The sequence below is a fragment of the Tasmannia lanceolata genome, unplaced genomic scaffold (assembly GCF_043159265.1).
Source record: "Tasmannia lanceolata isolate RefF3 unplaced genomic scaffold, GAP_Taslan_0.1 ptg000019l, whole genome shotgun sequence".
Taxonomy (NCBI): domain Eukaryota; kingdom Viridiplantae; phylum Streptophyta; class Magnoliopsida; order Canellales; family Winteraceae; genus Tasmannia; species Tasmannia lanceolata.
The window spans coordinates 9,001,241-9,062,188 of NW_027518696.1; the positions used below are offsets into that span (position 1 = coordinate 9,001,241).

At 41.6% G+C, this 60,948-nt stretch overlaps 2 protein-coding genes and 1 pseudogene across 3 annotated transcripts; 2 read left to right on the forward strand and 1 right to left on the reverse strand.

The window, feature by feature from the left end:
* The first annotated feature begins 9,315 nt into the window (after positions 1-9,315).
* On the forward strand, positions 9,316-17,414 carry LOC143853331 (aldehyde dehydrogenase 22A1-like). 2 transcript variants are annotated; one of them, XM_077363065.1, is made up of 8 exons: positions 9,316-9,334; positions 9,582-9,677; positions 9,880-10,017; positions 10,744-10,959; positions 11,075-11,266; positions 16,675-16,818; positions 16,921-17,124; positions 17,223-17,414. In XM_077363065.1, exons 1-7 carry the CDS (start codon positions 9,332-9,334, stop codon positions 17,074-17,076), a joined length of 945 nt encoding a protein of 314 aa, XP_077219180.1. In that variant the 5' UTR covers positions 9,316-9,331; the 3' UTR covers positions 17,077-17,124; positions 17,223-17,414. The 2 variants fall into 2 exon arrangements, with proteins under 2 accessions (XP_077219180.1, XP_077219179.1); XM_077363064.1 differs by having other exon boundaries at positions 17,249-17,411.
* A 3,908-nt stretch (positions 17,415-21,322) lies between these two features.
* On the reverse strand, positions 21,323-25,086 carry LOC143852262 (UPF0481 protein At3g47200-like; annotated as a pseudogene).
* A 16,687-nt stretch (positions 25,087-41,773) lies between these two features.
* Positions 41,774-55,256, forward strand: LOC143852263 (uncharacterized). The gene is made up of 3 exons (XM_077361667.1): positions 41,774-42,224; positions 47,549-53,441; positions 55,203-55,256. The coding sequence occupies exons 2-3, from the start codon at positions 47,682-47,684 to the stop codon at positions 55,254-55,256; spliced, it is 5,814 nt and encodes a 1,937-aa protein (XP_077217782.1). The 5' UTR covers positions 41,774-42,224; positions 47,549-47,681.
* The last annotated feature ends 5,692 nt before the right edge of the window (positions 55,257-60,948 follow it).

Below are 60,948 nucleotides of genomic sequence, written 5' to 3' on the forward strand. Positions count from 1 at the left end.
AAACATATTACAAACTTCAAACCTAGCCATCAGGTTAAGCATAACAAAAGATTAGGAATTTAAGACACAAACTGAATATTTCCGACATTCTCCTATTAGGCATTCAAATGTCAACCAACCAAGAATATTTATCTCTGAAACATGCCAATAGTTATACTTATGAACCAAAATTTTCCTTTGAATAATCTGTTACATTAAAGAGACCAACTACTTGTAGACACCCTCATTTTGCTACACTTTAACCAACAATAACTTAATATATTGATCCATGGAATTTCATTGGTAAAATATGCATCCTCAAATTTTCTAAAAACCAAAATGATAAAGAGATGTACCTGGTAAGATGATTAGATCCGAAAAATTGAAAAAATGCCCTGATTAGTGACTATAGAGTATTAAATCCATGTAAGAGTCCATCTATCATGGATTTATATGTTTTAGGTCATTAATGTCTCGATCTGACTTTACGGATCTTCAATCGGGACAAAATAAGCTAGGGTCACTTCACAGCCCGGGCCCTGATTCCATTTCGAGACTCGATTTCCGTAAATCTTCATATCAAGGGCAGATCTTGATCTGGGTGTATTTCTTTACCAAGGATTTGTGATCATTTAGTCAAAATAATATCAATCAAGGCTAATCTCAAATCCGGATTAAACATTGGGTTACTTAACTAAGCAAAAAAACTAGTGAAAAGTCACGGATCAAGGCGGGATAAGCGAGATCCGTCGGAATCATTAAATCATTGATAACAAAACTTGTTGATGGCTCAATCATTGTCAATATCATGGTTTAATGGTTTTAACCGTTGACCCAAAGTTGATCGAATCGGTTGGTTCGTTTAGATCGCCGATCCGCTCGATATTTGGAAAAAACGATCTACAGGCGGAGATCGGGGGCCCTCATTGGTCGAAAATTTTAAAATCAATATTTCTATGGCAATATTGGGCTTAAAAGAAAGAGGAAAAATCAATGATTCCAACGGCGAAAGAATTATCGAAATCGGACTTCAAAATCTCCTAAAAACCGCATTTTTCGATTTTCACATTCAAAATATTTGGAAAATCTTTGACAAAGATTCTAGGAGATTTGGTGGCATCATCTCATCCATTCTTTTGATCCCCTAAGAATTGCAATTGATCTCAACCACCCAATCTTAGTCCATATCTTTGCAAAGATTTCAGGATATTTGGAGACCCCATCTCGCCCGTTCTTTCGATCACATGGAGATTGCAGTTAATCTAAGCCATCCAAGCTGTTGCCATTCTCAACAAAGGCAACCAAATTGGACATTTCCCTTGTCTTGAAATTTGATTCCAAATCCACAAAGATTCCAAGGACAAGTGGCATCATCCTGGACCTTGATTTGTTCCTAAATCTTTAGTGCTTGATCCTGGCCACATAAATGCTTGCCATTTTGAACATAGCCATGGCCTAAATGGAAGATGCCAAAGAAGAGGGAGAATATTTTAGAAAAAATCAATCTTGGCCATTATTTCCCCTTCCTTTTTCCATCACTCAATCTCCACCCTACACCTCTAGGCCCTAAAGATGGCAACCTGGCTCATCCCTCACCTATAAATACCCATGCTCTCTTCTTTCTCAAGGGAGGGAATAAGACTCAAAGAGAACTACTAGAGAAATCCTCCATATCCCCGTCTTCAAATCTTGTCCTATTCAAAGGATACCCAAAATCTCCATCACTTTTTAAGAGGCAAAGGAGAGAGGATCGACATCAAACAACGGGAGAGGTTGGTTTATTTGCTATTATTTAAGTTTAAGATTCATATTAAATTAGAATTCATGTAGGAGCTAGATTTCATGGTCATCTTATTCATGCACCCACATTCATGTTCATCTCTCATCTTCTTTTATGTTAAAATCATATTAATGAAAATTTCATAATCATAGGATGCATCTCTCATCTCTCTCAATCTATCTTCTTTTATTTTATTTTTACAATCCGAAGCCCTCTCCAAACTTCTGTAGAACCTACTCCATTATCAATCGGCCACTACCCTAAGCCCGCACCCTGGTTCACACTTTGCTTCCCCCTGGCTACCCCCTGGTTGTACCCTGGTTCACCCTGGTTCACACCCTGGTTCACATCCTGCTTCCCCTTGGTTAGCCCCTGGTTGCACCCAGATTCGCCGCTGGTTGCACCCTGGTTCCCTGCTGGTTCGCACCCTGGTTTCCTGCTAGTTCGCACCCTGGTTCCCTGCTAGTTCGCACCCTGGTCGCACCCTGGTTCACACCCTGGTTGTACCCTAGTTCGCACCCTGGTTCACCCTGGCCCGCACCCTGGTTCACACCCTGGTTCCCCCTGGTTAGCCCCTGGTTAGACCCTGGTTCACACCCTGGTTGTACCCTGGTTCGCACCCTGGTTCACCCCGGCCCGCACCCTGGTTCCCCATGGTTAGCCCCTGGTCCACACCCTGGTTCGCACCCTGGTTGTACCCTGGTTCGCACCCTGGCCCGCACCCTGGTTCACACCATGGTTCCCCCTGGTTAGCCCCTGGTTAGACCCTGGTTCACACCCTGGTTGTACCCTGGTTCGCACCCTGGTTCATCCCGGCCCGCACCCTGGTTCACACCCTGGTTCCCCCTGGTTAGCCCCTGGTTCGCACCCTGGTTCACCCTGGTCCGCACCCTGGTTCACACCCTGGTTCCCCCTGGTTAGCCCCTGGTTAGACCCTGGTTGCACCCTGGTTCACACCCTGGTTGTACCCTGGCCCGCACCCTGGTTCACACCCTGGTTCCCCCTGGTTAGCCCCTGGTTAGACCCTGGTTCGCACCCTGGTTCACCCTGGTCCGCACCCTGGTTCACGCCCTGCTTCCCCCTGGTTAGACCATGGCTAGTCTCGGGTTTGCTCCTAAGTTAGACCCGACTCACTTTACCCTAACCATTAACCCCACCTAAGCCCGAACCCATAGCCACTACCCGAACCTTGTATCAGCCACACAAACCCGACCCCGCATCAGTCCACAAACCCGAACCCCGCAATATGATCCCACAAACCTCGGACCCGCAACCCGACCCAACCGGTTCAGCCCCAACTCGGTTTAACCCAACCCCAACTCGGTTTAGCTTAGCCCAACCCGGTTCAGCCTAGCCCAACCCGATTCGGATCCGTAACCCGATCCCATCCTATACCCGTAGCCCAGCAGCCCCTCACATCTCAGACCCCCATTACCCAAGGTCATCAACTCCTTATTCCATTACCTATAGCTATTGGCACCCTCATTCCATCGTCCATAATCATCAGCCCCATTACACACAGTCATACATCAATAGACCCCACTTTATTAGCTAAATCTAATCCAATGAAACTAACCCCATCAGACCCCATCTTATTAATAATAGCTACGCCTTATCCATCCTTCATCAGCCATAACCCATGCCCATACCATACCATAGCCATGTCTCATGCTTTATTCATCCGGTCACTCCCACCATGCATCGGGTATCGTCAGACCCCGTCTTTGTTTCCATACCCACCATACCACATCCATTATAATAATACAATAAATCCGCCGAACCCCACAATCAGACCCACAACCCGATCCTAATCCCAACTCAGCCACGGCCTACTTGGCCTTACCCGAACCCCGGACTCATTCGCCTTGGACCCAAGCTGGACCCCATACCTGAGCCCAAATTGCACCCAACTTGAACCTAACCCGAGCCAGCCCGGGTCCCACCCAAGCTGACCTAAGTCCAACTCGGACCAACCAAGTCCAATCCCACGTAATCCGGTCTAACTCGGACTCAACCTTATTCAGCCCGGTTCAGTCAACTCAAGCAAACCCAAACCGCAACCCGAGTCAACCAGAGTCAACCCAAGTCAAATCGACTCGACCCAAGTCAACTCAATCCAACCTAACTCCCACCTAAACCAAGTTGACTCACTCCTACAAGCCAAACCAAGTCTCACCGAGTCACATCCCTACTTGCTAAACCGAGCCGCAACCGTGTTGTACCCTCCCGTCACCCCAACCGAGTTACATCTTATTTTAATTCAACCAAGCTACACCGTCAATCTCAAATCTAATTCGAAGTTCCAAAATCCAGATGTCCAATTCCAAGATCCAAGCCCGAGTTTCCAATCCAAGTTCTCATTTCATTCTCAAACCCATTGGAACTACGTGTGGCTTGATCCCCATCACGGGGTACGTAGGCAACTTGGCACTCCCAAGTTCAGCCGCACATTTCCACACCTTTCCGCACATTTTCGCTCCTTTCTTCTGCCTCTTTCATTTTCGACACCCTTCTTCATCTCTTCCATTCCCTTTTCACCCTTTCCTTTTCCTTAAACCGTTTTGCATATTAGATGTTTCCTTTTGCTTAGTCGCATGATTAATTGCATGTTTAGATTTCTTTATTTATTATTTGTCCTCATCATATGCTTAGAAATCACATGTTTAGCCATCTTGCTAGTTGTTTGCTTTGGTTTTTGCATGCTTAGTTACTTTGTTGAATTCAGAACTCTTTGGAATTAAAGAAAAAAACCTTAAAGAATCTAAGAACTTACATCAAATTGGAAAACTTCAATTCAAAATCAAAACCTCCAAATTCTTAAGTTTTAGGTTCTAGGATTGAAAAACTTAGAAGTGGCACTCTAGGTTTTCAAAATAGAATTCTTAGAATCCAAAGTTCACAAATATACTAAAAATGTAACTTAGGTCTATTGCATTAAATCTAGGTTCATATAGCATACGTCACTCCACCTCAAATCAATTAATCAAATTCAACTCAAGTCAGATCTCCTCAATCTCAAAACAATCACATAGGCACATAGGCATGTAGTTGCATGTAGGATGCACTCCTGACCCGCATGAGTCTAAACTGTGAACAGCTAAAAAAATTAGAATGCATCTAGGTTAATAAAGTTCACATTCACCCCCTTTCTTAAACCTAAATAATTAAAGCTTTCAAAAGTTAGGCAAGGTCGGTGCTGTACACTTCGTGCGGTACACCTTCCGACTTCGTAACCAGGTAACTTACCCAGAATTCGAAGCGTAGGCCAAATTAACAGAGTTAATCATGGGTCCTAGATCCCTAATCTAGGTGGCGACTCTGGTCAGTTGCTTCTTTCGTGAAGTTAGGATTTTTATCCTAAATTTATGGAAAAAGCAATCATATTTAAATCTAATGGACAAAGGCGCTATCATCATAAAAAAAAACACACCCTTGTGGGACCGACCTCCGGGATGGGATCCACACTACTATTGTGAAAATAGGACTTAATCAAAGAATTCACAAATGACTCCACATCCTGCAATTAACTTAAATGATTCTGAAATGCTATATATATATATATATATATATATATATATATATATATATATATATAATCAAATGAAGTTTAAATCTAAGGAATCCATGCTTGTACCCAAGGAATTACAAAGTCAGCAAGGGGTGATACAAAACTCCACTAACAAAACCTGAGAAGTACAGATATCTGCCAAAACAAGTGAGGGAAAATAAAATACAGAATCTGTTGCTAAATTAAACGTGAATAAAGAACTTCCACTAGATAATACAGAGAATAAAGTTTTGAAAGTCACATTAGAACTTGAGAGATCTATCATAAGCAACTCAAAACGAAACAATTGTTTATAGGAAAACACCAGTGAAGCATCAGCTCATACAATGAAAAATCGCATTCAACTCATACAGCCATTAACATCAGCTCATATAGTCATTATACCACAGACATCTCATTCTAAAAAAAAAAAATGAGATACAGACCTTATGCCACATAATATAAAAAATACAAATAAAAATACAAGCACTTCTTTTGACATTAAAAAAAATATATATATTTTTCATGTAGGCCTACTTCAAATTATCAACCAAAGATAGCTTTGTTTTAACAGTAGTATAGTCACAAGCACTAGATTTCAACGACAACTCACAACTTTCAACTTGGGAATAACAGCAATGAAGAATCTCTGAATTTTCTTCGGATTTTCTTTAATTAGAAATCACCTGCTACTTGCTTAATTATCAGACCCTCTGGAAACTCATTATTATTATTTTTTTTTTCTGTTTTGGATATGAAAAATCAAGGATCTCTTTTATTAGATCACAAATTCTCTCAGCTCTTTTCTTTCTCTCTGAGCTTAGCAATGGTAAAAAGAATTTGATAGAAATCACAGAAATTTGGCAAAACCCTTCATAGTCCGATAAATCTAATGCAATTTGACCATAAAAATCCATATAACGGACCAATCAACCACACAAGAATATTTGCAGAGATCAAAAGATAGATCTAAAATTTAACCACTCAGATCGAGATTTGTTTATATAGCCACAGAAAGAAAATAACCAGATCTCATGTTTCGTGAGAAATAGCTCAAGGATTTGAGATTTTAAAGTCCGGATCTAAGATTGAACTAAAATTTTAACATAAAAACCATCTGGAAGTAAATCACCAGATAAGAGAATCATTTAAAAGGATCAAGTACATAAAAAAAAATATCATCATCTAATCTTAGCAATATGAACACAAAGTAACAAACAAAATTATACTTCAAAATTCAAATTAAAGTAGCGAGATACCTTGAATATGCTCTGATCCTTCTTTTCTTCCTCTATATTATGCTTAGATCCATGCTCTTCTCCTTCAACACTGAGATTTATAGACACGGATTTGATGAAATCTGCCGGATCTGAAATGATTCCACCAGATCTGCGACAACTCCACCAGGCTTGGCTGATATGGATCAAATTCCTTAATCTACCGCCTCTTAACCCCAAATAATCAGATTAGAAATTTCAATTTAACGAAACAAAGAGATTTAAGCCTACGAGACGCATATTTCTGAGAAAAGATGGCATAGATTTAGGGTTTCTAGCCTGAATGATATAGATCTGAGATGTAGAAGACTAGAAAGAAGAAATTATTGCAGAGAAAATGAAGTGGATCGGAATTCGGTAAAAATCTGCTGGAGAAGATCGGAGATCTGAGAAGAAGAAAACCACCGGAATATGATTGGAGATCATTCGTCGGAATATGACCGGAGCTTTGGGGGAAGATAATCGGATTTCGTTGGAAGTCAACGAAATTACTGAAGTTTCTCAGATCTAGTGGAAATGGTTGCAAAGGATAAAGGAATTAGAGGTACCGATGACGGCGGTAGAGAATGTTTGAAATCGAATGAAGAGGAGTCGATGGAGAAGAAAGTGAAGGTAACGATGAGGATCGGAGTCGATCAGAGCTCCGGCAAACACACCGAAAAATGATCGGAGAAGGAAATGGGTTTCACTCTCTCTCCCTCTCTCTCTCTCTCTCTCTCTCTCTTTGAAAAAAACGAAGAATCTCTTTTTTCTTTTTCTTTTTTATTTTTCACATATATATGAAAATAATGGCTGCTGATATTGGCACTCCCCATTTGATGGGCGCACAAATATTGATGAGCGCACGAATCGGCTTCATCTCAGACGAGCTAATTCACCCCCCTTTACACATAAATGATATATTTACCTCCTTTTTTTTCATGGACAGCCCCCTTTTCAGATGAATCACCCTCCTTTTAGGTTTGTACTACTCATATTCTCTCGGCTCGTTCACTGAGCAAACGCGCTCGGATCTCGATGAAATTTTACGGAGACCTACGGGAGACCTTAAGCTACTCTAGGGTTCAATTTGGGATCCCAACTAACTGATTTGACGAGGCTTCGCACAAGTGACGCGAACTCGGGTCCAGTCAATATAGGGTGTCTACACTCACCTTTAGATTAAAGGACCAAGTTAGTTTCAAGATATCTCTCCACGCAGTCAACCCATTTTTCTTATATTCATCATTTGGTTCCCACCCACCCGGAATACATCCATACTTACTACAGATCACCTTAGCCCATAAATTAGACTGCTCTTCCCCAAATCTCCACAACCATTTCCCCAATAAAGCATGGTTAAACTCCCTAAACCTCCTAATGCCCAAACCTCCAAACTTTATAGGTACATATACATCCCTCCAGTTTACCAAAGAGATTCCTTTCCTCTCCTCATTCCCACCCCACAAAAATCTACGCTGGATTTTTTCAATACGCAAGGCAACACTAACCGGACACATGAAAAGCCTTAATCAATACCAACCTACCTCCCCTAGACACAATAGTCCCACAAAAAATTGGCTACTCAAAGAAGATGATGCAATATGGTCCCACCTAAATTTGCCACATAGAAAACATCAAGGGTTTCGCCTGAATTTGCCACACAGTATTGATTGTGGATCCCACCATGAATGTCTCTTTTATTGGAAGTGGTATATTCGCCTCCTTTTCTTCCTGGCACCACCCCATCTAGTATATTTATGACGATACAACTCCTTTTACACTACAAGAGAGGGTGGAAATATCATTTCCCCCCACTAAAAACTAGGGGAATTTTGGGTTGGTGTGATCAAAACTAAAAACCGGGAGCGATTGTGCCTGCTCTGAATTCTGAAATGATTAGGGAAAATCGTAATGATTAGGTTAAATCGTATCCTCAGAAGTTCCCCCCCCCCCCCCATTGCGGGGTTTTTTGTACCTATATAGCCCTAATCTAAAAAAAGGGCGGCCCAGTGCACGAGACTCCCGCCATTGCGGGGTCTGGGGAGGGCTAGAAGTACGCAGCCTTACCCCTGCTTTGCAGAGAGGCTGTTTCCGTGACTTGAACCCGTGACCACCAGGTCACAATGGAGCAACCTTACTGTTGCGCCAAGGCTCGCCCTCTATATAGCCCTAATCTATGAAATATATTCTAATTAGTCATAGAGAATCATGATATTAAAAAAAATATTTCAACTAGGCCCTAAAATCTTCTTTTGTTCATCTACATTACATTATTGTTTTACAAATTGCCCTTTAAATACTCTAAAAGCACCATGTTTTCCCCCCCCAAAGAATTATTTTTTATTCTAACAAAAGTAGGATCATTTTTAAAATGAGAAAGCATCAAAGTAAAATTTTTTAGGCGAAAAGGTTAATGACTTTAGAATTGATTGAAGGGCATTTTCGGCAAAACAAGTTTGGTATAGTATTTATGGACCTTTAGGAAATATTTTTGAAAACATTAAACTTTTTTGGCCATTTCATAATTTTCAATGACTAATTAATATTTTGCAAATGAAGGATGTTTATGCAACTTTTGTTTTCCGGATCACCCGCATTGGGCAAAATTCTGATGTCAATTGACATTTTCTTAGTTGCTTCTATCCCTTCAGTTGATTTGTTAATTAGGTTGACCTATTAAAGAAATCATTTGAAGGGGCAATGCCATCTGGTTACTCTTAAGGTAGTTTTGGTCATATTCAGAGATTTGCGAAGCTTTAGTGTAATATGGTAAGATATCAGGGGGTCTGAATTCTATCTTTTTTCTTTTCTATGGTCAACGACACATTCTATGGCTGTTGAAAGAAAAAAAGGAATGTAATATTGGGGCATGATACCCTTTTACCCAATATGATTATTTGGTAGCTTGTTGATTTTATACGTCCTCAACATGCTATTGATTAGATTTCTTGAGTTGGTGAATACTTCTTTATTTCTATGTTCATTTTCACTGACATTTAGTTTTCTTATCCCACAGATCATGGCAAATGCTGCTGAGACACTGATACCGGTTACCCTTGAGCTTGGTGGAAAAGATGCATTCATTGTGTGTGAGGATGTTGATGTGCCTCATGTATGAAATTTTCTTTTCCTATAGTTTTGTACCAGTACCTAGTAGTCATGGATATTCCTGTGCCCTTGAGATATTTGAAATTTCTAGTACTTTTGGATCAAGATATATTTTTTCTTTCTGTTTGCTTAAACATCTTTTGGTAGAATTTCACTGATTGTTTATCTTGTGGGTAGAATTTCACAAATTTTCTTCCGTCATGTAGGTTGCACAAATAGCAGTTAGAGCTGCTCTTCAATCTAGTGGGCAGAACTGTGCTGGTGCTGAGAGGTTTTATGTGCATAGTGGTATTTATTCAACTTTTGTTGCTCAAGTTGTCAAAATCGTAAAATCTGTCTGTGTTGTAAGTATTCCATTCTGCCTCATTTTATAGGAGATTCTGTTGATGTTTTAGGTTTTGCATTTTTTTAAATAAATAAACAAGTTTGTTATGCGAACCCAATTCTTATGTTCTCTTTCAATTATGCTTTTATTGCCGTAATCTAATTCTTAATGAAATATCTTTTTTTTTACAAACCCTCAAACCTCCAAGTTTTCATGCACTGAAATTTTAACAGAACCCTACATTGCCTGGGATAATTAAAAAAAAAGGGCTGATAAGTAAAAGAGAATCATCCCGTGCCAAAATTCTGATGCTAAACCTTTACTCTTGTAAAACTACTAGGTTTTGTATTCAAACATTTGTTTTTCTGTAAAGTGGTAGCCCAACATTTTTTTTTTGACATTTTACAAAGGTTCATTTTGCAGCTTTGTAATACATAAAGCTAATTTCATTCGATGAGCACATCAACTTTTCTTCTCTTAATTGTGAATTCTCAGCTCCACTGGTCCCATGAAACTGCGTAAGGGTGTTTAGTCAATACTTAATCTGGTCACACCAGTGGATTGGTTCCATTCCAATTTGCTTCAACCATGTCTTTGTAACTGTTTGTATGTGGAGGTTGTAGAACTGTGTAGGATCTTAATCAACCTACTTCACACATATTTGCATAGGATGTGCAGACTTCATAGTTAAATTCATTTTCGTGAGTAAAATTAAAATATTTTCATTAACTGATCACCTATGTAGGGTCCGCCACTAGCTGGAAAGTATGATATGGGAGCAATATGTTTGCAAGGGCATGCTGACAAGCTTCAAAATCTTGTGAATGATGCCTTGGAAAAAGGTGCTGTAATTGTTGGTAGAGGAAGCTTTGGCAACTTGAGTGAAGATGCTGTTGATCAGTACTTTCCACCTACAGTTTTAGTGAATGTCGACCACACGATGAAGTTGATGCAAGAAGAGGTAGTTTCTAATTTATTTTTTTTGAATAATTGGTAGCTTTCTATTGCTATAAACTTATTCATATTATGGTTCCATGAAAGTGCACTTTAATAAAGTTGGATTTGACTCTCCACAGGCCTTTGGACCAATCATTCCAATAATGAAATTCAGCTCTGATGAAGAGGCTATTAAGCTTGCAAATGACACAGTATATGAGCTCGGTTGTGCGGTGTTTTCAGGCAGCCAACACCGCGCTAAAGAAATAGCCTCCCGCTTACATTGTGGAGTTGCCGCAATCAATGATTTTGCATCAAATTACATGCGTCAGGTAAGTCCTTGATACTAATGCATGGCTGCACAGTTTCTCCATTTCTTCATTACTTTTAAGGTCCGTCGATTCCTCAAATATAATTTATTTCAAATGGTTCTCCGTGCTTCTTCACTCATGAAAAGAAAGTTTGCTTTTGATGTTTAATTGAACGAGGGTTTTCCGGACTTCAGAGTACCAAAGAAGCTGAGGCTTTATAGGGTCAAAACTTTGAAGCTTATTATATGGTCAAAACTAGCCTTAGGTTTTGATTGCAGTTGGTCCACTGTTCCCTTTATTCACTACATATTGCCTTTACAAGCCTGAAGAGTATGTGTCGGCGTTTCTCATGTCTGCCATCTTGTAAATGCACACGTTTTCAAAATGATTAATAAATGCACATTTCTGTCTTCGGTTTTCATGGTACAACAGTGTATACACAGCTCGGAAATTTTCAAGGTCTTTATTAGGAATTGTGCAAAATCAAGTGAAGAAAGTAGTAGCAACTAAATGCATTTCCGTTGTTTTCCATTGGAAAGAAAGAACAGGGTTTTGATTTTAAGCAACATCTGGAGCAATTTATCTGGTTTATCAACAGAACAGTGGCTCTTTGTGTTAGTGATTTTGCATTTTCAAAATCATGTATATTACATGTTTTAGTGTTTTGGAAAATGTTTTATCAAAAGCGTTTGGGAAAAAGAAAATGTTTTCTTTGAAATATTTGCTTTTACAAAAGGATGTAGAAGTGTAGTTGAAAAGATAGTCCCACATCGGATGAGAGAAAAGAAAGAGAAGGGCTTATAAAGCACTACATTTTCTAACTCTTGTTGATTGCACATTGGGTTGGACCCGCGGGACGGTGCAACGCACCGTTCGCACACGCGCGCGCGCGGCGTGGACAATGGGCTATAGGGCGCTTTAGTGGCGCTTTTTTAGGCGCACTTTGCAAGGTGTTGTTATTTGTTTATATGTTGATGACATGTTAATTTTTGGTACTGATATTGCAAGCATTCAAAGTACTAAATCATATCTTTCTCAAAACTTTGATATGAAAGATATGGGTGAAGCTGATGTGATTTTGGGTATTAGAATCATAAGACAGGATAATGGTCTTATTCTAACACAATCTCATTATATTGAGAAAGTTCTCAAAAAGTTTAACCATTTTGAATGTTCACCCATTTCAACACCTTTTGACCTAAATATAAAGTTGTATCTTAATACTGGTAGGACTATCTCTCAACTAGGGTATGCTAGTGTAATTGGTAGTCTTATGTATGCTATGACTTGTACTAGGCCAGACATAGCATATGCTGTAGGTAAACTTAGTAGGTTTACCAGTAATCCTAGTTTTTCTCATTGGAATGTAGTCTATAGAGTTTTAAAATATTTAAAGAAAACTATAGACTATGGTTTATGTTATAGTGGGTATCCAACTGTAATAGAAGGATACTCTGATGCTAGTTGGATAACTGAGCGTATAGACCATTTATCAACCAGTGGGTGGATTTTCACCCTTGGTGGGGGAGCAGTCTCCTGGGCCTCTAAGAAACAGACATGCATAACAACTTCAACTATGGAAGCAGAGTTTATAGCTCTGGCAGCATGCTGTAAAGAGGCGAAATGGCTTCGGAATTTGTTATTGGAAATTCCGTTATGGTCTAAACCAATGCCATCGATTTATATCCATTGTGATAGTCAGGCCACACTATCAAGGGCATATAATCATGTTTATAATGGTAAGTCCAGACATATAGGACTTAGACATAGTGCTATAAGAGAGTTACTTACTAATGGAGTAGTAACTATTGATTTTGTGAGATCGAGCCAAAACTTGGCCGATCCATTCACTAAAGCTCTTGCAAGAGATCTGGTGTGTAAAACATCATTAGGGATGGGGTTAAAGCCATTAACCAATAGTCACCAATGATGGAACATCAACTCAACACTTGAATAAACATCAAGTCTTGAGTTCAATGAGTCCAAGTACATCATATGGAGTGATTGCAAGCACTATAATCTGTATTATTTGCCATCCCAAGGTAAAGTGCTTGGTACCTGTAATGTTTAAAAGGAGAAGGCTGAGTATTTAAACTCTTAATAGGCTTATAACATAGTGTTGGAGTGTTTTAGTTACAGGGGCACTCTTGATAAGCCTACCTATGTGAGTGTGGAAGTGGTACCGCTTCCTATGAGACCTGGCTAGTCTCTAGAGCGCTCATGAAACCAAGATATAGACACAAGGCCAGTACATGTGTCGGTTTTAAAAATTGCCCAAAGAGGTGAAATCTTGTGTGTGAGACGTATCCGGTTAACCAAATAGAATAGCTAGTTCAAAGATACGTCTACTATGCAATTCTGGTTAACTTTGATATGTCCTCACTAAGTGAAGGTTCAAATCGAGAGATACTTTCATCTATGCATAAGATTTCCAAGCCTGATGAGAAAATTTTCTTTGATTTTGAAAATGGTGGGGGATTGTTAGTGATTTTGCATTTTCAAAATCATGTATATTACATGTTTTAGTGTTTTGGAAAATATTTTATCAAAAGCGTTTGGGAAAAAGAAAATGTTTTCTTTGAAATATTTGCTTTTACAAAAGGATGTAGAAGTGTAGTTGAAAAGATAGTCCCACATCGGATGAGAGAAAAGAAAGAGAAGGGCTTATAAAGCACTACCTTTTCTAACTCTTGTTGATTGCACATTGGGTTGAACCCATGGTTGGACCCGCGGGACGGTGCAACGCACCGTTCGCACACACGCACGCGCACGCGCGCGCGCGGCGTGGGCAATAGGCTATAGGGCGCTTTAGTGGCGCTTTTTTAGGCGCACTTTGTACTTCGCACGTACGCAACGTCGCGAGGAGCGATTGGAGCCTTTAATTTTTCCAGATTTGATCTGCACCGTTGGATCAAGATAAAGGTGGACCGGTCAAATGGTTCGCAGGCCCATCAAGCCGAATGGTTCAGTTGGGTTGGGCTTCGGTTCGGGCCTAACGGTCGGCCCAACGAGCCCATGACTCCAACGGTCAAAGGGTGTGATCAAATGGGTTGTGTCCCTTCCCCCAACGGTCATGTGCCAAGGGGGTGCGATCCACACCATAGATGGTTGATCTAACGATGACTGGGTTGGAGAGAGGATTTACTCAAACCAACAGTCACCTCTAGAATCGATCAGGACCATTCAATATCAATGGGTGCGATCTAACGGTCAGATTTCAAACATTCTGGAAAGGTGCCCTGTAGAGGTGTTTTTCACACTGAAAAGACACCAGATGGTCTATAAATAATGTGCAAACTTCTTATTTCAGATAGAAATCGAATTGGCAATTCTGACTGATTTTACACTCTCTTCTACACTCCTACAAAAATCCCCAAGTATTTCTACATACTGTTTTTCTTTTGTTTACTGTTCTAGATACTGTTTTTCTGCAGAAACAGAATCTAGAGATTTCTCTAAGGCTTGAAATTTCGGACGGGCATTTCGGGTTTGATTCCGCTAGTGCTACGCGTTATCAAACATTAGTAGGGCTTCCCTACTAGGCTTCATTGTATCTTGGAGGCAATTCGCGGATCCCCTTTGCACACTACTAGTGGGGGCGAATCTTGTCTTAAGGAAAGTGATATTACGCCTTGAAGCAACAAGTTTCTGTTTTCTATCATCAACAGTACCCTCAACAAATTCTCCAACACTTTGATCACTACGCGTGTACGTCTCGGCTTCTTCTTTGATGTTCGTTATTTCCTTTTTATTCAATCTTGCTCATTTCTTGTCCCCCACTATTTTCATCATCTTGGTTACCAATTCCAACACATTCTTATGCAAGTGAAGTTTATGGTCACAAGTAGGTTAAGTAAATTCTGCAATGATGGTTGACTGAAAACCAAAAGTATGCCTGAAACTGATAGAAATATCATGCGAACGTCCATAGTGGGACTATGAGGTTGCTTTTGTCTGGAAATATGGCAACCAGGTTCATTGTTATATATAATTATTTTAGTAGTTTAAATCAAAATCTGGGCCATGTGAAAGGAACATGTGAAAAATATTTTTTAAGTGTAATTCAAGATCTTTCTAAATTGGAAATTTCCTAAGTAGGGAAAGCATATTTTTTCTATGATTTGGCCAACATGTTGAATTTATTGCCGACACGACACCCGTGTCCTCACGTGTTGACATTCCGTTAGACACTTTTAAGTGCACTGCTAGAAGTATCAGTAACTTTATATGTAAGTATGTGTATGCGTGTGACACTATTTTTAGATTTTTAGGGGTAGCCATGTCAGATACCTCGTATCTGTGTCGAAACTCGGCACACAAATCCGTGTCCACAAATCATGATTATATGTACTTTCTCTTTTAGCCCTGCCCCCGTTTCTAACTTTTTGGAGTTTGCCGTGTCCGACACTCCGTGTCCGTGTCGACACGCGACACTCGTGTCCATGTCCACAAATTATAGATATTTTTTTGGCTTGGATTGGTGAAGTGTACTAGGGGAAAGAGTCCATAATTCCCAACTAGCACCATGCCCATTGTGATGCATGGGGCTGAACATTGTTTTTGAGACTACAGCTACATTGATTGGACAAGTAACTTTGAAATGAAATGTATCTTAACTACACACAAACTTTTACATTGGCTTGTCAACTGTAAAACCCATCTATCACATAAGTGTCTTCAACCACATCAACACACATGCAACATGAGCCGACTCACTAGAACTTGCAATGGCATTCTGCTTCTTGCTCTTCAACTCACACGCCTCCCCCCCCCCCCCCCCCCAAAAGGTACAATCTTCTATATTCTAGAGTCTCTTACACTGGTTGAAAACGTTCATGGAGAATTAAAAGGTCGTGGAATCAAATACTGGTACCTATTACACTGATGTGGTAATCAAGCAACGACACCAATTATTAAAAATAGAAATCCTGAAGTGAAAGTGTTTGAAACGCATACTATGAATATGGGTCTTGTTAAGTTAGAGGAAAACTGGTCTTTTAGGCCAAATGGGAGATGTTGGGATTTTATGTGGCCTTGGAAGCCATTTTATGTTGCATACCTTAATGTCCATCATGCGATTGATGTAAATTATTGAACATCCTTTGAGCTAGTGTGACCGTTATTTCCACAGTAAGCGGGGTGTTGGGAATGCGTACTGAACTGATTGAGCACAGACAAGTCCCTGACACTGGATTGGGATTTTTTTTTTGGGGGGGTTTTGTCTCTCACTCTTTCTTGCAGTTTTGTACATTTACTTAACTTCCTTGCAACTTCTCTATTTGTGGTGGAGTCCTAGATGTACCTTCATCACACTAATTTGTCAATATTATAGAAATCTAATTCTGACACCATCCTTGATAGTTGCTTTTAGTTTAACGCATTTATCCACTGAATAATCATTGTGTGTTTTCTTCTTTTTGGTAATGTAGTCCCTACCATTTGGGGGTGTGAAACACAGCGGATTTGGAAGGTTTGCTGGCGTAGAAGGATTGAGAGCTTGCTGTCTCGTAAAGTCAGTTGTAGAGGATAGATGGTGGCCATACATCAAAACCAAGATTCCAAAGCCGCTTCAGGTCTGTAACAGGAGAATTTTGTTTTAACACAAACAAAATTTCTCGAAAATTACTGATGTTATTTATTTGTTTTTTTTTTCTTTTTTTGTTGGCCAACCATAGTACCCTGTCGCGGAGAATTGCTTTGAGTTTCAGGAGTCTCTTGTTGAAGTTCTCTATGGCTTGAGTGTGTGGGACCGACTGCGGGCGTTGGTTAATGTCTTAAAGATCCTTTCTGAGCAGAATTCTCCTGCCAGTACTGTGAAGAGGAACCTATGAGTTCATGATCGAGGCCAGCTTGGCTCATCAAAGTTGTTCAATGTGTTGGTGGGTATACTGAATTTAGTTTCAAGAGCTGTTGGTCATCAATTGTGTTCTCCTTGTTCCATACCATGATACTTTCTACTTTCTTGGTGCTGGGTTAGCTCCTCAAGCATTGCAATCCTTGCAGGTAGTGGACCGCTACCACAAGGGTCAACCCATATCCATGACTCAATCCCCTGAGGTGTATCCACATGTGAAGTTGATTGGTCATGCTAGGCTTGGAATAGCTTTGAATCTTCCCCAGGTTATAAGTTCCTCAAAAATGACAAAAATTAACCAACATAGAGAAGATGTTTTAAGCCTACAGCCAGAGAAAATATTTTACTCTCCTTTTCTTCTCGTTTCTTTTATTTATTGTCCTTTTTCAATCCATTATAAGGTATCTTTTATTCCTTCAAGGACTGAGATTCAATTGCAGACCTTTTGATATTTGAGAAAATGGATGGGTGCAAAATTGGCAAGTTGGCCCTTTTTGATAAACATTAACTAGACCAGTTCAGCTATAGTAATTTGCACTAGAAAGAGTTTTATATGATGTACTTGAGATTATTAGTTATTCTCTCTATTTTTTTTTTATGAAAAATTTCAGCGAGTCTGGCCCTTTTTGATAAACATAAACTAGGCCAGTTCAGCTATAGTAATTTGCCCTAGAAAGAGTTTTATAGATTGAGAACATGAGATTATTAGTTGTTCTCTTTATTTTCGTTTTTATGAAAAATTTCAGCTGGCAATGTCAAAATCTTAACTTTTCTCAGACAATTTTAGGTTCCTGTGGGACCCGATCCCGCGAGAGGGGTGGGGCGCGAGCCGCCACGCTCTCTCTTGGTCTCTCGTACCCACGCGATTGGCGTGTGCATTTTATTATTGGTTTTAATTCATCTTTTACGTGAACTTGGGATCACTAAGGCAATCCGAATTCCACACAAAAGAGACTGACAGAGTCGCCACCTAGATGTGGGATCTAGGACCCATAATTAACCAGAAATCTAGACTCGCTACCTGGTTACAAGAATGGAAGGTATGGGGAGTTATCCACCGCATGCACCATTCCTACCCGATAATCGGTCTTCAATTCCAAAAGCTAACTCTTTTAAATTTATTTTAAATGGCTCATTCAACTCTTAGTTAATGTGCTATCTATGTGACATGCATCCTATGATCTAATTTCATTATGGATCCTAAATGTGTATCTTGATTCCTTAATTTGTTTGAATTCAATCTAGGTGCAAGTTCTCCTAAGATTCTAATTTCATGGAAAGTCCTAAGTAATTTAATTAAGCATTTACAAGAAAATTAATATACAAAACCCCACAATTTGTTATGGAGCCGACTCGCGGTTGGTATGCCATCAGACATCCAAGCTGCCTACGTACCCAAGCCTCACTGGGATCAGAGTCGACGTAATTCGGTGCACCTAAGCTAAGTTACTTATGCCTAACTCAACTAAGACACCGATCTAGACTAAATTGACTGTTTCAACAGTTTTAAGAGAAGTTATTTAATTCAAGTTGAAGATTTTATTATCCTAGGATTTCATCTAAGATGCTATATGATTCTTACCTAAATGCAAGTTGTTCCTTAGACTAATGCAGGTTAGCCTACATCCTAGTTTACTAGGCTTGTCCTAGGGAAAAGTGAGGTGACTAGTGTAGCTAGACCTATGGCACGGCTGCTATCCATAGCAAACGCCAGTGATGAGGCTGGACTCCTAACTCTAGGACTCCTAAAACCTAAGACTCCCTAAAACTTAGGACAAGACACGACACCAGTGTTCCTAAATTGGGCTCTAAGGGTTCTTATGACAGAAACCGTAATCCAACGGTTCCGAAAGACACGAGATGAATCGATTTCAGTTCTTGAAGTTAATTAATTTCAGATTTCAAGGATTTTCGGTTTCTGGACATTTAAGGAATACCAATGGTTTTAGGGTTCACCAATTTCGGCCCAGAATGGCATCCAAGGAAGGAAATCGTGCGCTATTTCCTTGTGCAATTTAATACTTAGGTTGTAGCATCTTATTGCCTGGCATATCTCAGGATTTCCGTGGACAGTAACCTCGGAGCCAATAACATGCTATAGCTTAAATATTCAAATTGTCAAAGATCGAGTACAATAGGGATACAATTATGGATGCACTGGCCATTTTTTCAGGGAAATCTAAAGATCCTAAAATTTCTGTTTCAATGGATTAAGGACTTAATATGTGACAGAATTTTAAGGTTCTTTAGAAGCTTTACGATGATTCTTAATTAATTTCAGTTTTTCAATGGATTTTATCAATTTTAAACCATATGAGTGATTTTACAAGTGAAATTGTTGCAAACGAATTCAAAATAATTTAAAATTTCTACAGCAGCAAGACATGATGGGATGTAGCTTACTGGAAGATTTTTACAGGTTTTTACATTAAGCTCATATTTAATTCTGATTTAATAATAACAAGACCAGATTGCAAAAATAACACAGAAACTACTAGAAATAGAAATCTAAATTCATTGAAATTTCTACAATAGTAAAATATAAGTAAAAATAGCATGCTGTGAGATTTTCATGAATTTTAGAAACTATTTACTATCAATTTCGGATTTTTCAATTTTCAGACCAGATTATGAATTAACACTACATCCTATAGGAAACAAGATCCAAATGAATTGAAAATTTTACAGAAGCAAGAAATATGAAATATAAGACTACTGTAAAAATTTTGTGAATTTTAATGGTGATCTGTTGTCAGTAAAAATTCCCCCAAAATCTGATAATTTTCAAAGAAAGCATAAAATAATATACCAAACCAAATCCACAAAGTCTCAAAAATTCATGGTAGAATGTCTCAGTATCATATTATTTTCCCACCAAATTTTATTAATTTTGGAATCCGTTTAGTATATAATTTATTTTTCTTCGTCAAAAAGATATTTTTGAAGAGTTTTCTATTTTTAAAACACGATTTTCGAGAAAATTACGACTCCGAAAAACGTACTTTAATCTTGTTCTGATATGATGAACACAAGAAAAATTTAAAATTCCAAAAAATAGATCATCCTGAGATCTATTTTTTCGAATTTCGTAATTTCTCAGCCATTATTTTAAATAAAATTCCACACTTCACTCAAATTTTTGAAACTCTTTTATCCAATGTCCGATCCGATCTGATGGTTATCTTACTCTATTTAGATAAATTGTTGTATTAAATTTCAGGACGAAACGGAATTGAAACACCCATGCAGATCATGATTTTGAGCACACACATATAATATTCAATTAAATTCAATTAAATGTTAAAAACCATGCAAAATACATAAAAATACCAAATAATCCTGAAAAAATCTGAGAATTGTGCACCTACCTTTGATCGAGGTTCTCGCCGAATCCGAGAGCCGAAGAATCCGAAAAATCCCGCCGACGTGTACTCCAATACGCTTTCTTTCTTTCTTTTTTCTTGTTTTCCTTCCCCACTGTGTAGAGAGAGAGAGAGAGTAATAGAGAGAGGATGAGAGTGCAAGAGAGAGCTAGACAGAGAGTATAAGAGTGACTGAGAGAGAGCGAGACAGATGTAGAGTGCGAGAGAGAGCGAGACAGAGGGTGTAAGAGTGACCGAGAGGTTGACAGAGATAGAAACTTTGAAGGTGAGTGTTAAAAAAAAACAGAAAGGGAGAATGATTGGGTAACAGAGAGATGTGAGCGAGGGAGAATAACAGAGAGATGGGAGAGACACAGAGTGTTATGTGAGAGGAGGAGTGGGAGAACAGAGGGTGGGAAGAGGAGGAGTGAGAAGCCGAGAGTCGGCTGACAATATATATATATATATATATATATATATATATATATATATATATATATATATATATATATATATATATATATATATATATATATTATGCTCTGTTTTCTTCTTCTTGAAATAGAGTTTGATTTTTGTAGGGATACTTTAGAGGGATAGAGGGAGAGAGATTGAGAGAGAGGAGGAATGGGAACGTGAGATTGAGGGTGTGAGACAGCGATACTCTGTTCTTTTTCGTTTTTCAGAAAGGATGCGCGATTATCCATAAAACAGAGAGTGCGCGAGAGAGAGAGATCGAGGTGAGAAACAGAGGGTGGTGAACGGAAATGAGAGAGTAGAGATAAATGGCTGTGTGAGATGCTCTTACATATTTCATCCGGATGAAAGACTCAAGACAACAGATCTAAAGTAATACAGAATTTAGAAGGTAGAGCCATTCCATCCAAAGTCAGAACCCTTAGTGTCATAGAATTTGATGAAGAAACGTGACTTTGGAATGGACAAATTGGTTTCAAGAATTGTCGCAATCGTAGCACTCAGTTTCTTGTTTACCTCAGGATTTAGACCCCCGATGGAAACAAGCTCACCATAAGCCGTTGGTTGTTCGGTCCCTCCAAATGATATCTTAACTGATCCTTTCAGCACTATCATCACATAGGCCTCTGGTTTTCCGATGATCTTTGAGACGGACTTGGTAGCTTCAGAGAGGACTGAGGAGGTATTAACCCCATCCAGGCTCACGTTTTTCGATCTCCAGGCAAGGCATCTTTCCCTCTTTTTTTAAGATCAGAGCCACCGTCCCTTTTGATGGGCTGGAGAGGTTGAGAGGGTAAGATGGAGAAGGTGGAAAAGGCCGAGAGATGTGAGAGTGGGAGAGAGAAAACCCAGCCACCCTAACAGAGCCAATCTCCTCCTCTGGTTTTTCTTCTTTTTTCCTTTATAACATCTCTCTTCTGGGAAAGTTGCCGAGTTTTTTTTTTCTTTCATGAATTATGCCTCTCTTTCTTAAAAACACATTCTTTCCTCATCCTTTCTTTCTTTTTTTCTTTCATTGTGCTATATTTGTCTCAATCGGAAAATAGAATTGTTTGCCAAAAATTTCTTTTTCTCACGTCTGCTCAGAAACCTCTTTTCTAAAGATGGAATTCAAATATTAGATTTTATTTGGTGGGCCCAAGCAAGGTAAAAATTCATTTTTCCATTAAAACAATGTGTGGGCCCACTTACTTGACCCAAACTAGCAGAAATGATAACATGGGCCCACCAAATCATCCTTCCAGACTTATCTCATTAGATTTTTATGAACACTCTCCTCTCAAGAGTTGTTGGAAATGATGGAATACACGGAAAAACATTAGGAATGGACTCTAAAATGAGGAGAACTAATAAACGCATTTGTTGGATAAAGCGGAACAAAATGGGGTGTCTACAGTTCCAAGCATGCGTTTGGCTTTAGCATAGGATTAAAAAGTTATATGATGCACTCGGCAAGGAATATTAAAGCATATCAATAATGGTTGGTCTTGGGGGGTTAGCTTATGAATTGTTGTTCTTTTAAACTTTTGTAATTGAACAAGGATGACATGATTTACAATTCCATATGCACAGATAATTTTTGATTAATGATCTAGCGCAAATTGCAAATGGTTTGGATGGATCACTTGCTGATCTAAAGTTTCCCTTGGTGGCTGATTAGGTGTACTATTTGATTGGTGGTTTGCAAACAGATGGTCGAAGTGAGAAAAGATTGATGTGATTCTTCTATAATTTGGAGTTTACTTAATGGACGTTCTAGTTTGATTGTCCAACCATCAAAGTCCTTTATGGACAAAACTTGCTAACATATTTGTTCAACTTTGAGTATTCCCATAAAAACAGGGAGAATGCCCATTCCATCCTAATTTCATCTAGTGTAGCTGTGTTAATTTCCTCAAACTTTGCTACTTGATGCAACTGCCATGAGTATTTGCCCACTGTCAAGATCTCAGTGGGCACAACGAGTGTTACTAAAAATCTCTGGCCCTGAAAAGGTGGTTCAGGCCCTTGGGTTCATCGACCAGAACTTCTAGACTTGCAAAAGGTATACTAATAAATTCATTTCTTCAAACATGAAGCAATCACATGAGAATTGTTCTTGGCTAAAGCAATCAATAATTCAAATAAAATTAGAACTAATCAGTTGAGAATTGTTCTTTGCTAAGCGATTGACTAATTCTATTGAAATTAGAACTAAGGAGGGCGGGCATATAACAAGACGGAGAAGGTCTTATATGGTTGTTAAAGACTCTTTTCTCCTAAAGTAATTTTTAAAAAGTCAATATTTTAAGTTGGTTTTGAAGAAAGTCTCTTCCTGCAACAACGTCCATAGTCTATCATGCCATGCTTCCAAAGGCAAAGAGTTTAAAACTAAATGCTTGTCAAAAATGGGTATTCTTCAATTCTATTGTCTTGGCTAATTGATGAAACAATACCATGAGTACTTTTTCTCCTGTCAAGCTGCAGTGTTACTACAAATCTCTAGCCATGAACAGGTGGGGTTGGAACCACAACAATTCTGGCATGAACTTGGGGTCCATCTATTAAAAACTTCTCGACTAGGAAAAGCTTAATTACTGATCAATTCATTTCTTGAAACCGGATAATTGGACAAAGAGCAATCACATGAGAATTTTATTCTTAATTAGCTACACAATCAACTGATCCAAATGAGATTAGAACTTAGTAGCTTGTTGGTGGGAATGCAGCTTGGGGATACGAGGTTTTAAATATTTTATACATTGATGAAATGAAGCCGAGAGAGAAAAGAAAAAGGGCTACCATGAAAGACTTCATGGTCGAACATGGATCGCTGAAACAATGACGCAGCAACTTTACCCTCCAGAAGTGCCATTTGGTCTCGCAATATTTGTTCACATCCTTGTACAAGTAGAAGTAACGATTTTCGAAATTGACCGCCTTCCCCAGCCGGTTGAATAGAAGCGCCACCTCTTTATCACTACCCATCCTATGTTCAATGATCTTATTCTGTTTCAATACGGCGACATCGTTTGGCGTATTGATGAGACAATCCATCAAGATGGCGTAGCTCGTGAAGTGAGCTCCGGAGATCGGAAAGCACTGCTCGAATGCAATAAAGTTTCGAAAGAGGTAATTGGTAGAATCATAGATTGAGAGGTGCGGGATTTTCATCACTCCTTTACTGAATTTTACATCCAAGAAGCTACCCTTCTTCTTCTTCTTGAATATGACTCCCAACTCTTTGAGCTCCGTTGCGGAGGGGATCGACTTGGGTGGTGCGGGCAGTCTTTTGTTCCATGAAGCTGGGGAGCTGCTGGTGAAGGCAAGACAGGGCATGTAGCAATAGTAACAGCAGAATTTGTGTGATTTCTTCTCAACTGGCACGAGACTGGAATGAAACAAGTGTAGGAGATGGAGAACTTTTCCTGGATCATCATGCTTAGGATGCTTTCCATTGTTTCTTGGCAAGAGATGATCAAAGAAATCGAGGGCGAGCTGCAAGAGAGAAGAAGGGGTGCTCGATTTGTCAATGAGTTCGAATAAAGACTGTAAGACAAAGAAAGGGACCTGGTTCTCTAAGAGGAGCAAGTCATGGACTACGAGGGGAATCATCCAATTTGTGCCATATATAGGATCTTCTTCGGCTTCCTTTCTTCGATCAGGAAAGAAAGAATCCCCTTCCTCCATGTCCTTCTTCCACTTGATCATTGCCTCCTTGCTCTTGAGGAAAAGCTCGACGATGAAACAACCATCCACCATCATCATTTGGACCAACTCATTGCTCTCGAGGTGATCAATGCTTTCAGAGTAGCAGCTTCGGATACGTGTCTCCGTTGCCTTGATCACTGCTAAGTAGTTCTCTAAGCTGAGATCCAAGTTTTGAGAGAGGATTGCATTTAGATAGCGCCATTTGTGATCTTCCATGGTTTGTAGGCATTGCTTTCCATGGTGATACGGCCCGATGGAGATGATTTTGGGTTCGTAGGCCTTCTCATCAGTCTCATAGATGTGCTTCGGGACTCGGTAGATGGTGCTCTGTAGATGGTGCTCTGCTCTTTACTCGATGGCTCGCTCCTTGTTGCTGCAAGTTTCTGTCTCATGAAAGTAACCCATGCATCATCAATATCTACTGTTACATGTTCTCTATTGTTATCTGTGTTTTCCATCGTTCCTCTCTCTCTCTCTCTCTCTCTCTCTCTCTCTCTCTCTCTTGAGGGGCAAATAATTATATTACGAAAGAAAGAAGCTGGAAGCAACCCAGAGATCAAGATGATCAAGTAAAAGGCAACCAAGAAAGAAAAATACACAAAATAAATCAAGGTGGTGGGAAATCGAAAATTTCCAAGCCCGCCCTTGAATCTCCCTCCTGGCTAGTCTATCGGCCTCACTATTCGTGGATAGCCTTTGAAACTCTCTCACCCTTCTATTCTTCTTCTTCTTGTTCTTCTTCTTTATATAAGAAAATGTAAATGAAGTCCTAAATGTGGGCTTCACAGTCATACTTGTCCATAGATAAAAAGTGTGTATTGCTAGTACCACTAGCATCTCCATCATTCTCACCATGTGTGTACACATGATTGACTGGTTTCATGCTTCCAGATCCTACATCGACGACAATTTGGTTAATTTTGTGGTACCCATTTATAATTTCCTCAATAATTGTTGGAAATAAGTTGAGGGTACTGTTGTTGATAGAAAACTGAAACTTATTGCTTCAAGGCGTGATATCACTTTCCTTAAAACAAGATTCGCCCCCACTAGTAGTGTGCAAAGGGGATCCGCGAATTGCCTCCAAGATACAATGAAGCCTAGTAGGGAAGCCCTACTAATGTTTGATGACGCGTAGCACTAGCGGAATCAAACCCGAAATGCCCTTCTGAAATTTCAAGCCTTAGAGAAATTTCTAGATACTGTTTCTGCAGAAAAACAGTATCTAGAACAGTAAACAAAAGAAAAACAGTATGTAGAAATACTTGGGGATTTTGTAGGAGTGTAGAAGAGAGTGTAAAGTCTGTCAGAATTGCCAATTCGTTTTTCTATATGAAATGACCGAATTCTGCACATTTTGTACACCGCCTGCACATTTTGTAGACCGCCTGGTGTCTTTTTCAGTGTGAAAAACACCTCTACAGGGCACCTTTCCAGAATGTTTGGAATCTGACCGTTAGATCGCACCCATTGATATTGAACGGTCCTGATCGATCCTAGAGGTGACTGTTGGTTTGAGTAAAACTTATCTCCAACCCAGTCATCGTTAGATCAACCATCTATGGTGTGGATCACACCCCCTTGGCACTTGACCGTTAGGGGAAGGGACACAACCCATTTGATCACACTCTTTGACGTGCGAAGTGCAAAGTGCGCCTAATAAAGCGCCAATAAAGCGCCACTATGCGCCCTATAACCCATTGCCCACGCCGCGCGCGTGCGCGTGTGCGAACGGTGCGTTGCACCGTCCCGCGGGTCCAACCATGGGTTCAACCCAATGTACAATCAAACAAGTATTAGAAAAGTGTAATGCTTTATAAGCCCTTCTCTTTCCTTTCTCTCATCCAGTACGGGACTATCGTTTCAACTACACTTCTACATCCTTTTATAAAAGCAAATCTTTCGAAGAAAACATTTTCTTTTTCCCAAACGCTTTTGATAAAACATTTTCCAAGACACTAAAACATGCAAAATACATGATTTTGAAAATCCAAAATCACTAACAATAACATCATCTGTTCAGGGTGGGACTGGATTTCCCAAGAGAAACCAACTATCCTGATCATTACATGGATGTGCTTACCACAAATGGCGGGTCTGAGAGTTAGATGGGAGAGTGGGCATAACCCATCCAACTAAATTATTCGCCATTTGATTTTTTGAGTTTTTCCTCCTTTCCTTCTTCCTCCTCCTTTCCTTTTTCTTCTTCCCTCTTTTGTCGTTTTTTCCTAGTCTCCTCAAGGAGGATTTTGGAGATTCTGGGTTCACAAACGAACCCGGGCATGGATAGCGATCCAATGTCTGGATTTTCTACACAAGAAGTTGATAAAGAAACCCGCGTGAATAGCGATCGAATGTCTTGTCCTAGTCTTCTCTCCTCTCATGGACGAACTACATTTTTTCCAAGGAGGATTTTTCTCCGAAATCTGGGGTCAGTACAATTTTCAACACAAGAAGTTGCTAAAGAAAATCGCGTGGATAGCGAGCGATCGACAGTCTTGATCGATGGTCCCACCTCCAAATGTAAGTGGGCCCAGAGCTTCTAACAACAACGGAACACATATGCCGACGGTCAAGAGATACTATAACTTATGTAACTCGGGTCGGGTCGGGTCGGACCCCTTCAAACCCTTCAACAATGGACCACAGCCTTGCATTTCTTGCCAACATAGGAGGCATAGACAAAGCTAGCAGGGTTAGCCACTGCACTTTTTGGCGATTAATGCTTCCCTTTTCCACCAGAAAGAAGGATTAGAAATAATGGATAGTTAGAAATAATTGTATTGCTTATTATTACTCTATTGATTGACTTCAAGTTTTCTGTTAGCAACGTCTATTCATTTTTCCTCCTTAAAACCAAGGCATTTGGCTGAGAACCCTACATTTGGGCCAAACCACCATCACAATCTTAAAACCAAGGCATTAGTGATGATAAAATTATAATTTTATAAATCTTTTTACCTTTTCTTTTAATTAATTATATGGATTTTTTACTAGTTTTTATTGATTTATTGAGTTTTATTTTACTTTTATATTTTTATATTTAATTATCATGTTTTTATGCACCAAGTTTTTTGGATTTTTTATTGATTTTTTGAGTTAACTCTACTTGGCTCTCTTTGAAGCCTACTCAAGTTGTAGGGTATTTGAGCCATATTTGGGTCTATCTATAGACCACTACTCTGTTTAAAGGGTTGTACTTGTGCTCAAATATTTTCAAAATTTCCCTGAATATTATCCTAGTTTATTGATAGGGACACCTCTACCCTTTGATTTGTATGGGATTTGCTAGAGACCACCGCAGAAGGCATTTCGCGCGCCATCTCTTGCACGAGAGAGCAGCCACCCAGGCTCACTTTTCAACTGATTTCGTCTTATTCATTCAATTCATGTGAGGTGGCTGCTCTCTCGGTCAACAGCCATCCTGCGAAATGCCTTTTGTGATGGTCCCTAGCAAATCCCGTTTTGTATAGTTCATGAATTTTCACTCACATCGGTCTCCAAGAGCATCAATGAGGTGAATAGAATTTTCTAAACATTGGAAGCCAGAAGTATTTTAGCTTCAGAATTGATACCTGCACTCCCTTGCTTCAATAACGACCCTCCATTTTTTTTCTTCATGCTTTTCTAATCTGTTTATAGAGGAATACGATCCAAGGTCTGAAGATAAGATGCACACCAAACATGTAGACACATCTCTACTAACTCCTTAATTTCCTGAGTTCATTCAAAGTTATTTCTTACGGCCTTGAGGTTTTTCTCTTTCGTATCCTTCTTGTGCCTGTGATTTGATGACCATCTTGGTCTCGGCCTCTCTTATCTAATAAAATACCATCATTTAAGAAAAAAAAAAGTAGCTAACCATTTTCATATGTCAACATGTGTGAGGTGCACCAGGAAACCTTGAATCTTCAGTAAAGCATTCATGAAAAAAATTTATCCTCCTCCCACCCTCCCTAGTGCCCTACCTCTCTCTCACCACTTGAGAAACTAAATTTATCGTGAAAAATAAATTCATGCTTGCCAAACATGGCCTAAAAATATATATTTTTCCTTTTAATCTTGGGTTAGGTAAGAACCACGGCCTCATGGTCACCCAGATATGGCAATGGGGCAATGGAGCAAATGCTTATCACCTGCAGTTAGGTGAATGGTCAATCCAGCTCTCAACATTATTTGATGATGTTGAGAAACAGTATCGATGCAATGTACTAGGGGTGCAACTTGGGCTAGGTTGGATTGGGTTGAGGCCAACCTCACCTCAACCCTAGCCGGAGCCTCAGGTCGAGGAGAATCAACCATAACACTACTGCCTCAAAATCTCTCAACCCTAACCCAACTTGTCTGGTAGGGTTCGGGTTGGCCCTGGGGAAAAACAATAAGGGATTAAGGGCCCATTTGGCTAAGGTGAATTTTTCATGATAAATCCGTGTCTCCAAGTAGAGAAGTGGGTGAAGTCACTTAACATCAGGAAACAAAAAACAGGAAGTCTCCGGTGTTGAGAAGCGGCAAAAAAATCAGGAAACAAAAAAATTTACTTAAAATCTAATCAGCAGTTTCCTGATTTTTTGCCACTTCTACTACTTGGAGACGCTAGTTTCTTGTATTTTGTTTCTGGATTTTAGCCACTTCATCTGCCTTACCCCTCTCTCACCACTTTGGAGTCACCGATTTATCATGATAAATAATTCCTGTCTGAGATGTGCCCCAAACCATGACACTTAGATTTTGAAAATCATAATATAATCACATTAAAATTAGAGGGATGGGGTCGCGTTTATTGGGGTTCCACCCGAAAGCAAAAATCCCACGTCGGAATATAGAACCTGATCTGTAGGACTTACAAGGCACTCTCTCCTTAATGGCTAGCTTTTGAGGATGACTTCTACCTAGGTCCCATAGGCTTACCCAAGGCCTCAAGTTTTAACCCAGCCCAAAATTAAATTAAATTGCCTTTCCCGGTTGCACCTCTAGTATGTAGTCCTCACACTTGGTTTTTATTAAGGTTGCATCGTGGGTCGGGTTTTACCGGACGAGCATCGACCTGACCCGAAGATAACATGGGTCGGGTTTAGAAATCATGGGTCTTGCGTAGGGTCGGGTTTAAAGAAATAAAACCCTAAACCTGACCCGACTCATATAGGTTTACTATGATTTTCTTAAATATCTCTTGAATAACTTATCAAATTATTTCCCAATATATTGATATAGTTATTTTCATTATGGTTATCATGTTTGTTATGTGAAAATATAGTTTCTTTTTAAATTTACACTTGATGACATAAATTTAGAGATTTTTGCTGTGATGATTTTCTTTCCTAATAATCTTTAAACTTAGTCACTTATCCTACGCTAAAAAATTAAAACCTGAACCGTCCCGACCCAACCTTATAAACTACTTGCTTAGGATGGGGTTTTCAAATCTCGGGTTTTCCTATAGAAAATTAGACCCGACCCGACCCAACCCAAGGTAATTTCTCTGGTAGGGTAGGGTTTTGGAAAACCCGATCCAACCCATAGTTAGCAAAACTCCGCGTTTTTTTTTATAAAAAAAAAACGCGTTTGATTGGTTTGCTGTTTAAAACTCCATTTAAAACTTTTACAACGAATAAAACTCCGAATATGTTTTTAGGCAAAAGTTTTAAACACGTTTAAAATGCGTTTTATGCATTTAAAACATGTTTTTTTGGCCATCTTTCCAATTTTATCCCCACAATATTTTGTAAATGACAAAATTCTATACTCTTTTTCTTGTGTTTCCGTTTTTTTTTACTACGTTTTTTTGAACCAATACCGTATTAAACTCGAATTTTTGTCATCCCGTTTTTTGCCGAATCACGTTTTGCTAACCATGATCCGATCCAACCTAAGTTGCAACCCCAGTTTTAGTGGAAGGAAAACAAAAAGAGAGAGGATAGAAACCCATTTGAGATGTATTTACTGTAGATTAAATACATCTCGAATGACATATTCTTCTTATTTTTGTCAACATGATTAATTTTAGACTTTAATTATATGGTTTTTTGTATTTTAATTTTATTTATTTATTTGGGCATAAGAGGACATAATAGAGAACAGGACCTTAGATAGGAGAGAATGGAAGAAAATGATCCACATAGACGAACCAAGTGTCAGGATTAGACTTAGTCAATTTGAGCCGTATAGATTCTTTCACCTTCTTCATGAAATTTTTCTAAAGGATTCATTAGCTGACCCCAACTAGTTTGGGACAAAGGCTTAGTTGAGTTGAGTTGAAATTTGGGCATAAGAGGACACTATTGATAAGAAAAAGGAATCAAGACTAGTATATCACCTCTGTAAACTGCCAGAAAAATAATGATATAATTCGGGCAGTGATAGTTTCTCCCCCCTCTGATGGATATTTCCCCCCCTTTAACAGAAATCGTTAGGATATAGAAAGGGGGGGGGGAGGAGCCATCATTGGCTCCAAAAGGCTTAAAAGTTAACGATTTCTGTTGGTGTGAGAGGAGGGGGGGGGGGGGGGGGGGGGGATTTTTTTTTCCCATAGGGTGGCTCTTTTCAATGAAGTCGCCACATATATAAACAAGTGACAAACTACAGACCTACCATATTGCAAAGCTGAAAGAAAAAGAAAGAGAGAATAAGAAAAGAGTGAGTAAAAAAAGATCTGGGCTTTTGTAGCTGCTCCCCACGTCCAGGTTGGTGTCAAAAAAGCAAAACCCATGTGGCCATGTTTTTATTTTCCCACGTCGGAATATAGAACCTGATGTGTAGGGCTTATAAGGCACCCTCTCCTTTTGAGGGTGAGTTCTACCCGGGTCCCACAGGCTTACCCATGGCCTCGAGTTTTAACCCAGCCCAAAATTAAATTAAATAGGGTTGCCTTTCCCAGTTGCACCTCTAGTATGTAGTCCTCACACTTGGTTTTTATTAAGGTTGCGTCGTGGGTCGGGTTTTACCCGACGAGCATTGACCTGACCCGAAAATAACATGGGTCGGGTTTAGAAATATGGGTCTTGGGTAGGGTTGGGTTTAAAGAAATAAAGCCCGAAACCTGACCCGACTCATATAAGTTTACTATGATTTTCTTAAATATCTATTGAATAACATATCAAATTATTTTCCAATATATTGATACCTTTTTAAATTTACAATTGATGACATAAATTTAGAGATTTTTGGTGTGAAGATTTCTTCTTTCTACAATCTTTAAAATCAGTCACTAATCTTACACTAAAACAATTAAAACCCGATAAGACCCGACCCAACCTGATAAACTACTTGGGTAGGGTGGGGTTTACGAATCTCGGGTTTTGCTATAAAAAATTAGACCCAACCGGACCGGACCCGATATAATTTCTCGGCTAGGGAAGCTGGGTAGGGTTTTGAAAAACAATCTGATCCAACCCGACCTAAGTTGCAACCCTAGTTTTAGACTTTTAGTGGAAGAAGAACGAAAAGACAGCAAAGTCGAGGATAGAAACACAGAGTTTTTATATGATGAAAGGCCTTATAGTCCATTATTTTTCAAAAAGTACCGTACGGCCAACAGATGGGCCACAGCCTAAATATGTTGTGCCCCAAAAATCATTTCCATGGGTTGATCCTAACCCTCATAGGGTTACGATCAACCCTCTAATGTGTAGTCCCTCTATAGATCGGACGGTTAGGACCAACCTACGGCCTAAATACGTTGTGCCCCAAAAATCATTTCCATGGGTTGATCCTAACCCTCTAGGGTTACAATCAACCCTCTAATGTTCAGTCCCTCTATAGATCGGAGGGTTAGGACCGATCACAGAAATGATTTTTGGGGCACAACCTATTTAGGTTTTGGCCCATCTAATGAACGGTTTGGATCATCCTAGGTGTTGGTCGTACGGTGTACTTTTTGAAAAATAATAGAATATAAGGCCTTTCATCATATAAAAACTCTAGAAACACAAAACCCAAATAATAGGGGAACAAACCATAAAAGAAAGAGCACCGATAACGCTTTTAGCATCATATCTCACTCCATCAAAAATAGCTTCAATACATCGTACTTTCTTGGTGCTGGGTTAAGCTCCTCAAGCATTGCAATCCTTGCAGGTGGTGGACAGCTACCACAAGGATCAACTCAATCGATCCCCTGAGGTGTATCGACATGTGGTTTCAGTTTTCTTCAGCACTAGCACGGTTGCATTACTAAAATGAAGGTAAAACTAATGTTTTGGGCCTTGATAATCTTGAAAATATTGTGTACAGCCATTTTACCACTTAAATGGTGAAGTTGATTGGTCATGCAAGGCTTGGAATAGCTTTGAATCTTCCCCAAAAATGACAAAAAAATAACCAACATAGAGAAAATGTTTTAAGCCTACTGCCAGAGAAAAAAATTTCCTCTCCTTTTCTTCTCGGTTCTCTTATTTATTGTCTTTTTTCAATTCATTTATGGTATCTTTTATTCCTTCGGGGACTGAGAGTCAATTTCAGGTCTTTTAATATTTGTGAAAATGGATGTGTGCAAAATTAGCAAGTTGGCCCTTTTTAAAAAACATAAACTAGGCCAGTTAAGCTATAGTAATTTGCACTAGAAAGAGTTATATAGGTTGATAACTTGAGATTGTTAGTTCTCTCTATTTTCGTTTTTATGAAAAATTTCACTTTGCAATGTGCCAATGTCAAAATCTCAACTTTTCTTGGACAATTTTAGGTTCCAAGCATGCATTAGGCTTTAGCATAGAATTAAAAGTTATATGATCCACTAGGCAAGTAATATTGAAGCATATCAATGATGGTTGGTTTTGCGGGGTTATCTGATTCTTATGAATTGTTGCTCTTTACGATTTTTGTAATTGAACGAGGATGACATGATTTGCAATTCCATCTATGCAGATAATATTTTTATTAATGATCTAGTGCAAATTGCAAATAGTTTGGATGGATCACTTGCTGATCTAAACTATCCCTTTGCTGGCTTTACTATGGTGGCTGATTAGGTAAACTATTTGATTGGCTGCTTCTATTATTTGGGAACTCACTTAATGGATGGTCCAGTTTGATTGCCCAACCATCAATGTCATTTACGGCAATGATTTCCACCATATTATTCATCTTTGCTTTCATTGGATGATCTTGACCTTTCAACTTTCAAGTCTGGAATGCAATGGAAGATTGAAACAGGAAATGGCAGTGGTCCATATTCAGCTGGGAATTATCCATACATTTGAGCACACCAAAAATAGAAGGAAAGAGAAAATGAAACCTTAAATGCCAGTTTCTACCCTCATTTTTTCAGCTGTAGTTTGTTGATAGCTATTAGTTTAGATGGGTGAGATTTTGCACTAGTAAGGATGGTGCAACCACCATGTGTACTTTTCCTCTGCTCAGGCTCTTCTAATTGATGCAACTACCTGTCAAATACTGGGCACAACCAGTGTTACTACAACTCTAGCCATGAACAGGTGGTTCGATCCGAAGCAATTTTGACATGAACTTGGTTTCGTCAATTAAAACTTCTAGTCTGGCAAATGATTTTCCACTAAATTCATTTCTTCAAACATGATAGCAATCACATGAGAATTGTTCTTAGCTAAACAAATTCAAATGGAATTAGACCTAAGGAGGGCTGGCATACGACTCACCCTTTTGTTCTTTTTCTTCTTCTCTCCTCTGAAAGTCTTACTTCCTACTTACTGTCGTGAGGAAGAAACCCTAATTTCCTTCTTCATGGTCATTGTTAATGGCCGAAATCAGAGCATAAATCAAGTGAGAAAAGGTTACTTTGGCAAAGACAATGACATTCTCCAGTCATCTTTGCTCCACCAGTGGCAAACAGAAAAGAAGGATGTTTGCCAATTAGTCCTGCTTTGCAAAATTATTGTTAAACTGTCATTTTCAGTTACATTTTAAAATGATTTAAAAAGTAAAATCAGTTACATTTGATGACGTGGATCCAATCAAGAGCCCTTTTGCGGCTCTTTATGCAAGGGCTCCCTTGAATCTATCATTTCTCCTTTAAGAATTTCATATTTCAGTTTCTCAACGAGTTTAAAAGTAACGTGGATTTATTCAAGGGCCCTTCTTTAGCCCTTGCACAAAGAGGGCCCTTCAATCTATCATTCCTCGTCTTTTAGTACCTGCTTTTGGAATATAATTTTCATACCCTCAAAAAACAAACAACAAACGGCAGTTATTTTTTCCATTAAAATTTGGGAAATGATATTTTCCCCCTCTTTAACGGTTTCTGTGAGAATGGTTCACTGCTGGAGGATAAATTCACCCCCTTTAACGTTTTTCTTTGCCTTTAAAACTTAACGAATGACGTTAAAGGGGGGATTTTATCCATCGGAGGAGGGAAAATATCATTCCCCTAAAATTTTTAAAATATTAAAACTACCCTCAACCTTCTCTCATTGCACACACACACACTCTTTCCATTCTCCACTCTTGTAACGTGAACACTTGGTGTAGCCAGCAACCGAATGGTTTAGGGGAGTGATATATTCGACCCCTTTTCTTCCTCGGGCCACCCCCTCTATTGTGTTATGACTATAGCCATTTTACACTGGAAAATGGTTGTCCACAAAAGAAAAAGGGGGCAAATATATCATTTTCTTGTTTAGATCTTTGAAAAAAAAAATACGAGCAATGATAGATACAAGGGAGCCCTGCATAAAGAGCGGCAGAGGGCTCTTCATTGGATCACGTCATTTTCAGTTACATTTTAAAATCGGTTGAAAAAGAAAAATCAGTTAATTTGTTGACGTGAATCCATTTATGAGCCCTTTTGCGGCTCTTTATGCAAGGGCTCCCTTGTATCTATCATTCCTCAAAAAATACATAGCCTATGCACAAACATCATACAACGTATATTTCAAGAAAAAAAAATTACTTCGGCCCACTTTGTTCGAAGATTCAAATTGCCCCTAAAATCATCGCCATAGGGTGATCCTAACCTAGGTAGAGAATTATATATGGTGTCATTCGTTAGCAAATTGGAGGGCTAGGGTCATCCAATGGAGATGATTTTTGAAACATAGCCTATTTACATTGAGGCCAAACAATTGATTGGTTTAGATCTTGGAACAATGATCACGAATGCCATATAATCTCTTCTTTATGTGCTAAAAATAGGTGGTACGGGCCATTTGTGATAGCGCCATTTAGATAGCGCCATTTGTGATCTTCCATGGTTTGTAGGCATTGCTTTCCATGGTGATACGGCCGATGGAGATGATTTTGGGTTCGTAGGCCTTCTCATCAGTCTCATAGATGTGCTTCGGGACTCGGTAGATGGTGCTCTGCTCTTTACTCGATGGCTCGCTCCTCGTCGCTGCAAGTTTCTGTCTCATGCAAGTAACCCATCCATCATCAATATCTACTGTTACATGTTCTCTATTGTTATCTGTGTTTTCCATCGTTCTTCTCTCTCTCTCTCTCTCTCTCTCTCTCTCTCTCTCTCTCTCTCTTTGAAATAGCGATTTGCATTAATAAGAAAAAGTTACAAGGGAGCACCCGAGAAGGGGCAACCCAGAGAACGAAAACAAGAAAGAAGAAACAGAGAAGAAGAAGAAAAGATACAATAAAAGTAACAAGATTATACTACGGGGGAAGATGATCGAACCAGAGAATACTCTCCCTTCCAACTCCTCTCTCTCTGTCTCTCTCTCTCTCTCTCTCTCTCTCTCTCTGTCTCTCTCTCTCTCTCTCTCTCTTTCTCGGGGCAAAGAATTATATCACGAAAGAAGGAAGCCGGAAGCAACATGGGATCAAGATGATCAAGTAAAAGGCAACCAAAAAAGAAAAATACACAAAATAAATCAAGGTGGTGGGAAATCGAAAATTTCCAGGTCCGCCCTTGAAACTCCCTCCCTGGCTAGTCTATCGGCCTCACTATTCGCAGAGAGCTTTGAAACTCTCTCAACCATCTATTCTTCTTCTTCTTCTTAAAAGAAAATGTAAATGAAGTCCTAAATGTGGGCTTCACAGTCATACTAGTCCATAGATAAAACTGTGTATTGCTAGTACCACTAGCATCTCCATCATTCTCACCATGTGTGTACACATGATTGACTGGTTTCATGCTTCCATCCCACATCGACGACAATTGGGCTCGATCGTCGAAGTTATTTTTGTGGGACCCATTTATAATTTCCCCAATAACATCATCTGTTCAGGGTGGGACTTGATTTCCCAAGAGAAACCAACTATCCTGATCATTACATGGATGTGCTTACCACATATGGTGGGTCCAAGAGTTAGATGCGAGAGTGGGCATAACCCATCCAAATAAATTATTGGCCATTTAATTTTGGGAAATGATTTTTGCGTTCCAATGTTTTGGTAAACATGCGGTCCAACTTTTGTCGTGTAGTATTTAAAGGGCTGTCAGAGGAATATTACGGTTCTTAAAAAGCTCTTAAAGCCCTTAAATACTACACGACAAACATGTGGAGCGCTTATCAAAACATTGTAGCGTTGAAATCATTTCCCTTGATTTTTTGAGTTTTCCCTCCTTTCCTTCTTCTTCTTCCTCCTCCTTTCCTTTCTTCTTCCCTCTTCTGTCGTTCTTTCCTAGTCTCCTCAAAGAGGGTTCCTCTCCAAATTCTGGGTTCACTATTTTCTAGACAAGAAATTGCTAAAGAAACCCGCGTGGATAGCGATCCAATGTCTTGTCCTAGTCTTCTCTCCTCTCCTCTCATAGACGAACCCGCGTGGATAGTGATCCAGTCTTGTCTGTCCCCTCTCCTCTTATAGACGAATTATATTTTGTCGAAGGAGGATTTTTCTCCAAAATCTGGGGTCGGTGCTATTTTCAACACAAGAAGTCGCGAAAGAAACCGGCGCTGATAGCGATCGGACAATCTTGATCGATGGTCCCACCTCCAAATGTAAGTGGGCCCAGAGCTTCTAAAAACAATGGAACACATGCCATCGGTCAAGAGTCACAGGTCCATAGCCTAGCGTTTCTTGCCAACATATGAGGCATAGACAAAGCTAGCAGGGTTAGCCACTGCACAGTTTGGCGATTATTACTCTATTGATTGACTTCGAGTTTTCTGGTAGCAACGTCTATTAAATTATCATTTTATAGATTTTTCTACCTTTTCTTTTAATTAATTATATGTACTTTTTACTAGTTTTTATTAATTTATTGAGTTTTATTTTGCTTTTATATTTTTACATTTAATTATCATGTTTTTATGCACCGAGTTTTTTCGATTTTTTATTGATTTTTTGAGTTAACTCTGTTAGTGATTTTGGATTTTCAAAATCATGTATTTTGTATGTTTTAGTGTTTTGAAAAATATTTTATCAAAAGCGTTTGGAAAAAAGAAAATGTTTTCTTGGAAAGATTTGCTTTTACAAAAGGATGTAGAAGTGTCGTTGAAAAGATAGTCCCGTACCGGATGAGAGAAAAGAAAGAGAAGGGCTTATAAAGCACTACACTTTTCTATTACTTGTTTGATTGCACATTGGGTTGAACCCATGGTTGGACCCGCGGGACGGTGCAACGCACCGTTCGCACACGCGCGCGCGCGGCGTGGGCAATGGGCTATAGGGCGCATAGTGGCACTTTATTGGCGCTTTTTTAGGCGCACTCTGGAAATGTTCCATGTAGAGTTGTTTTTCACACTGAAAAGACACCAGGTGGTCTACAAAATGTGCAGAATTCAGTCATTTCAATATAGAAAAACGAATTGGCAATTCTGACAGACTTTACACTCTCTTCTACACTCCTACAAAATCCCAAAGTATTTCTACATACTGTTTTTCTTTTGTTTACTGTTCTAGATACTGTTTTCTGCAGAAACATTATCTAGAAATTTCTCTAAGGCTTGAAATTTCGGAAGGGCATTTCGGGTTTGATTCCGCTAGTGCTACGCGTCATCAAACATTAGTAGGGCTTCCCTACTAGGCTTCATTGTATCTTGGAGGCAATTCACGGATCACCTTTGCACACTACTAGTGGGGGCGAATCTTGTCTTAAGGAAAGTGATATCACGCCTTGAAGCAACAAGTTTCTGTTTTCTATCAACAACAGTACCCTCCAAATTTTCCAACAAACTCTACTTGGCGCACTTTGAAGCCTAATCAAGTTGTAGGGTATTTGAGCCATATTTGGGTCTATCTATAGACCACTACTCTGTTTAAAGGGTTGTACTTATGCTCAAATATTTCCAAAATTTCCCTGAATATTATCCTAGTTTATTGATAGGGACACCTCTACCCTTTGATTTGTATGGGATTTGCTAGAGACCACCGCAGAAGGCATTTCACGCGCCATCTGTTGCACGAGAGAGCAACCACCCAGGCTCACTTTTCAACTGATTTCGTCTTATTCATTCAATTCATGTGAGGTGGCTGCTCTCTCGTGCAATAGCCATCCTGCGAAATGCCTTTTGTGATGGTCCCTAGCAAATCCCATTTTGTATAGTTCATGAATTTTCACTCACATCGGTCTCCAAGAGCAACAATGAGGTGAATAGAATTTTCTAAACATTGGAAGCCAGAAGTATTTTAGCTTTAGAATTGATACCTGCACTCCCTTGCTTCAATAACGGCCCTCCATTCTTTTACTTCATGCTTTTCTAAATTGTTTTTACAGGAATAAAATCCAAGGTCTGAAGATAAGATGCACACCAAACATGTAGACACATCTCTACTAACTCCTTAATTTTCTGAGTTGAATACTGTTAGGTCTAAAATTGGTAACAGGTTATGGTAGGGCCGGAAGGGCTGATCTGGCAAGCCACAGCTGAAGGGCTAATGGAGTCCTGTGCTGCACAAGGGCACATACAAGAATACAAAGGGTCAGAAGACCAACCCGGAGTGGTGCTCCGGACGGGCGCTTCGACACTCAAGTCAGTATGAGCAGGAGTGCAGAGCAATCTCAGAGCAAAAAGCTTAGGGTTTTGATCTCAGATCCCTCACCTTAGCACAAGTGAAGGCTATTTATAGTGATCCTGAGCCACCTATCCAGGATAGGTGGTAGCCCCTGTATGGACCAGGTTTCATACCTAGGAGGGGCAGGTGGAAGTCCCCGATTGGTCCAGGCGTCATACCTAGCAGGGACAGGTGTTGGCTTTGCAGTGGTCCCTGTAAGGGCCACGAGTCAACAGCCGATTGGCTGCAGATTTTGGACCCCATCAGTTGCCCCCTGGTTCTCCGAGTCGTGACAGTGGCTAGGGGAAGAAAAAAGAGGGTTAAAACAGCATCCGGCCGGCCTTAAGGCCTCTGGGCAGCTGGGGCCGGCCTCAGACTGGGGCAGAAGAAACCGCGGCCGGACAGGGGCCTCCGGGCGGCTAGGTCCGGCCTTGAAGCTTGGCCTGAAGGAGCACGGCCGGACAGGAGCCTCTGGGCTATCCAGTCCGGCCAAAATTTGGACCAGAAGTCTGGCCGGCCAAACCTCCTGGGCGTCATGGCCGGGCAGATCTCCTGGGCGTCACGGCTAGGCCGGGCAGATCCTTTGTCGCCTAGCGATTGCGTCATATCCTGTCCGGCTTAGGCTGTGGACGGCCAGGCCGTGCAGGTCTTTTGGCGTCTAGCGATTGCGCCATATCCTGTCCGGCTTAGGCTGTGGACGGCCAGACCGGGCAGGTCTTTTGGCGTCTAGCGATTGCGCCATATCCTGTCCGGCTTAGGCTGTGGACGGCCAGGCCCGGCAGGTCTTTTGGCGTCTAGCGATTGCGCCATATCCTGTCCGGCTTAGGCTGTGGACGGCCAGGCCGGGCAGGTCTTTTGTCGCCTAGCGATTGCGCCATATCCTGTCCGGCTTAGGCTGTGGACGGCCAGGCCGGGCAGGTCTTTTGGCGTCTAGCGATTGCGTCATATCCTGTCCGGCTTAGGCTGTGGACGGCCAGGCCGGGCAGGTCTTTTGGCGTCTAGCGATTGCGCCATATTCTGTCCGGCTAAGGCGTTGGACGGCCAGGCCGGGCAGGTCTTTTGGCGTCTAGCGATTGCGCCATATTCTGTCCGGCTAAGGCGTTGGACGGCCAGGCCGGGCAGGTCTTTTGGCGGCTAGCGATTGCGCCATATCCTGTCCGGCTTAGGCTGTGGACGGCCAGGCTGGGCAGGTCTTTTGGCGTCTAGCGATTGCGCCATATCCTGTCCGGCTTAGGTTGTGGACGGCCAGGCCGGGCAGGTCTTTTGGCGGCTAGCGATTGCGCCATATCCTGTCCGGCTTAGGATGTGGATGGCCAGGCCGGGCAGGTCTTTTGGTGTCTAGCGATTGCGCCATATTCTGTCCGGCTAAGGCGTTGGACGGCCAGGCCGGGCAGGTCTTTTGGCGGCTAGCGATTGCGCCATATCCTGTCTGGCTAAGGCGCTGGACGGCCAGGCCGGGCAGGTCTTTTGTCGCCTAGCGATTGCGCCATATCCTGTCCGGCTTAGGCTGTGGACGGCCAGGCCGGGCAGGTCTTTTGGCGTCTAGCGATTGCGCCATATCCTGTCCGGCTTAGGCTGTGGACGGCCAGGCCGGGCAGGTCTTTTGTCGTCTAGCGATTGCGCCATATCCTGTCCGGCTTAGGCGTTGGACGGCCAGGCCGGGCAGGTCTTTGAGGTGGTTTTCCACTAGGGCGGGTCCATGTTTGGAACTGATCTCCACACCAAATTGGACGCGCCAGAGTGCACCACAGCCGCTCTCTAAGTCTGCAAACACTTAGGCTGAGAGCTAAGTCTGCAAACACTCAGAGTCTTTGAGGTGGTTTTCCACTAGGGCGGATCCATGGTTGGAACTGATCTCCACACCAAATTGGACGCGCCGGAGTGCACCACTGCCGCTCTCTAAGTCTGCAAACACTTATGCTGAGAGCTAAGTCTGCAAACACTTAGAGTCTTTGAGGTGGTTTTCCACTAGGGCGGGTGTAGACACCCACATTTTGCTTTACTTTAACCAACAATAACCTAATATATTGATCCATCCTCAAATTTTTTGAAAAAAACAAAATGATAAAGAGATGTACCTGGTGAGATGATTAGATCCGAAAAATTGAAAAATACCCTGATTAGTGAATTTAGTGTGTTAAATCCATGTGAGAACCCCCTCTATCATTGATTTATATGTTTTAGGTCATTAATATCTTGATCTGACTTTACGGATCATCAATCGGGACAAAATAAGCTAGGGTCACTTCATAGCCCGGACCCTGATTCCATTCCGAGACCCGATTTCCGTAAATCGTTAGATCAATGACAGATCTTGACCTGGGTCTCACCATCCAAAACCACCTAACCTCTCCTCTCATCCTAACCATCCAAACCTCACCTAACCTCACCTAACCTCTCCTCTCATCCTAACCACCCAAACCTCACCTAACCTCACCTAACCTCACCTAACCTTACCTAACCTCACCTAACCTTACCTAACCTCACCTAACCTCACCTAACCTCCTATCCCATTCTCCTATAAATACCCTCTCATCCCACCATCCAAGGGAGAAGAAGAAAAAGAATCCCTCTCTTAGAAAATTCATCCCTCTCCCTCATCTCTTCAAGGGTTCGGCCATCCTTGTCGGATCGGGTGATACGTTGGGTGATATATATCAAAAGCAGTCATTATCAAGCAAGGAATCATCTTCAAGGAATTAACATCAAAGAAAAATCAAACACAAAGTGGGTTTTCAAAGAGGTAGGCATTTATTTCAATTCTATGTAGGGTCTGTTTTCATGCATATCTTTTACTTTAAAAGAAAAACCATGTTAGGAAGCATCTGGGATCAATCTTTACTCATTCTTCTTGATGGTAGACTTTGAAGTTATACATGTTTCCCTCTTCTCTTAACCCATCTTATCTTCATTTTTATTTTTCCCTAATGGTTCACACCCTGGTTCCCCCTGGTTAGCCTCTGGTTAGACCCTGGTTGCACCCAGGTTCGTTGCTGGTTGCACCCAGGTTCGATACTGGTTCGCACCCTGGTTCCCTGCTGGTTCGCACTCTGGTTAGACCCTGGTTGCACCCAGGTTCGTTGCTGGTTGCACCCAGGTTCGATACTGGTTCACACCCTGGTTCCCTGCTGGTTCGCACTCTGGTTAGACCCTGGTTGCACCCAGGTTCGCTGCTGGTTGCACCCAGGTTCCCTGCTGGTTGCACCATGGTTCCCCTGCTGGTTCGCACCCTGGTTCCCTGCTGGTTCGCACTCTGGTTAGACCCTGGTTGCACCCAGGTTCGCTGCGGGTTGCACCCAGGTTCCCTGCTGGTTGCACCCTGGTTTCCCTGCTGGTTGCACCCTGGTTCCCCTGCTGGTTCGCACCCTGGTTCCCTGCTGGTTCACACTCTGGTTAGACCCTGGTTGCACCCAGGTTCGCTGCTGGTTGCACCCAGGTTCCCTGCTGGTTGCACCCTGGTTCCCCTGCTGGTTCGCACCCTGGTTCCCTGCTGGTTCGCACCCTGGTGCACCCTGGTCCGCACCCTGGTTTGTACCCTGCTTCCTCCTAGTTAGACCATGGCTAGTCTCGGGTTTGCTCCTAACTTAGACCCGACTCACTTGACCCTAACCATTAACCCAATCCAACCTAACCATTAACCACACCTAAACCCATACCCATAAGCCTTAAACCCTATAACCATAGCCACACATCATACACCACATGCCTTTCATTCATCCACCCAACAGTACCCTCATACACCCCTACAATAGACCCGGCCAACCCAGTTAACCCGGCCATCGGGCCCATTCGGCCCAATTAATTCATTCCCCTTAAGAGCCACTTTGCCCTATTGGTTCCTAAGATACTCCAACCACCCAAACCTCAAGCCGCACCCCAATCCACGCTCAACCAGTTCCAATCCAGTCTAAGCCAAGTCAACCCGCACTTGACCTTGACCATTAACCCAATCCAATCCAACTCAACCATTAACCCCACCTAACCTGACCCTAGCACAACTCAACCGAGTCACATCAACCCAAGCCATACCTTTGTCCACTCACTGAGGCACACCATTTATCCATAAATCTGGTTACATTAAATCTAACCCAGCCAGGCCACCTGCAGCTTAAGTCAAATCGCCCCAATACAATCCATCCAAGTGGGATCCCAACCCAGCTCAACTGAGTCAACTCTAGCCAACCTCCCTAGTCGAGTTGACCCAACTCTCTAGTCGAGTATGCTCAACCTCTTTAACCGATTGGACTCTCCCCTTAGTTGACTCAATCCAATTCCTTAATCAACCCATCCCAATGCAACCGAGTCGCATTCGACCAAGTTGCGGCCTTCCATGTCACAACCGAGTCATTCCCCTATTCTACTAATGCCCTTTTACACCTAATAGAACTTCCTCCCTTTTGCCTAACCAAGTCATATCCCAACACAATCTGAGTCGCATGTCTGAATCCATTTGACCGAATCTCATAAGCCCGCCCATTTTGAATTCCCAAAATTCAAACCCTTGATGATTCCTATATGCTCAATTCTTTGATGCAAATTCCCAATTCCAAAATCCCATTGCTAAATCAATGTTTCTGAATCTCAAGTCCAATGCTCAAATACAAACCCGATTCCTGATCCAAATACCAATCCTGTTTTCCAAAATCCAAGCAACCTCCCCAGCGGAACTACGTGTGGCTTGATCCCCATCGCGGGGTACGTAGGCAATTTGGCACTCCCAAGTTCAGTCGCACCTTTCTCTATCTTTCTCATTCCCTCACACTATTTCATCATCTCTTCCATTTTTTTTTTCACTAACCTCGAGAATTTAAATCGATTTGTCTTGTGTCTTTCGGAACCGTTGGATCACGGTTTCCGTCGTAAGGACCCTTAGAGCCCAATTTAGGAACACCGGTGTCGTGTCGTATCCTAAGTTTTAGAGAGTCCTAGAGTTAGGAGTCCAGCCTCATCACGGACGCTTGCTATGTATAGCAACCGTGCCATAGGTCTAGTTACACTAGTCACCCAATCTTTCCCTAGGACAAGCCTAGTAAACTAGGATGTAAGGCAAACCTGCATTAGTCTAAGGGACCATTTGCATTTAGATGAGAATCATATAGCATCTTAGATGAAATCCTAAGATAATAAAATCCTCAACTTGAATTAAATAACTTCTCCTAAAACTGTTGAAACAGTCAATCCCGTCTAGGTCGGTGTCTTAGTTGAGTTAGGCATATGTAACTTAGCTTAGGTGCACCGAACTACGTCGACTCTGATCCCAGTGAGGCTTGGGTACGTAGGCAGCTTGGATGTCTGACGGCATACCACCCGCGAGTCGGCACCACAACAAATTGTGGTGTTTTGGATATTAATTTTCTTGTAAATGCTTAATCAAATCATTTAGGGCTTTCCATGAAATTAGAATTCTAGGAGAACTTTCACTTAGAATGAATCCAGACAAATTAATAAATCAAGATACACATCTAGGATTCACATTGAAATTAGATCATAGGATGCATGTCACTTAGTTCGCACATTAACATAGAGTTGAATGAGCCATTTAAAATAAATTTAAAAAGTTAGCTTTTGGAATCGAAGGCCGATTATCGGGCAGGAATGGTGCATGTGGCGGATAACTCCCCATACCTTCCATTCTCGTAACCAGGTAGCGAGTCTAGATTTCTGGTTAATTTCGGGTCCTAGATCCCACATCTAGGTGGCGACTCTGTCAGTCTCTTTCGTGTGGAATTCGGATTGCCTTAGTGATCCCAAGTTCACATGAAAGACGAATTCAAATCAACAATTAAATGCACACGCCAATCGCGTGGGTACGGGAGACCAAGAGAGAGCGCGTGGCGGCTCGCGCCCCACCCCTCTCGCGGGATCGGGTACCACAGTTTGGCGACTCTGCTGGGGACCACCTAACTTCATTAAAATTTCAAAAGATAATTCATTTGAATTTAATTTAATTGGCTCATAAAAACTCTATACTTGTTAGATTAGTTTGTCTTGTTTTATTTTCTCATCACACTTTACTCAAACTTAATCTAACAAAACCTGAAGGCATCATAGATTGCGCAAACATATTGCACACACTTACATCACTTGCATCTAAACTCTGCATCTCACGTGCACACACGTCCTATTTTAGGAACCCGGAGTGTTATCTAGCATGGTTGACTGGGATTTCATCACCTGGTGCCTCTGTGCTAGAGAAGCATTCCACCCTTAGCCTAGTACCTTTATGGTACGTAAACGGATCTCTTGTTCACGTACTGATACGCCGGACACTGGTACAGTATATCGAACAGGGATTCGCGCTAAGGGAACTCTTGGCCTTACCCCTAGATTAACCCACACATGCATGTAGTATACGAACACATGTGTATCACGTGTGTGAGCCTAGTTTAGGATATCCTACCTATTTGTGTCTAGATTAGGCCGTAGACCATCTTCCAATGGCTACGATCGGTCCTAGGTACACGAACAAAGTCATGAGTCGAGATCCTCTCTCCACTCCGCTTGATTAGGATTAGGGTTGATGCCTTCAGGTCACACTGTTAAAATGTGCGAGATTAAAAAAAAAAATTTCCTTTAGGGGTTAGGATATAAATCCTATCATTTCCAAAGATCTCATAGGATTAGTCATTCTTGATCTATCCGTTGAAAGCAATCTTATGCTATCTCATCTAATCTTTCGATCGTATGCCTTTCATTCTTCTATCGTATGATTCGATCATGTATTCATACTTTCCTTGTACTGGCAGGAACTTATCCCAATCTCGTGTTCATGTAATCCTGATCATTCTTATATCCCTTCTCTTGGCTTACGGGCACTATGTCTACTCGTACAATTCTTGATTGGATCCGTGGTACATTAAGAGAATCCCATATCTACGCCATAAGTGAACAAGAGAAAAATCTCTTCGGCTACGTGGCAACCATCAAGCTCGATTGGGGATTACTCTATGCCGCATCAGAGTGTTGGGATCCCGATCATCATGTCTTCCATTTTGGCAACCAAGAAATGTGTCCCACCTTTGAAGAATGGTGTGCCTTATTGGAATATCCTGTGGATGGCCCTCTAGTGAAGCCATCCTGTGTTCCAGATTATCGTCCTTTGTTCCTTTGCTTGATGGATAATCCAGATGAATCCATGAACTCTTTCATGAAAGGCCAAAAAGTGTCCATGCAGCGACTGATTGACATTTACCCTCCTGTTGGATACATTGGTGCTGTTGATATTCAAAAAGCTCGACGGCGCGCTTTGAGATTCTGCTCCTTTGCTAGGTTCCTCACTGTCCAGCCTTCTCGCTTTGCGTCAGCTGTTCTTCTGGACCTCGTTGATCAAATGGATCGTGGCGCCAATCCAATTCCTACTATGCTTGCAGAAACTTTCAATGGATTGGATGATATGGCTCACCTTCGTGCCAGTTCAGGTCCAAGCTCTTATATTCGCTCTTTCGTTGGGTCTTTCTCAGGATGTCCTGCATTACTTCAAGTGTGGTTATGCCACAAGCTAAAAATTGCAGCTCCTGTCCATTTTGATCATACGTTATACACCTTCAGTGAATGGCGTCATGATGTTTCTTTCGATCATAAAAGCGATTGGGTTGAATGGTTAAATTCTCGCCAAGAAGATCAGATTTATTGGCAAATTCCCGGAATCCAAGAAGCTGTCTTCAACACCGGAGAAGCTAACTACGTTCGCCTTCTTGGTCTCAAAAAGACTTCCTTTTATGTTCCTGCCAGGATTCAGCGTCAGTATGGAAGGGAGCAATCCATTGTGCCTCCCCTTCATCATTTCTATCCGCCTGAGGGTCTCAAGCCCAAGATTGTCAAAGCTGTTTCATCTGCTTGGGATGCAAGAATCATCAAACCTTTAAAGGAGTCAGTTGAGGAAGATTGTCGTCCGAAGAAGAAGTCTAAAAAGAATGCTTAGTTCCATGTTTATCTTTGAAAGATTGAACCATGTACTCAAATGATTGATCAATAAAGTCCATCCTTCTCTTTCATTATCTTTGTCTATGTGTGCATCATCGTCTATTCTTCTCTCTGATTTTAAAATATGTCTTTCGAATATTACAGGGCAATAAACATCATAGCTAACCCTAATACTCCTTGGGTTCGGGTCTCTTCGAGGTTAGAGAGGAAATCTGTTTCTCCGCCACCTTCTCTAAGAACCCCAGCATCTCCTTCTTTCCCGTCCTCATCCTCACCAATGGCAGACAACCAAGATGGTCTTCCACCCGCTGCTATTACCGATACTCTTACCTTGATTCTCCAACAGCTTCAAGAACTCAAAGAAGAAAACCGAGTTATCAAGGCTCAGCTTTCTGAAAAGTTGGGACCGTCGTTGTCCAAGGATAAAGGGCCTATGCGCCAAGCAGCTACTCCAGTAGCACCTGCCCAAACAGTGTTCATCAATATCCCTGATAAAGTCGAAGAAGACTTAGAAAAAGAGCAGTACAGCGAGAATCACAGTAGGCCTTCTCAGTCCATGGTTGATAAGTCTGTTATGGAGAAATTAGAGACTCTTACCAGGAAAGTTCAAGACATTCAGTTTCAAGACCAGGGTGGTTTCAATCCTAGTGATCTTACTTTATTTCCCGAAATTCGCCTTCCTGCCAATTTTCAAATGCCCGATTTCGACAAATATGATGGTGTGGGTTGTCCAATCACACATTTGCAAATGTTCACCATCATGTGTCAGCCTCAAGGCTTATCTTCTGAGCAAATGGCTCAATTGTTCCCAGTTTCCCTAACCAAGGTTGCGAGGAGATGGTTCATGGTCTTGGACAAGACTCGTTACAGGACATGGAAGGATATCGGCGAGCAGTTCATCAGGCAATTCAAATATGATGATGGGACAGAAATCACCAGAAAGGATTTAGAGAGAACAAAGCAAGACTTGAGGGAATCCTTTTTGATTTTTGTGAAAAGATGGAGGAGAATAGCAGCTCAGATGATGGAGCGCCCGTCTGAGGAAGAACAAGTCCAGATAATCATGAAAAATATTTCCCCCCAGCTCCAGTATCACATGTCTTTGCAATACTATCCAGACTTCAAACACTTCATCGTGGCTGGCACCCAGATAGAGGAGGCTATGGCTCAAGGTGTATTCAACCGTAGCAACCCAAACCCCAGAGATTTCAAAAAGTCCCCTCCAGCCCAAGTCAATAGTATTTCCCGTTCCAATGCTCAATCCTCTAGGTCCCAAGAACCTTTAGTAATGGACTATGCTCAAACCGCAACCGCACCTCGGCAACAAACCCGGGTAGAATTTACCCCTCTTCCCATTCCATCTTCAGAGGTGCTTAAGCAGTGTCTTGCTTCAGGTCGCATAACCTTACCTGCCATCCGGCCTCCCCCCAATCCTCTACCTGCAAGTTGGCGAGCTGACCTACACTGTGAGTACCACAGAGGTCCTGGTCATCTTACTGACAACTGCATTGCCTTGAAATTTAGAATCCAGAAACTCATTGATGAGAAAGTCATTGCATTCCAGCCAAGACCCAATGTCACCCAAAACCCATTACCTGGTCATGCAAATCCTCCTGCTGCCGTTAATGCCATAACCATAGGAGATCCTGAGTTTGATCCTCTTACCCTCATATGTGCCTTAGAACCCATCTCTGAACCCCAAATCATATTCTGTGATGAATCACACCTAAGAGAGTCTGTACCTCCCTTGGTAATCACCTATGAGCCACAAGTCCCTCAAATTATCACTTATGATGAGCCTGAATTGGATGAAGTCAGACATGTGACAAGGGGCGGAAGAATTTTCAAACCTGTTGAATTGAGAGTCGAAAATCCAGGGGCATTGGCTCGAGGAGAGGAGCCGCAATATGTGAAAGATCCAGATGATGAAGTTGTGCAGCAGTTAAAGAAAACTCAGGCTGTTATATCTGTATGGGGATTATTGATAGCATCAAAGAAACACAGAGAGGCTGTGTTAAAAGAATTGAATACAACACAGGTATCCTCAGAGATATCTCCGGAGCAACTGGCTGAAGTTGTTGCTCTAACCCAGGCCACCAGGGCCATTAGTTTCTCAGATCAAGAGCTGCCTCCTCAAGGTCGGAATCATGCTAGAGCTCTTCATGTCACTATTGTTTGTGGAGGCAAGAAAGTACCATCTGTGTTGGTAGATAACGGATCCGCGTTGAATGTGTGTCCATTAAGAACTGCCATTACCTTGGGTTTCGGTCCCACTGATTTTGCCGAATCAACCCTTGGTATCCTCGCATATGACAATACCCGAAGAAATGTGGTCGGAGTCCTCACCACCAAGATCGTTATGGGCGGTCAAGAATTTGAGGTTGAGTTTCAAGTTATTGATATCAAAGCCTCGTTCAATATGCTTCTAGGACGTCCCTGGTTGCATAAGGAAGGTGCTGTCGCTTCAACCCTTCACCAAAAATTGAAGTTCATTAAAGATGGGAAGTTGTTCACTGTCAGAGGTGATGAAGAGCCAGAAATAGGGCAAATAACAGGAGAAACTTTGATCCTTCCAGTTGCAAAAGCAGATGACTACAACTTGAATGGTTTCGCATTCGAGGTTGCTGTTATCTCTTACAAGGATGCCTCTCGGGAGGAGTTGTGTTTGCCGTTCGCCATCAGTTCTGTGGTGGCCAAGATGATGAGAAAAATGAACTACTTCCCTGGTATGAATTTGGGCCGTGATCCAAGCAAGGCATCTCACTGGCGCCCAATCAAAGCAAACCATGGAATTTTCGGTCTTGGATATGTACCTACTGAAGAGGAGGAGGAAGCCATGGAAAAATTGTTGAAATTGAAGGAAGAAATCCGCCGCACCGGAAGGGTACTCCTAATGGCTCCATATCCCTTATCAATGAATGGTCATTTTATCAAAGAAGGTGAGACGTTTCCATACTATGGGTTTTCTGAACCATGGTATGACTCAGTGACAGGGATCATGATACCCGGTTTTGAAATATTCAGTGGCCTTGCTCTCCCAGAAACAGAACCGCCGATATATTATGTTGAGAAAACTGTTGAGGACTGGTTAGTCTACCTTGAGCCAGATGTGCTGGAATCTTTGTTTGAAGAAAATGTGCCTGATGTTGATTACTATTCTGAAGAACAAGAAGAGACAGATTGTGAAGATGTGCTAGTGGCAGTTATTCAGAGTAATGATACCTTTACTGAACCTCAGAGTCAGATTGCACCTGCAACAGAAAATCTTTCAAACTGGAGTTCTGATGTTTTTCCATCTTATTTTATTGCTAAGTCAAGTCTAGTCAAGTCGAGTGAATCAGTGTCAGTGCCTAGTCCAGGCGAGTCATTTTCTGAGTTTATTTACTATGTGAATCCTGAACCTGTTCAGGATGAGTCCAATGATAATGATGTAACTTCTTTCAATTCAATGAAATCTGATTCTCAGTATGTCTCTGTGTTTGCTTCTGACTTTAATAATAATGATAACACTCCCTCCTCAGATGAGGAAGGGGGGATCAACGAAACTCCCCTTGAATTGCAGCATATGCTCAAACAAGAGGAGGAGCGCCGAGCCCAGCCTCTTAAAGATGAAATCGAAATTATAAACATCGGAACAGAAGATTTAATACAGGAAATACGAATTGGAAATACTCTATCCTCTGAAGAGCGCGATGAATTAATAAACCTACTTAAGGAATATAAAGAAGTTTTTGCCTGGTCCTACAAAGATATGCCCGGGTTGAGCGAAGACATTGTTCAGCACAAGCTACCTTTATTGCCTGGGATTAAACCTAAAAAGCAGAAGCTAAGGAGAATGAAGCCTGAGTGGGTCCTGAAAGTAGAAGAAGAGGTTACTAAGCAGTTGAATGCTGGATTTCTGCAAGTGGTGGAATATCCAGAATGGCTCGCAAATATAGTACCTGTACCGAAGAAAGATGGAAAGGTGAGAATGTGTGTAGATTTCAGGGATTTGAACAAGGCAAGTCCAAAAGATGATTTCCCTCTACCACATATCGATATCTTGGTGGACAATACGGCCGGGCATGAATTACTATCTTTCATGGATGGTTTCTCGGGCTATAATCAAATTAAGATGGCACCCGAGGACATGGCTAAGACCTCGTTCATTACACAATGGGGGACATATTGCTATCGGGTAATGCCATTTGGTCTTAAGAATGCCGGTGCGACATACCAAAGAGCAGCTACAGCCTTGCTCCATGACATGATACATAGAGAAGTCGAAGTTTATGTCGATGATATGATTGTAAAAGCCAAGGAAAGGAAAGATCATATCCCGAACCTTAAGAAGTTCTTTGAAAGAATTCTCAAATACCAGCTTCGCCTGAATCCTAGCAAGTGTGTGTTCGGGGTTACCTCCGGTAAGTTGCTTGGATTTATGGTGAGTCAAAGGGGTATAGAGGTAGATCCTCAGAAGATTAAGGCTATCCAGGAGATGCCACCGCCTAGAACCGAGAAGGAAATTCGGGGATTCCTAGGAAGGATACAGTTCCTAAGGCGATTCATCGCTCATCTGACATCAACTTGTGAACCTATCTTTAAGCTCTTAAAGAAGAACTCTTCCAAAGAATGGACAGAGGAATGTCAGCAGGCCTTTGAAAAGATAAAGCAAAGTTTGTCTGAGCCACCGATAGTAGCACCAGTGATACCGGGGCATCCATTGCTGCTTTACTTGTCAGTAACAGAAACCACAATGGGTTGTATGTTAGCACAGCAAGATCCAGAAACCAAGCATGAAAAGGCTGTGTATTATCTTAGCAAGAAGATGTTGGAGTATGAACAGAAGTATACTGTCCTAGAAAAAACCTGCTTAGCCTTAGTTTGGGCCACTCAGCGACTCAGGCATTACCTTTTATCACATAAGGTCCTGCTTTTGTCGAGGATGGATCCTCTGAAATATCTCTTTGAAAAACCAGCCCTGACAGGCAGGACTGCCAGATGGTTATTATTGTTGTCTGAATTTGACATCACTCATGTAACCCAAAAATCAGTAAAGGGCCGAGCCATTGCTGAACAATTGGCGGAAGCACCCCGAGAAGAAAGTCAGCATTTCAAGCCGATGTTCCCAGATGAAGAGATCATGATGGTTGAAGATGAATATCCAGAAACTGGTTGGACCCTCTATTTTGATGGAGCAGCAAACCAAACAGGACAAGGAGTAGGGGCATTGCTTGTGTCGCCTCGAAATGAGCATGTCCCCGTTGCCGTTAAGTTACAATTCAATTGCACCAACAATATGGCAGAATATGAAGCATGCATTGTTGGGCTTGAGGCTGCATTGGCCTTAGGCATAGAGAATCTTGACGTATATGGAGATTCGAAGCTAATCATTTGCCAAACTCAAGGAGAGTGGAGAACCAAAGAAGAAAAGCTATTGCCATATCATGAATACTTGGATATTCTCGCTAAGCAATTTCAACGCGTCACTTTCAGTTATTTGCCAAGGTTGAAGAATAGATTCGCCGATGCCTTAGCAACGTTAGCTTCCATGATTGACATACCTCACAATATGAAGATGAGGCCCATCACGGTTCAAGAGCAATGGGCTCCTGCATATGTTGATGCTATAGAAATAACTGCAAGATGTCCCGATGGAAAGCCATGGTATACAGACATAAAGAACTACATCTCAGGCCAGGGGCATCCCAATGAGGCGTCGAGTAAAGAAATAAGGACTTTGCAGAGATTGGCAGCTAATTTCGTCATTTGTGGAGGAGAGTTGTATCGACGGTCTTTCGATGGAATTCAACTCTTATGTGTCACTGAAGATCAGGCAGAAGAAATTCTCGCAGATATTCATGAAGGGGTGTGTGGGCCTCATATGAATGGGAAGATGTTGGCAAGGAAGATCCTACGTCTGGGGTATTATTGGCCGACATTAGAAGCAGATTGTCACACATTTGTGAAGAGATGCTATAAATGTCAGATACATGCGAATCTCATCCATGTACCACCCACCGAATTGCATTCTCTTACCTCTCCTTGGCCGTTTTCGGTATGGGGAATTGACATCATTGGCAAGATTTCTCCCAAGTCGTCTAATGGTCACGAGTACATACTCGTTGCTATTGATTACTTCACCAAGTGGGTTGAGGCCGCTTCTTATGCAAAGCTTACATCCTCATCAGTTGCTAAATTCATACGCACCAACATAATTTGCAGATATGGAATTCCCCATGAACTTATCTCAGATAATGGATCTCATTTCAAGAAGGAAGTAATCTCTCTTTGCGAAGAGTTCAAGATTAAGCATCATAAATCCTCGCCTTATCGTCCGCAGACAAATGGAGCGGTAGAAGCTGCAAACAAAAATGTCAAGACTATCATTAGCAAAATGTCAGAAACTTATAAAGATTGGTCGAATAAGTTACCATACGCCTTGTGGGCTTACAGAACATCAATTAGGGCTTCAACTGGGGCAACCCCTTACTCTCTTGTTTACGGGATGGAAGCAGTGCTACCTGTTGAGATCCGTGTACCTTCGCTCCGAGTATTGACTGAAGTCAAGTTACCAGAAAATGAATGGGCAGATGCCAGGTATAAAGAGTTGAACATGCTAGACGAGAAGAGATTAAAGGCGCTTTACCATGTGCAAGGTTATCAGCGCAGAATAGCCCGTGCTTTTAATAAAAAGGTTAAGGTCAGAGATTTAGAAGAAGGCAATCTTGTTCTAAAAGAGAATCGAGCACCAATGTTTGACCCAAGGGGCAAGTTCAAACCAAATTGGTCAGGACCATACATTGTGGACCAAATCTTACCCGGAAAAGCCGTCAAGCTCCGTAATTTAAATGGAGAAATATTGCCAGAACCAACAAATCTTGATCAACTCAAGAGGTTCTATGCTTGAACATCAGAAGGCCGTCCTTTGGCCGAATAAATCCCAAATTCATAACCAAAAATCAAAAAATTTATAACCTTTTGCAAATCCTTTTGAGCCTAAATAAAATTTTCCTTCAAATCCCAATATACTAGGGGCATTCGCCCTGAACTACGCATGATCTGATTCCTACACTGGGATACGTAGGCAACCTGTTCATAGGTTCGGTCGAGACCCTTGCAAAACCTTAAGCCATTCTTTGAAAAGCCCTACCTCACCTATAAAGTCCTTTTGGTGTTCAAGTAAAAAGAAAAGAAGATAAAAAAAAATAATAAAAAAGAAAAGAAATGGAGCTTGAAGATCCGCTAGATTGAAAAACCTGAAAAGGCGATCTAGGCAAAATTTAGGATCATTCCCCTGCTAAGTTGAAAACCTGAAAGGGCGGCTTAGGCAAAAGGTAAGGGGGTGGCCCGCTGAGTCGAAAACCTGAAAAGGCGATTCAGGCAAAAGTTAAGGCCGAGCGGTCCACCAAGTTGAAAATCCAAAAAAGGAAGACTTGGTCGTGGTAAGATTGGATTCACGCCAAAAGAATTACATCGGTCTCTGAACTCGCGGTAGGTCAGGCGAAGCTAATACACAATGATTCTCGAAACTAGGGGCATTAATTTTGAAGCAATCTGAAAGTTGATAGAAAGATATATGAGGTATCACTGTATTAAAAATAAGTGAAGATGTTTATCAATGGAGAAACGTTCTTTAAAAGAGGCTAGTCTAACCCAAAAGAAAATACTGATAAGTCAGAAGCATCACGAGATTACTGGAGTAATCTTTCTTATTTTGTGTTTTTATTACAAGTGTCTGTAGTTCTATTTAAAAAAAAAAATTTATTTTTAGAATTGTTGTAGGGTGCAATCACTCTGAAGGCAGGTTCATTAACAGGTTCTGAGGAACTTGGAAAAAGGTGACGCTGTCACGAATGACGAAGATCTTTGAAAGAATAATCTCTGGTCAACGAATAGAAGAAGGTTAGAATGCCTCAAACTGAGGCAGATTGCTAATGAAGTGGCATCCCATATTTAAGCCCTGAAGTTCTTTTGCTGCATAGTGTTATTAAATCCTTTGCTTCTAAAGTTGTTAATTGGAAATTTTGATTTCTCTCAAAGCTCAAATCATCATATCTCTCTGAATCCATTTGGAAAAAGATATTTTCTCTCTGAACATCACACAAATATGATATCTCGCTTCCTTGGAGTCCGTACAAATACGGTATTTCACTCTCCGAGTCCATACGACTATGGTCTCTTATCCCCTTTGAACATCATACAACTATGATGTCTCATTTCCTTGGAATCCGTACAAATACGGTATTTCATTCTCTTCGAGTTCATACAACTATGGTCTCTTATCCCCTTTGATCATCATACAACTATGATGTCTCATTTCCTTGGAATCCGTACAAATACGGTATTTCATTCTCTTCGAATCCATACAACTATGGTCTCTTATACCCTTTGAACATCATACAACTATGATGTCTCATTTCCTTGGAATCCGTATAAATACGGTATTTCATCTTGCCCAAGCCCATTCAAAAATGATGCTGCATTTTCATTAAGAATCTTTCAAAAGTCATCCATTATTCTCTGAGACCATTTGAAAATGACGTCTCATTTCCTCTGAAGCTGTTCAAAAGCGATATTCCTTTCCCTCCGAAAATCCATTTGAAAATGGTATCCCATTTCTCTCGTTGCCAGCGGCACCGCAGCGGGTTTGTTTTATTGCATTCCAATTCTAGGATTTCATCTAAGGTCTTGCATTATATTAGGTTGCATTGTGTTTAGGGGGTCCTTTGTCGATTAAAGCTACGCAAAATGGTTCTGTCATTTTGACTTTGGTATTCGATGACTACGTCGTCTCTACCAAAGAGGGGCATCTGTAGACACCCACATTTTGCTTTACTTTAACCAACAATAACCTAATATATTGATCCATCCTCAAATTTTTTGAAAAAAACAAAATGATAAAGAGATGTACCTGGTGAGATGATTAGATCCGAAAAATTAAAAAATACCCTGATTAGTGAATTTAGTGTGTTAAATCCATGTGAGAACCCCCTCTATCATTGATTTATATGTTTTAGGTCATTAATATCTTGATCTGACTTTACGGATCATCAATCGGGACAAAATAAGCTAGGGTCACTTCATAGCCCGGACCCTGATTCCATTCCGAGACCCGATTTCCGTAAATCGTTAGATCAATGACAGATCTTGACCTGGGTCTCACCATCCAAAACCACCTAACCTCTCCTCTCATCCTAACCATCCAAACCTCACCTAACCTCACCTAACCTCTCCTCTCATCCTAACCACCCAAACCTCACCTAACCTCACCTAACCTCACCTAACCTTACCTAACCTCACCTAACCTTACCTAACCTCACCTAACCTCACCTAACCTCCTATCCCATTCTCCTATAAATACCCTCTCATCCCACCATCCAAGGGAGAAGAAGAAAAAGAATCCCTCTCTTAGAAAATTCATCCCTCTCCCTCATCTCTTCAAGGGTTCGGCCATCCTTGTCGGATCGGGTGATACGTTGGGTGATATATATCAAAAGCAGTCATTATCAAGCAAGGAATCATCTTCAAGGAATTAACATCAAAGAAAAATCAAACACAAAGTGGGTTTTCAAAGAGGTAGGCATTTATTTCAATTCTATGTAGGGTCTGTTTTCATGCATATCTTTTACTTTAAAAGAAAAACCATGTTAGGAAGCATCTGGGATCAATCTTTACTCATTCTTCTTGATGGTAGACTTTGAAGTTATACATGTTTCCCTCTTCTCTTAACCCATCTTATCTTCATTTTTATTTTTCCCTAATGGTTCACACCCTGGTTCCCCCTGGTTAGCCTCTGGTTAGACCCTGGTTGCACCCAGGTTCGTTGCTGGTTGCACCCAGGTTCGATACTGGTTCGCACCCTGGTTCCCTGCTGGTTCGCACTCTGGTTAGACCCTGGTTGCACCCAGGTTCGTTGCTGGTTGCACCCAGGTTCGATACTGGTTCACACCCTGGTTCCCTGCTGGTTCGCACTCTGGTTAGACCCTGGTTGCACCCAGGTTCGCTGCTGGTTGCACCCAGGTTCCCTGCTGGTTGCACCATGGTTCCCCTGCTGGTTCGCACCCTGGTTCCCTGCTGGTTCGCACTCTGGTTAGACCCTGGTTGCACCCAGGTTCGCTGCGGGTTGCACCCAGGTTCCCTGCTGGTTGCACCCTGGTTTCCCTGCTGGTTGCACCCTGGTTCCCCTGCTGGTTCGCACCCTGGTTCCCTGCTGGTTCACACTCTGGTTAGACCCTGGTTGCACCCAGGTTCGCTGCTGGTTGCACCCAGGTTCCCTGCTGGTTGCACCCTGGTTCCCCTGCTGGTTCGCACCCTGGTTCCCTGCTGGTTCGCACCCTGGTGCACCCTGGTCCGCACCCTGGTTTGTACCCTGCTTCCTCCTAGTTAGACCATGGCTAGTCTCGGGTTTGCTCCTAACTTAGACCCGACTCACTTGACCCTAACCATTAACCCAATCCAACCTAACCATTAACCACACCTAAACCCATACCCATAAGCCTTAAACCCTATAACCATAGCCACACATCATACACCACATGCCTTTCATTCATCCACCCAACAGTACCCTCATACACCCCTACAATAGACCCGGCCAACCCAGTTAACCCGGCCATCGGGCCCATTCGGCCCAATTAATTCATTCCCCTTAAGAGCCACTTTGCCCTATTGGTTCCTAAGATACTCCAACCACCCAAACCTCAAGCCGCACCCCAATCCACGCTCAACCAGTTCCAATCCAGTCTAAGCCAAGTCAACCCGCACTTGACCTTGACCATTAACCCAATCCAATCCAACTCAACCATTAACCCCACCTAACCTGACCCTAGCACAACTCAACCGAGTCACATCAACCCAAGCCATACCTTTGTCCACTCACTGAGGCACACCATTTATCCATAAATCTGGTTACATTAAATCTAACCCAGCCAGGCCACCTGCAGCTTAAGTCAAATCGCCCCAATACAATCCATCCAAGTGGGATCCCAACCCAGCTCAACTGAGTCAACTCTAGCCAACCTCCCTAGTCGAGTTGACCCAACTCTCTAGTCGAGTATGCTCAACCTCTTTAACCGATTGGACTCTCCCCTTAGTTGACTCAATCCAATTCCTTAATCAACCCATCCCAATGCAACCGAGTCGCATTCGACCAAGTTGCGGCCTTCCATGTCACAACCGAGTCATTCCCCTATTCTACTAATGCCCTTTTACACCTAATAGAACTTCCTCCCTTTTGCCTAACCAAGTCATATCCCAACACAATCTGAGTCGCATGTCTGAATCCATTTGACCGAATCTCATAAGCCCGCCCATTTTGAATTCCCAAAATTCAAACCCTTGATGATTCCTATATGCTCAATTCTTTGATGCAAATTCCCAATTCCAAAATCCCATTGCTAAATCAATGTTTCTGAATCTCAAGTCCAATGCTCAAATACAAACCCGATTCCTGATCCAAATACCAATCCTGTTTTCCAAAATCCAAGCAACCTCCCCAGCGGAACTACGTGTGGCTTGATCCCCATCGCGGGGTACGTAGGCAATTTGGCACTCCCAAGTTCAGTCGCACCTTTCTCTATCTTTCTCATTCCCTCACACTATTTCATCATCTCTTCCATTTTTTTTTTCACTAACCTCGAGAATTTAAATCGATTTGTCTTGTGTCTTTCGGAACCGTTGGATCACGGTTTCCGTCGTAAGGACCCTTAGAGCCCAATTTAGGAACACCGGTGTCGTGTCGTATCCTAAGTTTTAGAGAGTCCTAGAGTTAGGAGTCCAGCCTCATCACGGACGCTTGCTATGTATAGCAACCGTGCCATAGGTCTAGTTACACTAGTCACCCAATCTTTCCCTAGGACAAGCCTAGTAAACTAGGATGTAAGGCAAACCTGCATTAGTCTAAGGGACCATTTGCATTTAGATGAGAATCATATAGCATCTTAGATGAAATCCTAAGATAATAAAATCCTCAACTTGAATTAAATAACTTCTCCTAAAACTGTTGAAACAGTCAATCCCGTCTAGGTCGGTGTCTTAGTTGAGTTAGGCATATGTAACTTAGCTTAGGTGCACCGAACTACGTCGACTCTGATCCCAGTGAGGCTTGGGTACGTAGGCAGCTTGGATGTCTGACGGCATACCACCCGCGAGTCGGCACCACAACAAATTGTGGTGTTTTGGATATTAATTTTCTTGTAAATGCTTAATCAAATCATTTAGGGCTTTCCATGAAATTAGAATTCTAGGAGAACTTTCACTTAGAATGAATCCAGACAAATTAATAAATCAAGATACACATCTAGGATTCACATTGAAATTAGATCATAGGATGCATGTCACTTAGTTCGCACATTAACATAGAGTTGAATGAGCCATTTAAAATAAATTTAAAAAGTTAGCTTTTGGAATCGAAGGCCGATTATCGGGCAGGAATGGTGCATGTGGCGGATAACTCCCCATACCTTCCATTCTCGTAACCAGGTAGCGAGTCTAGATTTCTGGTTAATTTCGGGTCCTAGATCCCACATCTAGGTGGCGACTCTGTCAGTCTCTTTCGTGTGGAATTCGGATTGCCTTAGTGATCCCAAGTTCACATGAAAGACGAATTCAAATCAACAATTAAATGCACACGCCAATCGCGTGGGTACGGGAGACCAAGAGAGAGCGCGTGGCGGCTCGCGCCCCACCCCTCTCGCGGGATCGGGTACCACAGCGGGTCCATGGTTGGAACTGATCTCCACACCAAATTGGACGCGCCGGAGTGCACCACTGCCGCTCTCTAAGTCTGCAAACACTTAGGCTGAGAGCTAAGTCTGCAAACACTTAGAGTCTTTGAGGTGGTTTTCCACTAGGGCGGGTCCATGGTTGGAACTGATCTCCACACCAAATTGGACGCGCCGGAGTGCACCACTGCCGCTCTCTAAATCTGCAAACACTTAGGCTGAGAGCTAAGTCTGCAAATACTTAGAGTCTTTGATTGGAGGAGCTGGCATATATTAGTGACTCAAAAATGAGGGACACTGTTTAGTGACAACTCCACTTTATTTCTCTTTGAAATTTAATTACAGAGATTCTTTATAGGCCTTCAAAGGCAAGAGAAAAGACTATTGATAATATATTCGGAGATTTCTGGAATTCCAGGCGTGCGGCAGCAGCTGCTCGTCAAGTGTCTCTAGCCGGTAGCTTCCTGGATGGATGACCTCTTTGACTCGGTACGGCCCTTCCCAAGTCGGAGAGAGTTTGCCCACCCTTCTTGGCTGGGAGACGGCCGCTTTCCTCAAAACTAGGTCGCCTGTGCGGAACTCCCTTGGTCGGATCTTCGCATCATGGTATCTAGACACCTTCTGCTTATATGCTGCGGCTCTGATCTGTGACTCCTCACGGACTTCCTCAAGCAAGTCGAGGTTGACACGGAGCCCGTCCCCATTGAGCTGTTCATTGAAGTCAACAATTCTTGGGGAGGGAATGCCGATATCAACCGGAATCACAGCCTCTGTTCCGAAGGAGAGATTGAAAGGCGACTCACCCGTTGCAGTGCGTGGGGTAGTCCGATACGCCCAGAGCAC

Excerpts from the sequence above, each read along its gene's own strand:
- LOC143853331 (XM_077363065.1), top strand. Across the intron at positions 10,018-10,743 it reads TCGTAAAATCTGTCTGTGTT|GGTCCGCCACTAGCTGGAAA; the intron begins GTAAGTATTCCA and ends TCACCTATGTAG. Across the intron at positions 16,819-16,920 it reads AGATTCCAAAGCCGCTTCAG|TACCCTGTCGCGGAGAATTG; the intron begins GTCTGTAACAGG and ends GGCCAACCATAG.
- LOC143852263 (XM_077361667.1), top strand. The coding sequence starts at position 47,682 with ATGGCAGACAACCAAGATGGTCTTCCACCCGCTGCTATTACCGATACT. Across the intron at positions 53,442-55,202 it reads CCTCTCCTTGGCCGTTTTCG|GTTCTGAGGAACTTGGAAAA; the intron begins GTATGGGGAATT and ends GTTCATTAACAG.